Source organism: Hyla sarda, chromosome 1 (assembly GCF_029499605.1).
Source record: "Hyla sarda isolate aHylSar1 chromosome 1, aHylSar1.hap1, whole genome shotgun sequence".
Taxonomy (NCBI): domain Eukaryota; kingdom Metazoa; phylum Chordata; class Amphibia; order Anura; family Hylidae; genus Hyla; species Hyla sarda.
Window position 1 is genome coordinate 407,252,564 of NC_079189.1, and position 72,089 is coordinate 407,324,652.

At 43.9% G+C, this 72,089-nt stretch overlaps 1 protein-coding gene and 1 pseudogene across 1 annotated transcript; both read left to right on the plus strand.

Annotated features, from left to right (window-relative positions):
- Window positions 1–6,048: 6,048 nt before the first annotated feature.
- LOC130308672 (putative uncharacterized protein DDB_G0271982) lies at window positions 6,049–18,654 on the plus strand. Its single transcript, XM_056552263.1, has 3 exons — window positions 6,049–6,229; window positions 12,563–12,787; window positions 18,337–18,654. Exons 2-3 carry the CDS (start codon window positions 12,740–12,742, stop codon window positions 18,643–18,645), a joined length of 357 nt encoding a protein of 118 aa, XP_056408238.1. The 5' UTR covers window positions 6,049–6,229; window positions 12,563–12,739; the 3' UTR covers window positions 18,646–18,654.
- A 10,511-nt stretch (window positions 18,655–29,165) lies between these two features.
- LOC130344718 (U2 spliceosomal RNA) lies at window positions 29,166–29,340 on the plus strand (annotated as a pseudogene).
- The last annotated feature ends 42,749 nt before the right edge of the window (window positions 29,341–72,089 follow it).

The window sequence follows — 72,089 nt, forward strand, 5'->3', positions numbered from 1 at the left end:
AGGTGGGACAGTTGGGGGTCTAGACGCATCAAAATAGAGAGTTTGCGTTCTGTGCATATGGCCGAATTAGTATTGCCCAACAAACAAAATGCCCTTGGTAGCCAACCTTTGACTGTTTCTATATTAAGAGGAATTCCGGCAGTTGAGGATTCCTCTACTAGGTCCATAAGCCTACCTAGGGGGCCAACAGTGTCCAAAAGTTTGTCTTGTATTAACTTAAAGGCACGATCCAAGCCTTTTTTGGGGTTCTTACCCAACTTTAATAGGTATTTTATTAGTATGGGATCTAGTTCGGGAATAATGCATAATTGGTCTGGTAAAGACAGTCTAGGGCATTCGGCCCTTAACTTATTACGGCTAGATCTGTCTAGCGCTTAACGGATACACATGGACATGTATTGAGACACCAAGGAACCTGGGAACAATTCCCCAGAGCGGGGGTGTTTAATGAGAGATGGGTCGAAAAATATTTTCATCATTTGTCTGATTTTGGGTCTCTCCATCATTATTATCAGAGACCGTTTCAAAATCATCCTCCTCTTCATGATCAGAATCATCCGATTCCGCTGAAGAGGAATTATGATTTTCTATATAAGAGTCAGGCTTTGTTCTCTTAGAGGTCTTAACCCGATTTTTATCCCTCTCCTCACGGGTAGAGGGTCTAGTTTAGGAGTTAGCCTTGTTAGTCTGATGGCTGTTCGAGGGTTGAGAGCCCAAATAAGTGTCTTGACCTTTCTCTTTAAGGGATAGTTTATCCCTTTTTTGAGGAAAATGGTCGGCAGAATGAATACGTCTCTTGAGAGCCGATATGCCTGAATTTTGTGGTTTAGTAAGTCCATGTGCCAATTTTGAAATTGAGTCGTCTGCAGACCAAAATTGGTCTGAAGGAGTGGAAGGTAATTTTTGTGGTGACCCACTCATTGTCTTTTGTCCCATAGCCAATGCCATAGAATTGGCAATAGAGTCTTGCAAAATAGCTACCACTGATTGAACAGCCGAGTGGACAGATTTTGGTACAGATTTATCCACTGCAGACTGTAATTATTCATGAGTGACATATTCATTATCTCTAATAAGGGACTCCTCAGTCCTATTGCTATCTCTGTGGGACTCAGACATTCTCTATACAATAGTATGAGAGATATTAAATACAGGATGAATTTAGATACTTTTATGTGAATTCTTGGGTGGTTTGAGTGGCAGGAGCTGACAGAATAACTTCCCTGAGGAGATCTGCGGCGTCTTGTGAGGAGAAAAACCTCAATATGATGGCTTATTTTTGTGCCACCAATTCTACTTTGCAGTGACATTAGTCATTTTACCCAAAAATCGACGGTTAAACGGAAAAAAAATTCATTGTGCGACAAAATTGAAGAAAAAATTTCATTTTGAAACTTTTGGGGGCTTCCGTTTCTACACAGTGCATTTTTTGCTAAAAATTACACCTTATCTTTATTCTGTAGGTCCATACAGTAAAAATGGGCCAGTATGAGGGCTAATTTTTTTGCACCGTGTTCTGAAGTTTTTATCAGTACCATTTTTGTATTGATCTGACTTTTTGATCGCTTTTTATTCATTTTTTCAGGATATAAAAAGTGACCAAAAATACGCTATTTTGGACTTTGGAAATTTTTTTTGCGCGTACGCCATTGACCGTGTGGTTTAATTAACTATATATTTTTATAGTTCTGACATTTACGCACGCGGTGATACCACATGTTTATTTTTATTTAGATTTTTTTAATGGGAAAAGAGGGGTGATTCAAACTTTTATTAGGTAATGGGTTAAATGACCTTTATAAACTTTTTATTTTCACTTTTTTTTTGCAATGTTATAGCTCCCATCGGGGGCTATAATGCTGCACACAATATTATATTACCATGATCCCTGCAAAGCCATAGCTTTGCATGGATCAGCATAATAGGGGGTTGATTGCTTAAGCCTGTAGCTCAGGCTTGGAGCAATCAAATGCCAATCGGACGCAACTGAGCAAGGTAAGGGGGCCTCCGCTCGCGTCCTAGCTGATTGGGCACATCGCGATTTTATCGCGATAGTCCCGATCAGCCCGACTTAGCTGCCGGGAAGCTTTTACTTTCGTTTAAGACACGGCGATCAACTTTGATCGCCGCGTCTGAAGGGTTAATAGCGCGGCACAACGATCTGTGCCACACGCTATTAGCCCAGGGTCCAGGCTATCATAAGCCGCCGGGACCGACCCAGTGTGACGTGACCCCTTTTTAAATACCGGAACCGGGCGCAGGGCGTACAGGGATGCCCTGCGTCCTTAAGAAGTTAAAGGGGTACTCCGGGGAAGTTAAGAAAAATAAAAATGCCCCAAAGCCACCACAATACCTGCTCTGTATCCCTTGTAGTTATCCATGTGGTTTTTGCTGCTCCTTTGGCCCCTGATGTCTCCTAAATATAATTTTTCTTGCTTGCAGCACAGATTACAACTCCCAGAAGTCAGTGCAGCTCTTTGCAATGGCTGCCAGCCAATTGCTTTCACTATCTGTGGGTATGCTTACACTGCACACACACAGTTCTTTCAGACTATCCTTCCTCCAGAAATAAATCATGCTGTGCTATGAATGGCAGCAGTCATTAGTGATTAGATCTACACAGGAAAATTGCAGCGTGTGCTGAGGAGACTGAGAATCTTCACTGCCGACACATAGAGAGGGGATGTGTGGCTGTGAAGCCAGAGCCCTAGACCAGACAGAAATCATTACATGGTGTTGTCCTGAAGGGTGGAGGCTAGTCTCAGTGAGGGGTTTACACCAAGACAGGGTGGAATTGAGAATTATGTTTTTCTCTCACTCCCTGCATGTAAATGACAGCTGAAAGAGGAAAACTACTCTATATAGATAATGAATGATATTTAGACAAATAAATAGGTTGGTGAGAGGGAAAAGATGGGCAGATGCAGTTTTTAGCTGGTCATGCCGCACTGGTGAGACTTTCTGTATAATTATAATTGTTATAATTTTTGGAGCCTGCGAGCCCATTGTTCTACAGTTTGTGTACTTGCTTGAGAGTATATTGTTGTGCTGTTGTATCTTCTTTTTCTGAAAATCTAAATACAGAATTGATTAAAAAAAAAAAAAAGGGCTGTGTCCTTAAGGGGTTAAATGAGGTTTATATATTGTCATGAACACTTATGTAAAAAAAAAAAAAAAAAACTATACATTTTGCGTGACTGTGGCATCAACTTCTCCCACTAAATTCCACCTAATGAAGTTACATAGAGAGTGGGAAAAAGGTGGAATTGAGAATTATGTTTTTCTCTCACTCCCTGCATGTAAATGACAGCTGAAAGAGGAAAACTACTCTATATAGATAATGAATGATATTTAGACAAATAAATAGGTTGGTGAGAGGGAAAAGATGGGCTATGGATTTAGTTCCCCGGAGTACCCCTTTAAGACCAAAATGGTCTGTGTCCATAACTTCTCTTGTCCAACTCCTACGCCTGACGCCTCCCCCCCCCCCCCCCACGACCTCTCAGCTCTCTGATCTGCCTGACCTGTGTGTTTCCTGACTCAACCCTTTTCTGGACCGGACATCTATCTATCTCTCTCTCTTTCCTTCTTGCTGTGATCTCTTACTTCCTCTTTTCCCTTCCTGATTTATGGTAGATGATTATATTTACTCTAAAATTCGGTTTGTACCATTTGATTGTTGCCGGGCCGTAGGAGCCGAATGATGCCAGATGTATCTGTCACGTATTGGTGCATGGCTTACAGATGCAGTTTTTAGCTGGTCATGCCGCACTGGTGAGACCTTCTGTATAATTATAATTGTTATAATTTTTGGAGCCTGCGAGCCCATTGTTCTACAGTTTGTGTATTTGCTTGAGAGTATATTGTTGTGCTGTTGTATCTTCTTTTTCTGAAAATCTAAATACAGAATTGATAAAAAAAAAAAAAAAAAAAAGGGCTGTGTCCTTAAGGGGTTAAATGAGGTTTATATATTGTCATGAACACTTATGTAAAAAAAAAAAAAAAAACTATACATTTTGCGTGACTGTGGCATCAACTTCTCCCACTAAATTCCACCTAATGAAGTTACATAGAGAGTAATTATAACAATTATGTAACTATGGAAGACAAGAAACAACAGGAGTCCTGTCATCTGGAAAAAACTGGTATTGTTGGGTGTTTAGATGACCTGTTAGACAAATTTCACATTTTTACTCATTGTATTGACTAGAGTTTGAATAAAACATAAGTGGGGCCAATATTCTGTACTGATTCACTATCATCCAGCACAATCATGAGCAACGTCTATACCAGCGGTACTAAACTGGCGGACCGCGGTCCAGATCCGCACCACCAGTCATCCGGACCTCTGGAGGAGGCATTCACTGTCCCGGCATTCATATGTATCTGTGTCTTTAAGACACCAATACAAATGAATAGATGTGCGCCGCCAGAGCGAGGGAACACTCTGCTCCCTGCCTGGCCAGCGCTTTCCCTATGATGCAGGCGGCGCGATTAGCGCTGCCTGCATCATCTGCTCTAAACAGGCCTAACTAGAAGAGACCAGAGCAGTGGAGCAGTGCAGACCTTGGGCAGAAAACCAGCACTGGGACAGTGGAGTACTCTACAGGTGTTTCCCAATCTTTATCTCTACAGTTGTTTCAAAACTACAACTACCATCATGCTCTTCTGTCTGTGCATGATGGGAGTTGTAGTTTTTCTACAGATGGAGAGTCACTGGTTCAAATGCACATTTCATATGGGGGGACAGTTTGTGTGGCAGCATTATACTCAGGGGCACGGTGTGTGGCAGCATTATACTCAGGGGAATGGTGTGTGGCAGCTTTATACTGGGGCACAGTGTGTGGCAGAATTATACAAAGGGCATAGTGTGTGGCAGTTATATATTCAGGGGCACAGTGTGTGGCAGTTATATATTCAGGGGCACAGTGTGTGGCAGTATTATACCAGGAGCACAGGGTGTGGCAGTTGTATTATTAGAGTAATAATAATGTTCTACAACAGGCAGCTTCTATTTCTCGCAAGGCACTGCTGCCGCTAGGTGTGAACCAGGTCTTAGCGTTTAGCTCGGACCTTTACCTGATGGCAGACATGGAAAAAATGGACCCCTACTAAAAGTAGTTGAGTACCCCTGGTCTATACAGTATAGCTATAGTCAGATCTAAGCCTGGACTTTTCAAAGCATCTTCAAAAAACTCTTTTTATTTGGATAACAAATAAATTATTGTTAAATGTTGTCAGATTAATAAACGTTTAGGGTGCATTCACAACACAATTTTACCATCCTACTTCTTCTCACAATTTTTGACTTTGAAATCGTACAAATATGCACGCCAAGTCGTATCCATTGACTTCCATTCATTAATGATAGACAACAAATGCATCAGTTTTGATCCGCATCCGATTTTGCACGATTTAAGATCGGAGGTAAAAGCATGGTTGACCACGATTTTTCGTCCAGATTCTAAATCTGATCAAAATCGTGTCTGACTTTCTTTTTATTGATGTCTATGTAAATCGCATGGAATTGCGTGACTGTGCGATTCTATCAGATTAATCGCACACGATTTTTTAGTACGCATGTGCAGTAGACTTCAAAACACATAGACTTAACTTTATTGCCATTGGCATACATATTCATTTTAAAAACAGGATCAGATTTTTATTGAAAATCGGATGGAATTTTTATCTGTACGATTTTTGGATACGATTTAAAATCTGATAGCAAAGAAATTTTTACATACGATTGTATACGATATTTTGCAATCCGATTTCGTCCGATTTTACAGTCCGATAATCGGATGGTTAAATCGTGATGTGAACCTAGCCTTAGTAAATAGAAATGCTTCTGTTAGGACACAGCAAAATAAGCTATGTAGCTGGAGGGGGGAATTCATTGTACTGGGAGTGTCACATCTTTAAAAAAGGGAACTTGGCATGGGTCCAAGAACTGTCTGAATGTATGCAGCACCATGAAAACATCATCGTTTATATACTGTGCACGTATTATATCTACTTTACAAGCTACAGTCCCTCCATCATTTCTAAACCACACACACCCATGCATTAGACACAATGACATTGCTCTTGTTCTGACAGGACTGGAAACTTGGATAGAAACCTGTTATTGTGATTCAAGGAAGTGATATTTGAGGAAATGAAGAGTACAGGATATAGAGCTGGAGCTCTTCACTTACATATTGGATATCATACCTGCAACTCCTAAACCGTGAGTCTTCTGTATGATGACTATTTCCCTTTAAATCTTTTATCAGATTCCCAGTCCATTATATTTCTTCATGTGTCACTTCATTAAGAACTTTGTGATATATACTAGTGCCAGAAGTGACATTACTAGTTTATACTGGACCTTTTTTTCATTTCTTATTTAAAACATGTATTGGGAACATTCTCCTTCTCTTCTTGCTTTAATATCTTTTATAGTTCCATAACTATTTCTCTTTTATCCCTATTATCCCTGTTCTACAAGACAATTCTCGCTCAGTCTTGTTCTTTGCCTTGTTGGCTCGACTCATCCATTGTCAGGATAGACCTTCCTTACATCAAGTGAGCTTTAAATTACATACATTTCAACACAACAGTAAGGTTTATTTCACTGTTTATTCTGATATAACTTATAGAGAGTTATGCATATTGATACACAATTAATATTGTGTGTGGAGAGTAGTACAACTGATAAAACTTTATTGAATGGACATCCAGAATAAATGGATGAACATTACATGACCTGTTATTTTAAACATTGATAATCTTTAGGCTTAATCTTTTCACATGTTGCATATGAATCACTTTGTTTAGTCCACAATATCATTTTATGAACGCAATTTTCCATCACAGTCAAATCGGCACCAGATAGAAATATGGCTCGTGACAATATACAGTGGTCCCTCAAGTTACAATATTAATTGGTTTCAGGATGACCATTGTATGTTGAAACCATTGTATGTTGAAACCATAACTCTATGGAAACCTGGTAATTGGTTCTCAAGCCCCAAAATGTCATCCAAAAATAGAAAAAATTGAGGATTAAAGAAGAAAAGTCTAAAAGTAAGAAAGAGCTGCTGGAAGCAGTAAATCACTGTCTATGTAGAGGGTAGGACTTTCTTTAGGGTTCTGTACTGTACACACAGTGTCCAAAAAAATACCATGGAGCTGCCCATGCCTTGTGTCCAAAGAACAGCTAACTCTGCCACGTGTTTCAGACAGCCCAAGTGCATGCACTTCAGTAATACAGGGGCTAGTGAAATGTCTTTTCTGATTGGTCAATTTTTCCAGTCATTGACACGTTTCACAGATGAGCATGATTTTAGGTTACAATGGTCCAGAAAAGACCATTGTATGTTAAAAATATTGTATGTTGATGTCATTGTAAGTTAAGGGACCACTGTATTCATTACCAGTCAATAGATTTCCTATTAGTATATATCTGGAATAAAAGGTGCTGTGCCAGAAATAACATTTGGATAGGTAATAAATGTATTACCTGTGTCTCTAATTTGAATGGAGCAGAGGTCATGCATGCACCCTGCCACTCTATGTCATTCTATTAGACTCTGGAAGGTAACCAAGCACCATACTAGGCTATCAGCCTGTATAACAGTGTATAATGTTGTGTCCCCTCAGAATACCTCTACACACAGCCATTAATGTCTAAACCTTGGCAATGTCCAAAGTGGGTCCAATTAGTCATTTTCCCTCCCTGGTGTCATGTGGCTTGTTAGTGTTACAAGGTCTCAGCTGTAAATGAGGAGCAAATGTCTTACATTTGATGTTATCATTCTCACACTCTCTAATACTGGTCACTGGAGGTTCAACATGGCACTTCATGGCAAAGAACTCTCAGAGGATCAGAATTTTTTTGTTGTTGTACTACATAAAGATGGCCTAGGCTAAAAATAGATTGCCATGAACTGAAACTAAGCTACAACATCGTGGGCAAGACCATACTGCAGTTTTTACAGGCCAGGTTCCACTTAGAACAGGATTTGTCATGGTCGACCAAAGAAGTTGGGTGCATGTGCTCAGCGTCATATCCAGAGATTGTCATTGAGGAATAGAATGCTGCCAGCATTGCTAGCAGAGGTAAAAGGGGTGTGGGGGGGAGGGGTTAGACTGTCAGTACTCAGACCATATGTCTCATACTGCAACACATAGGTCTGAATGGCTGTCATCCCAGAAAGAAACCCCTTCTAAAGTTGAAGAACAAGAAAGCCTGCAAACAGTTTGCTAAACACTAGCAGACTAAGGGCATAGATTACTTGACTTAATACAAGTACAATTGAGTTCTTATATTTTCAAATAGGAAACTGTGCCTGTACTCACGGAGCTCCACAAAACTCCACTATGCACAATGGGTAATACACATATGTAGGGCAATTAAACAGAGGCTGCTCACCAACTTAGCTTTACTGCAACAGTGAGTTCCCATTCAAGACATAACTCACGTACTCTTCATGCTTTTATTCACTTTTTTTCATTTTTCAAATGGAATCATCTCTCCGGACAAAGTTATAGCAGCAATATAGCAGCAAGAAGTTTAAACATTCGCTGTAGCTTCCCCAGTCATGGCACAACGTTTCAGGGGCAGACCCCCTTATTCATGCACAATGGCGCATGAATAAGGGGGTCAGCCCCTGAAATGTTGTGCCATGACTGGGGAATGTTTAACCCCTTAACGACCACGGACGTAAATGTACATCCTGGTGCGGCGGTACTTTGCGCACCAGGACATACATTTACGTCCTGTGTATGACCGCGGGGATCAGAGCGGTGCTCGCGTAATACACTGCAGGTCCTGGCTGCTATCAGCAGCTGGGGACCCGCCGCTAATCCGCGATCGCGCGGATGTCAGCCATTAACCCCTCAGATGCCGTGATCAATACAGATCACGGCATCTGCGGCAATGTGCATGTTAAAATTGATGATTGTATCGCCCGTAGCGCTACCGCGGTGATCCGATCATCTGAGGTCTCCTCACCTGCCTCCGGCCATCTCCTCGGGTCTTCTGCTCTGGTCTGGCCGAGCAGACTAAAGCAGAAGATAGCCAATAACACTGATCAGTTCTATGTTCTATGCATAGCACTGAACAGTATTAGCAATCAAATGATAGCTATTGATAGTCTCCTATGGGGACATACAAGGTGTAAAAAATAGTTGAAAAATGTAAAAAAAAAAAAGTGAAAAATCCCCTCCCCCAATAAAAACGAAAATTGTCCCTTTTTCCCATTTTACCCCCAGAAAGCGTAATAAAAAAAAAAACATATTTGGTATCATCACGTGTGTAAATGTCCGAACTATCAAAATACAGTGTTAACGATCCCGTACGGTGAACGGCGTAAACGTAAAAGATAAAAAAAAGTCAAAAATTCTGTTTTTTTTGTCACATTTTATTCCAAAAAAATTAATAAAAAGTGATCTAAAAATTTTATAAATGCAAATGTGGTATCAATAAAAATTACAGATGGCGACGCAAAAAAGGAGCTCTCATACCGCCCCATATACGGAGAAATGAAAAAGTTATAGGTGGTCAAAATAGGGCAATTTTATATTACTGATTTTGTACAAAAAGTTTGAGATTTTCTTAAGCGGTACAAAAAGAAAGAAAAGTATCTAGCCATGGGAATCATTTTAATCGTATTGACCCACAGAATAAAGAACACATGTCATTTTTACCATAAAGTGTACAGTGTGAAAACGAAACCCTCCAAAGTATGCAAAATTGTGTTTTTCATTTAAATTTCCTCCCTTAAAAAAATTATTCTTTGGGTTTGCCATAAATTTTTTTGGTAAATATAGGTTTCATTACAAAGTAAAATTGGTCACGCAAAAAAAAAAAAAAGCCCTTATATGGGTCTGTAGATGGAAATATAAAAGAGTTATGGATTTTAGAAGGTGAGGAGGAAAAAACGAAAATGCAAAAAAAAAAATTGTCCTGGACCTTAAGGTTAAAATGGACTTGGTCCTTAAGGGGTAGACTTCTTGCTGCTATATTGCTGTTATACCTTTGTCAGGAGAGACAATTCCATGTGAAAAATGAAAAAAGTTAATAAAAGCATGAAGAGTACTTCTACGAAATCGTGAGTTATGTCTTGAATGTGAACTCACTGTTGCGGTAAAGCAAATTTTCCTGCAGCCTCTGTTTAATTGCCCTACATATGTATATTACCCATCATGGATTACTTGAACCATATTCTGTGGTCTGATGAAACCAAGAAAAACGTATTTGGTTAAGATGGTGTGAAGCGTGTGTGGCAGCAACCAGGTGGAGAGTACAAAGACAAGAGTGTCTGGGCCTGCATGAGTGCTGCTGGCACTGGAGAGCTATAGTTCATTGAGTAATTCATAAATACCAACATGTTCTGCAACATATTGAAGCAAAGGCAAAGCATGATCCCCTCACTTTGAAGACTGGGCCACAGGGCAGTATTCCAACATAACAACCCTAAACACATCTATAAGAGTACCACTGCCTTGCTAAAAATCCTGAGGGTAAAGGCGATGGACTGGACAAGTATGTTGCCAGACCTAAATCCTATTGAGCATCTGTAGGGCATCCTCAAATGGAAGGTGGGGAAGCTCAAGGTCTCTAACATCCATCAGTTGCAGTGGCAACCTGTGAAGCTCTGGTGAACTCTAAGAGGCTTAAAGGGGTACTCTGGCACTGAGACATCTTATCCCCTATCCAAAGGATAGGGGATAAAATGTCTCACCGCGGGGGTCCGGCCACTGGGGACCCCCACAATCTTGTATTCGCCACCCACCTGTTTGAGCTGCACGCCGCGGCGCCAGCTCACAAACAGCCGGGTGGCGACCACGGGGCCGGAGTATCGTGACGTAACCACTTCGCCCCCGTGTGACATCACCCCCCGCTATGCAAGTCTATGGGAGGCGGCGTGGCAGCGGGGGGCGGAGTCGTGACGTCACGATACTCCGGCTCCGTGGTCGCCACCCGGCTATTTGATAGCTGGCACCGCGACGTGCAGCTCAAACAGGTGGGTGATGAATACATGGTTGCGGGGGTCCCCAGCGGCGGGATCCCCGCGCTGAGACATCTTATCCCCTATCCTTTGGATAGGGTATAAGATGTCTCAGGGCCGGAGTACCCCTTTAAGGTAGTGCTGTAAAATCATGGTGGACACACAAAATATTTGGAGCCAATTTTGACATTAATGTCTGTGTGCCATTATGAGGGAACAGGAAAGTAAACACAGTTATTATTTACAGAAATGTTAGAGGTGTACTCACTTATATCAAGGTATAGATGAATAAATCACTATTATACCTGGAACAATTTGGAGTACATGTTAATTCTGTATCCAGGATCAAGGCCCTGGCTGCAGGCAACCTAAAAATGCTGCTTGCTCTCCTGTGCATATATATATATATATATATATATATATATATATACACACACACACACAATTTAATAATCTGTATAAATTACTTAGAAAAGTTGTTTAAAGAGATCCTGTCAACACCTGATTCCCCCCCACCCCTACCACCAGTGAAGCGCTGATTCAGAATCTGCAGTTTGTATCTTTCTACTCACTTGCGTTGCCATGCTATTTGCCCTCTTTATTATATTGATGAGCTAAGTAGTCCTCTCTATGCAGCACATGCCCCATTTGCGGGCTTATAGCAGGGAGATGCAAGTGGGTAGAAAATACAGATTCTGAATCAGTGTCTTTAGCTGGGGGGGGGGGGCTTGGTATGCTAAAACAATTAATTGTCTATCTTCAGGATACACCTGGCACTACCCACTAATCAACTGTCCAGCACTCCCACAACAGAGTGAGCGGCTGGTTCCATTTGTTGTGTAGTGGTGGCACCGTGTTACTGCAGTTCATCTCCCATTGAAGTAGATGGGAGCTGAGCTCCGGTAACCAGACTGGCCACTATGCATGGAACGGAGCCAACTTCTTCTGGCCCCATTCACTGTGGAGTGCGGGTGATCAGTTAAAGTACCATCAGTGATTGATAGACTGTCCTGAGGCTATCAATCTCATTGACCTCAAATACCCCTATAATCCTATATTACTGAACACAATCCACACAGTAAACAGAGGTTTTGCAACATTATATGAAAACTATAGTGTGCCTAATTCTATGTATATGGCCTTGTCACCCATCCACCTTGCTCTGAACACCATTTATAGAACTGAATATTCCTCTTATCAATGGAAAAGCACACACCCCTTTAATGGCAATGTGGGCTGTCATAAAAGGGGTATTCTCATCGTATAAAGTGTAGCACTGTATTCCCTTCACTTTTGGTCACCTGCATGGTTCCTCCCGAAAAAACTGCACCACATCCTCATTAAAGTGAACGGTGTTGGCTGCAGATCCCTGCACAGCCAGGTGGACAGTAGCACTATATTTGTCAACAATTCTTAATAATAATACATAAAAGTATGTTGTGCATATACCCACTAATATAGTTCACCTAGAGATTGCAGGTAAAGATGCATGAGAAAAGCACATTTTAAAACAAATATGGGTGTGATTAAATTGTAAAAGTCTCTTGGCTCATTTGTATCCCTAGGACTGGCCCATGTAAAGTGTTCATCAATTGTTGCCAAGTTGACATCAGCAGGATTAACAAATCTCCCACACCCATTCATTGTGGCGAAGGTGTATAGTCACATTCCCCTGCACAGCAGAGTGTGTGCTGGTGCAAGACTCATCTGGTTGAAAGCTCTCCAAGTCCTAGAAGTTAAGGATGAGTGGTTGTAGTTGTCTGCGCCCAGAGACTGATTCAGAGGATGAGGTGAGTAATTATGTGTCTTTAGGCTTCTGTTTCACAAATTCTAAACAGTTTCGGAAGGTTTAATAGTTGTATTCTTTATACAGATTAAGATGAGACAGGTCTGTATGCTATTGTCTGAAATGCATACTTAAAGGGGTACTCCACTGGAAAAAAAAAAAAGTGGCCCGAAAGTTAAACAGATTTGTAAATTACTTCTATTCAAAAATCTTAATCCTTCCAGTACTTATCAGCTACTGTTATGATCCACAGGAAGTTCTTTTCTTTTTGAATTTTCTTTCTGTCTGACCACAGTGCTCTCTGCTGACACCACTCTCCATGTCAGGAACTGTACAGAGTAGGAGCAAATCCCCATAGGAAAACCTATCCTGCTCTGGACAGTTCCTAAAATGGACAGAGGTGTCAGCAGAGAGCAGGAGAAATAGATATACAGGGTGGGCCATTTATATGGATACACCTTAATAAAATGGGAATGGTTGTGGCACATTAGTATATGTGAGGGGGGAAACTTTTCAAGATGGGTGGTGACCATGGCGGCCATTTTGAAACAAACTTTTGTTTTTTCAATAGGAAGAGGGTCATGTGACACATCAAACTCATTGGGAATTTCACAAGAAAAACAATGATGTGCTTGGTTTTAATATAACTTTATTCTTTCATGAGTTATTTACAAGTTTCTGACCACTTATAAAATGTGTTCAATGTGCTGCCCATTGTGCTGGATTGTCAATGCAACCCTCTTCTCCCACTCTTCACACACTGATAGCAACACCGCAGGAGAAATGCTTGCACAGGCTTCCAGTATCCATAGTTTCAGGTGCTGCACATCTCGTATCTTCACAGCATTGAAAATTGCCTTCAGATGACCCCAAAGATAAAAGTGAAAGGGGGTCAGATCGGGAGACCTTGGGTGCCATTCAACTGGCCCAAGACAACCAATCCACTTTCCAGGAAACTGTTCATTTATGAATGCTCGGACCTGACACCCATAATGTGGTGGGCACCATCTTGCTGGAAAAACTCAGGGAACTTGCCAGCTTCAGTGCATAAAGAGGGAAACACATCATCATGTAGCAATTTTGCATATCCAGTGGCCTTGATGAAGAATGGCCCCACTATCTTTGTACCCCATATACCACACCATATCAATTTTTGTGTTCCAACAGTCTTGGAGGGATCTATCCAATGTGGGTTAGTGTCAGACCAATAGTGGTGGTTTTGTTTGTTAACTTCACCATTCACATAAAAGTTTGCCTCATCACTGAACAAAATCTTCTGCGTAAACTGAGGGTCCTGTTTCAATTTTTGTTTTGCCCATTCTGCAAATTCACTGCGCTGATCTGGGTCATCCTCATTGAGATGCTGCTGTAGCTGGAGTTTGTAAGGGTGCCATTTGTGAGTAGCTAATATCCGCCGAAGGGATGTTCGACTAATGCCACTCTCCAGTGACATGCGGCGAGGACTACGCTGTGAAATTCCCAATAAGTTTGATGTGTCACATGACCCTCTTCCTATTGAAAAAACAAAAGTTGGATTCAAAATGGCCAACTTCAAAATGGCCGCCATGGTCACCACCCATCTTGAAAAGTTTCCCCCCTCACATATACTAATGTGCCACAAACAGGAAGTTAATATCACCAACCATTCCCATTTTATTAAGGTGTATCCATATGAGTGGCCCACCCTGTATAAGACAGATCCAAGACAACTTCAAATAGGGAGTGGGGGGAAGGTAGGAAGAGGCCCATGCGGGGCAAAGGTTTGAGTTTTTTATAGCTGTTATTTTGTTATACTTGATGTAAAGAGCTACACTCACTTAGTGTAGGGTCACACGTAACGGATCCGCAGCATATTTTATGCTGCGGATCCGCTAGTGATGTGCCTCCAGCTGTTGCCACTCCCCCTTCCCCGCCCCCTGGCCTGCTCACAGCAGCAATCTGCTGCTCCGAACAGCCACACAGGGGCCTGCGATTCGCCGAGTGCACTCGCAGTGTACTTAGACATCACAGAGCATGAAGTGGAAATATATCCTGAAAATACGATATGTTCCCTTGTAGAAAAAGGAATTGTTTGTACCATTTAACATGTACTCTGGCTAATGTAAATTCTACTTTTTACTGTCAGTATTTGCATATTGTGAAATGACGTAATTATTCTATAGGAATAGAGATAATTGTGGTATACTGTACATGGTCTCTCAAGATCATAGAAACATGGAGTATACAATGCTCTCTTGCACTTATAAGTGTCCAACTGTGGTTAAAGTTACCATAAAAAGTTAATTAAGTTGTTAGTATCCCACAAAGTTTTGATGTATAATTGTATTTAGGGGTACACACTAAACTGGTGTTTTGGCCACTTGTATTTGAGTCTTTCTGGTCCATTCAATTTGGTTGAATTTGTATCTTTCAGTTTTCATATAAGCTTGCATAATTACCTGGCATGTGCGCATATAGCAACATCATTGTGTGAGCCTGCATACTTACAAGTGACTTCAAAAAATGTAGAGGTGTAATGTAAGGTGATCGAAAACAAAATTCAATCACCCTACACATCTATATTGTATGATTTGAGGTATGATGTCCTTTTCTGGCTATAAAAGACTCGCACGAGTCCTTTATTATTCTGTTAGGTCTATATACAAAATACCTCATAACAAATTATTTGTCATTGCCCCCACAGGCACATTACTTTTCATGTGAATTTCATAGTACAGTCTGCTGAGGGCTTGTTAACTACAGCTATGACTATTGAATAGGTACACACCATAACGATAGACCCATATGTGTAACACATGTTATAGAGGTCAATTTAGAAAATGTTTACATTTCTGAATTACTTTAGATTTGGGTTTTTAAGGGAACCTGTCAGCCTGTTATGTACAGTACTAGGGATAACGTTGTCAATCAGTGACAAGGAAATAATTCTACCACTGTACAAATCACTAGTCAGACCACACATGGAATATTGTGTACAGTACTGTGTAGAGGGTTCAAAGATGGCCAGCCAGAGTAATACATACAGTCATGGCCGTAAATGTTGGCACCCCGGAAATTTTTCAAGAAAATGATATATTTCTCACAGAAAAGGATTGCAGTAACACATGTTTTGCTATACACATGTTTATTCCCTTTGTGTGTATTGGAACTAAACAAAAAAGGGAGGAAAAAAAGCAAATTGGACATAATGTCACACCAGACTCCAAAAATGGTCTGGACAAAATTATTGGCACCCTTAACTTAATATTTGGTTGCACACCCTTTGGAAAAAATAACTGAAATCAGTCGCTTCCTATAACCATCAATAAGCTTCTTACACCTCTCAGCCAGAATGTTGGACTACTCTTTCTTTGCAAACTGCTCCAGGTCTCTCTTATTGGAAGGGCGCCTTTTCCCAACAGCAATTTTAAGATCTCTCCACAGGTGTTCAATTGGATTTAGATCTGGACTCATTGCTGGCCACTTCAGAACTCTCCAGCACTTTGCTGCCATCCATTTCTGGGTGCTTTTAGACGTATGTTTGGGGTCATTGTCCTGCTGGAAGACCCAAGATTTCGGACGCAAACCCAGATTTCTGACACTGGGCTGTACAGTGCGACCCAAAATCCATTGGTAATCCTCAGATTTCATGATGCCTTGCACACATTCAAGGCACCCAGTACCAAAGGCAGCAAAATAACCCCAAAACATCATTGAACTTCCACCATATTTCCCTGTAGGTACTGTGTTCCTTTCTTTGTAGTCCTAATTCCGTTTTCGGTAAACAGTAGAATGATGTGCTTTACCAAAAAGCTCTATCTTGGTCTCATCTGTCCACAAGACATTTTCCCAGAAGGATTTTGGCTTACTCAAGTTCATTTTGGCAAAATGTATTTTTGCTTTTTTATGTCTCTGTGTCAGCAGTGGGGTCCTCCTGGGTCTCCTGCCATTGCATTTCATTTAATTTAAATGTCGACGGATAGTTCGCTTGAATATCTTTGGAACTTGTTTGGGGCTGCTTATCCACCATCCGGACTATCCTACGTTGACACCTTTCATCAATTTTTCTCTTCCGTCCACACCCAGGGAGATTAGCTACAGTACCATGGGTTTGAAACTTCTTGATAATGTTGTGCACTGTGGACAAAGGCAAACCTAGATCTCTGGAGATGGACTTGTAACCTTGAGATTGTTCATATTTTTCCACAATTTTAGTTCTCAAGTCCTCTTCTCCCTTTTCTGTTGTCCATGCTTAGTGTGGCACACACAGACACACAATGCAAAGAGTAAACTTCTCTCCTTTTTATCTGCTTTCAGGTGGGATTTTTATGTCGCCCATACGTGTTCCTTGCCCCAGGTGAGTTTAAAGGAGCATCACATGCTTGAAACAATCTTATTTTTCCACAATTTTGAAAGGGTGTCAATAATTTTGTCCAGCCCATTTTTGGAGTTTGGTGTGACATTATGTCCAATTTGCTTTTTTTGTTACTGCAATCCTTTTCTGTGAGAAATACTTCATTTTCTTGAAAAATTTCAGGGGTGCCATCATTTACAGCCATGACTGTATAATGGGAGGACTACAATACCCAGAAAAAATCATCAGAATTAGGGTTATTTAGTTTAGAAAAAAGATGGCTTAGGGGCGACCTAATAACTATGTATAAATGTATCAGGAGGCAGTGCAGAGATCTCTACCATTACCTATTTATACCCAGAACTGTATCTATAACAGGAAAGAAAAATAATGTTTCTACACCAGCAAGGACAGGGTTTTTTTTTTCTGTAAGAGCAGTGAGACTATGGAACTCTCTGCCGGAGGAGGTGGTCATGGTTAACTCAATACAAGAATTCAAAAGGGGCCTGGATGCATTTCTGGATAGTAATAACTAGATCTATAGGCACAGTACGTTGATCCATTGATATATTCTGACTGCCATATTGGAGTCAGGAAGGAATCCCCCCCCCCAGTATGGGGCAATTGGCATCAACCTCATAAGGGTTTTTTGCCTTCCTCTGGATCAACACAGCAGGGACACCATAGGGATATAGGTTGAACTTGATGGACTTGATGGTGTTTTTCCAACCTTATAAACCATCTAACTATGTAACTGTGTACAAAAGACAATCTCTTCAGAATGGAGGACACCAACTTGGAGCTTGAGAGGGGCAACCTTGTAAACTATGTAATATGTCAAACTCTTTTTTCACTGTACAGTGGGCTTTAAAGGCGGGCCCACGCGTCATAGTCACATCAACATGCTGGCTCTGCCTTCAAACCTTGCTGCACACACAGGGCTGCCACTGGGTAGCCCTGTGTGTCTACTCATAGGAAAATACGCAGAATATTTCCCACTGCACAGCAAATTTTATGCAGTGTGAAATATGCTGCGTACACGCTACATGGAACCATACCCTAAGATGTTGTGGCAGTAACAACTGTCAGGTCATCAGTTTGTTGAAAAGATAAACAGGCCTTGGAACCATTGTGAAATATAAACTGAAAAGGGGATACTTGAATTGTTTTAGTTCTTGCCTATTGTTTCTGACTCCAAATGTTTTATGTTCTTTTACCAGTACAGGGAAAGTTCTGAAAATGAGCCAAAAGAGGAAGTGGTCACCAAGGTGGATGGAGATGTGATCGTGTCTGCAGCTGTTGCAGGTGCAGCATACAAAGTTCAGAACAGTCGAGACCGTGAAATGGAACGGAAAAAGATAAGGGAACGGGAAAAAAAGCGGGAGCATGAAAGACAAAAAGAAAGAGAGAGAAACATGGAAAGGGAAAAAGACAGAAGAAGGCAAAGAGAAAGAAAAAAACAAGTGGAGAAACAGAAACAGACTAGCAAGTCTAGACAGAAACAAGCAGAAAAACAGAAAAAAAAATAAATAGGTTGATTTATTTGATTACATTTGTTCTGCTTGTTTATCCTAGAAAGAATAGGTCTTAAAACAATTAATCTTAGGGTATGTTCACACTTTCAGTATTTTCCAAAAGAAAATGCACCATTTATTTTTCAAAAAATCTGTGTTAGAGATCCAAGAAGGTCTTGGTATTTGTTTGTCCCATCATTCCTTTGCTATGACCTTAAAGGGATACTCTGACATCAGTTAAAATAAAAATGCTGCAGAAGCATGTAGCATTGGTTACCTGTCTGCCCCATTTCTAAAGTACCAAAAATCCATTTGTTTGAGCAACTGCTTAGTACTATAGTTCCCAGAATGCTTTGCTTTCCCTCAGCTCTTCATCACAGACCTTCCACCCTGCCTCCTCCTCCCCCAGAGCTGTTGCAAAACATCTCAATTCACATCAGATCATAGCACAATCAATGAGGTTGCAGAACATGCTGCACTCATTTTCTGTCTGTCCCTCTGCCTGTGGCATAACTTAGCATAGGGCAGCATTCTTCCTAAATGTTCAATAAAATATATATTAATATACATGTACAGTGGTGAAAAAAAGTATTTAGTCAGCCACCAATGCAAGTTCTCCCACTTAAAAAGATGAGAGAGGCCCTTAATTTTCCTCACAGGTATACCTCAACTATGAGAGACATATTGAGAAAAAAAAATCCATAAAATCACATTGTCTGATTTTTAAAGAATTTATTTGCTAATTATGGTGGAAAATAAGTATTCGGTCTATAACAAAAGTTCATCTCAATACTTTGTTATATACCCTTTGTTGGCAATGACAAAGGTCAAATGTTTTCTGTAAGTCTTAACAAGATTTTCACACACTGTTGCTGGTATTTTGGCCCATTCCTCCATTTAGATTTCCTCTTGAGTAGTGATGTTTTGGGGCTGTCGCTGGGCAACACTGACTTTCAACTCTTTCAAAGATTTTCTATGGGGTTGAGATCTGGAGTCTGGCTAGACCACTCCAGGACCTTGAAATGCTTCTTATGAAACCACTTCTTCATTGCCTGGGCGGTGTGTTTGGGATCAATGTCATGCTGAAAGACCCAACCATGTTTCATCTTCAATGTCCATGCTGATGGAAGGAGGTTTTCCCCTCAAAATCTCACGATACATGGCCCCATTCATTCTTTCCTTTATATGGATCAGTCGTCCTAGTCCCTTAGCAGAAAAACAGCCCCAAAGCATGTTTCCACCCCCATGCTTCACAGTAGGTATGGTGTTCTTTGGATGCAACTCAGCATTCTTTCTCCTCAAAACACGATGAGTTGAGTTTTTACCAAAATGTTCTACTTTGGTTTCATCTGACCATATGACATTCTACCAATCCTCTTCTGGATCAACCAAATGCTCTCTAGCAAACTTCAGACGGGCCCGGACATGTACTGGCTTAAGCAGGGGGACACGTCTGGCACTGCATGATTTGAGTCCCTGGCGGCATAGTGTGTTACTGATGGTAGCCTTTGTTACTTTGGTCCCAGCTCTCTGCAGGTCATTCACTAGGTCCCCCCATGTGGTTCTGGGATTTTTGGTCACCGTTCTTGTGATCATCATTTTGACACTACGGGTGAGATGTTGCCTTTTGACCCACTTGAATAATACTGACTTGAGATTGGAAGATTTCCCATGCTGTCTAGGGTTCTGACAAGGCTTGACTCACTGCTGTAAAGACTTATTCACTTTTATTAAAACTTTTTTTTACACTTTTTTATTCCCCACAGGGGACTATTTATTGCAATCTTTAGATTGCATATACTGATCAATGCTATGCATAGGCCACAGGTGACGTGATTATGGCATCTGAGGGGTTCATGGTGGACATCAGCTCCTGCACTCGCTTCATAGCCGGCAATGGAACTCAGGATGTACAGTTACGTCCCAAGGGCCCAGGGCATACCTGTATGCCCAGCATTCTCTAGGAGTATCCTTCATCATGCAGAAGTCTTTCAGCATGAAGAGACCATATAGTGGCTGAATGATACAGCCTGGAGTTTGCGGCATCATGAGGAGAACAAATAGTGGCTGAATGACACAGCCTGTAGGTGGCGGCAGAATGAGAACATATAGTGGCTGAATAACACAGCCTGGAGGTGGCAGAAGCATGAGGAGAACATATAGTGGCTGAATGACACAGCCTGGAATTGGCGGCAGCAAGAGGAGACCACATAGTGGCTTAATGACACAGCCTGGAGGTGGCGGAAGCATATGGTGGCTGAATGACACAGCCTGGAGTTTGCGGCAGCATGAGGAGAACATATAGTGGCTGAAAGACACAGCCTGGAGTTTGCGGCACCATGAAGAGAACAAATGGTGGCTGAATTACACAGCCTGGAGTTGGCGGCAGCATGAGGAGAACACATAGTGGCTGAATGACACAGCCTGGAGTTGGCGGCAGCATATAGTGGTTGAATGACCCAGCCTTGAGTTTGTGGAAGCATGTGGAGACCATATAGTGGCTGAATGACACAGCCTGGAGGTGGCGGAAGCATGAGGAGAACATATAGCGGCTGAATGAAACAGCCTGGAGGGGGCAGCAGCATGAGGAGAACATATGTTGGCAGTATGAGACCGCCTGGAGGTGGAATTAGCATGAGGAGAACATATGGTGGCAGAATGAGAGAGCCTGGAGGTGGCAGTAGCAGCATCAGTAGTCCTGAAAGTGACCCAGTGACAGAGTGGTGCGGTGGGTGGAAATACCAGTACCGTGTGACAAAGGTGCGTGAAAAAAGGAGAAGTTGGCATCAGATGTGTGGCATCAGGAGGGTGGCAGGATCAGAATAGTAGCTGAGGCAGGTAGGCAGAAGAAAACGGTCTCTTAAAAGTGTTAGTGTGCACAAGTAAGTATTGAGGATATGCATTACCTAAAACTTAACATTTAATAATATGCTTAGGATAAAATATATGGACCACAAATTTTTTTTTTTTATTAAACAAAAGGAAAGGTGTTTAAAGGAAATCTGTCATCAGAATCACCCGCACTAAACCTGTTACACAGGCTTGTAGTGTGGGTGATCCTGATTAAAACGCTTCTTACCCGGTTAAAAATGGTTTAGCGGTTCTTAAGATATCTATATCTTTAGTTTTTTGTTATTCCCTGGCTTGGGACTCAGTGGGAGGTCTTATCATCTCGGACTCGGCTACACGTCATTCTAGCTGGGCGGAGCGGCCGCCCGGCTCATGAATATTCATGAACTTATCCTCGTGGTCTAACTCCTTTTTCTAGGTCTGGTGGGGAGGGCCGCGCATGTGCCGCGTTCCATACACCCGGAAGCGGCGTTCTCCCCCCGGCTTCACTCGAGCTGCGGACCTATACAAGTAAGAAGACGGGCTGCATGAGTGAAAAGCCGGGGGTGGAAGGAAGGGAGGGACGGAGGGTGTTTTTATTCACAAACTGAAGGAACAAGCTTTTCACTCATGCAGCCCGTCTTCTTACTTGTATAGGGCTGCAGCTCGAGTGAAGCCGGGGGGAGAACGCCGCTTCCGGGTGTACGGAACGCACATGCGCGACCCTCCCCACCAGAACTAGAAAAAGGAGTTAGACCACGAGGATAAGTTCATGAATATTCCTGAGCCGGCGGCCGCTCCACCCAGCTAGAATGACGTGTAGCCGAGTCCGAGATGATAAGACCTCCCACTGAGTCCCAAGCCAGGGAATAACAGAAAACTAAAGATATACCGTATTTACTCGAGTATAAGCCGAGTTTTTCAGCACGATTTTTCGTGCTGAAAACACCCCCCTCGGCTTATACTCGAGTGAACTCCCCCACCCGGAGTGGTCTTCAACCTGCGGACCTCCAGAGGTTTCAAAACCACAACTCCCAGCAAGCCCGGGCAGCCATCGGCTGTCCGGGCTTGCTGGGAGTTGTAGTTTTGAAACCTCCGGAGGTCCGCAGGTTGAAGACCACTGCGGCCTTCGACATCATCCAGCCCCCTCTCACCCCCCTTTAGTTCTGTACAGTACTTACCTCCGCTCGGCGCTGGTCCGGTCCTGCAGGACTGTCCGGTGAGGAGGTGGTCCGGTGGGATAGTGGTTCCGGGCTGCTATCTTCACCGGGGAGGCCTCTTCTAAGCGCTTCGGGCCCGGCCTCAGAATAGTCACGTTGCCTTGACAACGACGCAGAGGTGCGTTCATTGCCAACGTACTTCTGCGTCATTGTCAAGGCAACGCCTCTATTCCGGGCCGGAAGCGCGGAGAAGAGGCGCCCCCGGTGAAGATAGCAGCCCGGAACCACTATCCCACCGGACCACCTCCTCTCCGGACAGCCCTGCAGGACCGGACCAGCGCCGAGCGGAGGTGAGTACTCAGAACTAAAGGGGGTGAGAGGGGGGCTGGATGATGTCGAAGGCCGCAGTGGTCTTCAACCTGCGGACCTCCGGAGGTTTCAAAACTACAACTCCCAGCAAGCCCGGACAGCCGATGGCTGCCCGGGCTTGCTGGGAGTTGTAGTTTTGAAACCTCTGGAGGTCCGCAGGTTGAAGACCACTGAGGGCGAATGATGAGAAGAGGATGATGAAGGGGGGGGTGTGGGATGATGAAGGGGGGTGGGGATGATGACAAGAGGATGATAAAGGGAGGGGGGGGGGTGGGATGATGAAGGGGGGATGTGTGGGATGATGACAAGGGGATGATGAAGGGGGGATGTGTGGGATGATGACAAGGGGATGATGAAGGGGGGATGTGTGGGATGATGACAAGGGGATGATGAAGGGGGGATGTGCGGGATGATAAGGGGATGATGAAGGGGGGATGTGTGGGATGATAAGGGGATGATGAAGGGGGGATGTGTGGGATGATGACAAGGGGATGATGATGAGGATGTTAATGACGGGTCTGGATGATGACAGGGGGGGATGATGTATTTCCCACCCTAGGCTTATACTCGAGTCAATAACTTTTCCTGGGATTTTGGGTTGAAATTAGGGGTCTCGGCTTATACTCGGGTCGGCTTATACTCGAGTATATACGGTAGATATCTTAAGAACCGCTGAACCATTTTTAAGCGTTTTAATCAGGATCACCCGCACGACAAGCCTGTGTAACAGGTTTAGTGCGGGTGATTCTGATGACAGATTTCCTTTAACCCCTTAAGGACGGAGCCCATTTTCACCTCTAGGACGAAGCCCTTTTTTGCAAATCTGACCACTGTCACTTTAAACATTAATAACTCTGGAATGCTTTTAGTTATCATTCTGATTCTGAGATTGTTTTTTCGTGATATAATCTACTTTAACATAGTGGTAAATTTTTGTGGTAACTTGCATCCTTTCTTGGCGAAAAATCCCCAAATTTGATGAAAAAATTTAAAATTTTGCATTTTTCTAACTTTGAAGCTCTCTGCTTGTAAGAAAAATGGATATTCCAAATAATTTTTTTTGGATTCACATATACAATATGTCTACTTTATGACTGCATCATAAAATTGACGAGTTTTTACTTTTGGAAGACACCAGAGGGATTCAAAGTTCAGCAGCAATTTTCCAATTTTTCACAACATTTTCAAACTCACAATTTTTCAGGGACCAGTTCAGGTTTGAAGTGGATTTGAAGGGTCTTCATATTAGAAATACCCCATAAATGACCCCATTATAAAAACTGCACCCCCCAAAGTATTCAAAATGACATTCAGTAAATGTTTTAACCCTTTAGGTGCTTCACAGGAAAAGCAGCAAAGTGAAGGAGAAAATTCAAAATCTTCATTTTTTACACTCGCATGTTCTTGTAGACCCAATTTTTGAATTTTTACAAGGGGTAAAAGGAGAAAATGTATACTTGTATGTGTAACCCAATTTCTCTCGAGTAAGCACATACCTCATATGTCTATGTAAAGTGTTCGGCGGGCGCAGTAGAGGGCTCAGAAGAGTAGGAGCGACAAGGGGATTTTAGACAGTACGTTTTTCTGAAATGGTTTTTGGGGGCATGCCGCATTTAGGAAGCCCCTATGGTGCCAGAACAGCAAAAAAAAAAAAAAACACATGGCATACCATTTTGGAAACTAGACCCCTTGAGGTACATAACAAGGAATAAAGTGAGCCTTAATACCCCACAGGTGTTTCACGACTTTTGCATATGTAAAAAAAAAATAATAATTTTCACTTAAATGTGTGTTTCCCCCCAAATTTCACATTTTTTAAATGGTTAATAGCAGAAAATACCCCCCAAAATTTGTAACCCCATCTCTTCTGAGTATGGAGGTACCCCATAAGTGGACCTGAAGTGCACTGCGGACGAACTACAATGCTCAGAAGAGAAGGAGTCATATTTGGCTTTTTGAGAGCAAATTTTGCTCGGGCAGCATGTTGCATTTAGGAAGCCCCTATGGTGCCAGGACAGCAAAAAAAAAACACATGGCATACCATTTTGGAAACTAGACCCCTTGAGGAACATAACAAGGGATAAAGTGAGCCTTAATACCCCACAGGTGTTTCACGACTTTTGCATATGTAAAAAAAAAAAAGGGTTAATAGCAGAAAAGACCCCCCAAAATTTGTAACCCCATCTCTTCTGAGTATGGAGGTACCCCATAAGTGGACCTGAAGTGCACTGCGGGCGAACTACAATGCTCAGAAGAGATATGTATATGTAGTGTTTTACTCTTTATTTTATGTTAGTGTAGTGTAGTGTTTTTAGGTTACATTCACACTGGAGGCAGATTACACTGAGTCTCCCGCTAGGAGTTTGACCTGCGGCGGAAAATTTGCCGCTGCTCAAATTTGTAGCGGGGAACTCACTGTAATCTGCCGCCAGTGGGAATGTAGCCTGTACATTCACATGGGAGGGGGGGTCAAAACTACAACTCCCAGCATGCACTGACAGACCATGCATGCTGGGAGTTGTAGTTTTGCAACATCTGGAGGGCTACAGTTTGAGACCACTTAGTGTTCTACAACCTGAACCCCTCTAGATATTGCAAAACTAAAAGTCCCAGCATGCCCACACAGCAAACAGCTGTCTGGGCATGCTGGGAGTTGTAGTTTTGCAACATCTGGAGGGCCACAGTTTAGAGACCACTGTAAACTGTGGCCCTCCGGATGTTGCTAGGCAACAACTCACCTAGCAGGACCTGGAAGTATTACTGCCGCCGCCGCACTTGGGGGAGGATCGCGGTCGGGGATCCGGGATCCAGGTAAGGGACCTTCGGCGCCGACCTTCCCTGGACAGTTCCCCCGTTTTGCCTGTACACCGATAGGTGGGCAAAGCGGGGGAACCGAACTTTAACCCCCCCTCCCTCGGTCTGCTATCGGTCGGTCGCTCGGCCGACCAATAGCAGGGATAGGAGGGGTGGCACCCCTGCCACCAAACTCCTATCTCTTCAGGGGGATCAAGGGTGTCTCGGACACCCCTGATCCCTCTTATTTTCCGGGTCACCGGGTCACCAGGGACCCGTAATAGCGCAGATCGCAGGTCTGAATTGACCTGTGATTTGCGCGCATCGTGGTCATGGGGGATCTCAGGACCCCCCTCGGCGATGTGCCGGGATGCCTGCTGTTAGATAACAGCAGTCATCCCGGCCCGATCACCGCTACCGGTGACGCAGCGCTCCCGGAAACCCACGAAGTACATGTACGTCGCCGCGCGCCAAGTGACACTTCGCGGCGCTGTACATGCGCCATTCATTCCCCCTTATCGAGGTCTTTGCATTACATCAATACTTGGTGGTGTAGGAGGCACATGGTGTTTTTTGCACATCTTTCCCTGTTTGATTTAAAAACAATTTGGGGTACATATATTTTATCCTAAGAAAAGTTAAGTTTTAGGTAATGCATATCCTCAATGCTTACTTGTGGTCTGATGCAGGGGAATGTTTGTAACTGGGGAGCAGTGCCTTAAATCTGTTTGGCACTATACATATTTGTGAAGTGTTGGTGTAGCACCATGGTCAATCTACTCTGCAGCATCAGGCATTGGTGGGTGGAAATCCTGGCTGATCCATGCCTGATTCATCTTCACAAAGGTCAGTCTCTCCACATTTTTCATGGACAGATGAGTTCTCCTTGGGGTTACTATGGCCCCCACTGCACTAAACACCTCTCTGATGGCACACTACTGGCCGGGCAGGACAGCTTTTCCAGGGCAAATTCTGCTATTGCAGCCACAATTCAAGTTTGGCTCCCCAGAAGTCCAGTGGATCTTCAAGGTGTGTTGGCATGGTCATGTCAAGGTATGCCCCCACCTGCTGGTTCAGGTCCTGCTCCAGGTCTACCTGCTGCTGATGAGTTGCTTCACTATGAGGGTGAAGAAAGGTACTCATCAGCGACTGTAGACTCAGGGTGCTGCTGATGGAGCTGGTACTGCTCCTGTCACCCCACCCCACCCCTCCCCAGCAGCCATGGCAGTGGAAGGTGAGCACAGAGGGCCCCCCAAGTCAGACCTGTGAGAGGATAGACAATGGCGCCAATAGGCATCGACCAACAAAACTGTGCTACACTGTGTCCCTCCTCCAGTTCCACCCCCACAGGGCTAATTTGGCCATGAGATGTAGGCGCCATGTCTCCAGTGCCCTGACCAGCCATTCCATCATTCCAACATATGGAGGATGGAATTCCAAAGTGTGGAAACATCGCAAATTAGACTATGTTGGGGCATGCCGTTCTGACGCTGCAGCTCAAGGAGGGTGTGCTTTGCGATGTACGAGTGGCTGAAGTGCATGCAATGTTTCCTTCCCATTGTTAGGATGGGAAGGGTGGAACACTTCAGGAACTGCTTGACAACCAGATTGAACATGTGTGCCATGCAGGGCGCATGTCTCTGGCTTCCTTGTCGCAGCGCAGACAAGATGTTCTTCCCCTAAGTAAGCCATGATTCGATTTCTTGAATTTAGCAGTTCCTCCCCTGTGTGACTCAGTTCGGGAAGGCAAACCATGTGAAGAACAGCGTGACACCGCAGTGCCCTGCACACATGGTATGATGGAGGGGCACTGAGACTTGTCCGTGCAGTGGAGGCTGAGGACACGATGGAGGAGGTGGAGTCGCACACTGTCACAGGACCAATGGCCTGAGAGCATGGAGGCGGAAGTGGTGTATGACCGGTCCAAGTTGCTGTTGTGCTCCTTCACACACAGAAATCATCCCCAGTCCGAGATTTATTCCCCTGCAGTCTATATATCCCCAGCCCGTGCACTTTGTTATCCTCCCCTTCAGATAACACTCTTATCTTCTCTGTCTTCTTTCAGTGCAGACCTGCGTCCTCAGAAGAAAGAGCAGGGGGAGGGGAGATGAGGAGCTGTGTATGTCCTCTCTCCCCCTGCTCTGGCTTCTTTCTCTCATGCACACCTGCGTCCTCCAGGAGGGGGAGATGAGGGGCGTGGCTTCTTTCTCTCATGCAGTTCTGAAAGAACAGAGAAAAAAAAAGCCATGACGTGTTGTCCACAGCCTAATCCTAACATGGGCGACCTTGTGGACAACACAGAACTACAGAACTTCTTGGCCCACAAACAGGTAAGAAAAAAAGACACATGTCACACAAACATATAATACATGTAAATTGCAAAAAACATGAACATTAAAAGAAGATGCAATATAGCTAAAAATCTTAACTACCGAAGTACCCCTTTAAGACTTTAACAGGAACAAAATAGTACACCACTGAGATGTATGTATGTGGTATGCACTTATGAGGGGAGGACAATGCACTCCAGTATGCTTAAAACAGTATTTGTGTACAACACCAGCAGTACACGCCAGTGCTGCAGCACACAGTCGCTGTGTACCACACCCCAAATTGCACTCTCTCTCTCTCTCTCTCTCTCTCTCTCTCTCTCTCTCTCTCTCAATCTCACTCCCTTCCCTATCAGTGCTTCTAGGCAGGATCTGGGCTTGAGGTGAATCGCTGTTGTAAAAAAGCTTTTTTGTGCAACAAATTGCTCTCTGTCCCTCTCTGTAATAGAACACTGATGTGACTGGGAGGTGAATCGCTGCTGTAAAATGCTTTTCTGTGCAACACACACTGCTCTCTGTCCCTCTCTCTTTTCAAAAAAATGCTGATGTGACTGGGAGGTGAATAGCTGCTGAAAAATGCTTTTCTATGCAGCACACAGCGCTGTCTGTCCCTCTCTTTCTCTCTCTGCAATAAAAGGCTGAAGTCACTGGCCGCAAGATGGCTGCCAATTATATAGGGCTGTGACATCACAGGGGTGGCTGGCTGCTGATAGGCTGCATGTGATTCAGGGTCATCCCACCGACCCTTGTTTCCGCCTTCCCAGGATTCCTTGCCCCATGTCTTCACATGTGGATCTGCCATTTTAGATGCCCTGGAGCCTGGACCGCACTAAATGGAGTTTAATGAAGCGATTCAGGCAATGGAATCGCGGCGCTATTCACATACGTTGCAAATCAAATTTTTCCTGAAATTCGTAAAGAATTCGGATTCGTTAGCTCATCCTTAATAATTATGGTCCGTATATCAGGCGTCACCACATTATATCACCTGTGAAAGAATAAGGAAATCTTGAAAACCATGACCTGTTGGGTGAACTTGAGGACTGCGCTTTGTATCGCTTCTTGGCCTTTTGGCTAAGATCAAGTGTAGTATTTGTTATGAGGTAGTCCACTGGTAGGAATGGATAGCTACATGGAGGAGCAGGTGAACCGGGGCGTTCTGGTGCCACGTAACCAGCTCAATGGCTGCCCTGATGTGACCTGTTTCCTCCAAGTCTTGCCATGAGGCTGGGAGGGTCTAGAGCCAAGGTAATTTTGTGCCTCGGGGAGTGGTGACCCTGAGGTGCTGAAACTCACTGAAGCACCATATACTCTTCATCTTTGGCACTCACCCTTGGTATCCTGGCCTTCTGGCTAGGATCAGGGAAATTTTTATAAATCCGGACGGATGACTGGGCAGTATATCTGCACTCATCCACTTATTTATTTCCTTTTTTTGTTTGTCACTGTGCCACATTTACACGTTTGTTTTTGTACACAGAATTTGTCAGGGTGCGGTAGCCCTTCAGGGTGTCCCTCCTGGCGGACTAGAGGAGGTGTGTGTGGCCATCAGGTTCCTCACCTCCCTGCAACCTCTGGGCATCTTGGCTTTGGCCGAGATGCCACCAATATATGGCTCCTTGGCTAATACCTTGGTTAACGCCTAGGTTGAAGCCAGGGGCATTTGTGGCCCCTTAGTAGGTTAGGCGAAAAGGGGCATCGATTCTGGATCCTTGCAGGTGCCCTTTGGGCCGGAGGTGAAGGGTAGGTTTGTTGAAGGGCCTCTCTCCTGTTGGAGAAGGGCTAATGATAGACCGCATCCTCTGTACACGTTTTTTTTAGTGTGACACGCTTGCACTTTTTCTTGCGCCTTGGGTGATAGAGAGCACGTTCCTCGGCTCCTAAAGAAAAAGAAATTGAGGACCGCGCTTTGGAAACACTGAAGTAGAGTAAGGACTCCATCTAGTGGGGAGAGCCTGCACTGGAAATAGTAATAGGTATTCCTATGAACAGATGACATAATACGAACAAAAGAAAAAAAGAGGTAGTGTAGCTCACTGTAGCAAGAAGTATACCCGAGGTTACTGGTGTTGCCTATATCCAAAAAAGGCAAAAATAATAATAAAAAAGTAATAAATTATATATAAATATATTTAACCCCTTAAGGACCAACCCAAATAAACCTGTACGCCCCTGAAAGACCAGGCCTGTTTTTTCAAATCGGGGATGTCTGTCTTTATTAGAGAATAACTCTGGTAACGTTTTGCCAATCACGATCATTCTGACATTGTTTTTTTTTGTCACAAGTCGTCCTTCATGTACATAGTAAAAGTAAGCCGATATCATTTGTAGTTTTTTTTTTACAATGCAAAAAATCATGACATTTTTTTAAAAATTACGATTTTTTGCTATTTTAACACTAATAGGTTGCATATATTTATACATACTGACCAAATAGTTTATGAAACTTATACTTTCAGATGTCTACTTTATTTTGACAGCATTTTTTTTGTTTTTAATTAACATTTTAAATTAATTAGAAGCCTAACAATTGAACTTGAAATTTTAAAAATTTGAAAACTACATCTTTTTTGTGTGTGCTATGCAAGGTTTGCAGAAATTTTAAGGTAGTAGAACATAGGAACACCCCCCAAATTACCCAATTTTAAAAACTAGACCCCTCAAGGTATTCGCTAGGGGGTACAGTGAGTATTTTAACACCATCATTTTTTGGCAGGAATTATTACAATGTCAGTGTTAAAAATTCGAAATTTGCCTTTTTTCACAAATGCATCATTTGTGGGGCATATTTTTTGTACATCACTTCTGATATTGCAAGAAATGCACCCTATATTTTATTGAGCTGCTCGGCCCGTGTTTGGAAATACCCCCGCTTAGGCCATATTTGGTTCCTTGGCTGCGTGGTAGGACCTCAAAGGAGAGGAGCCCCCTTTGGCTTTCAGGGCATCATTATATGAATAGTCCCCATTCATACTGCGTTTCTGCAGTATAGGTGTCCGTTGTCATGTCAAAAAAGGGATGTATACTGTAGCAGTCAGAAATGACTGGAGCTGCTACAGTATACGTCAGCATCACTCTTTGACATGATGCTGACGGATACCTCTAACACTGCGGAAACGCAGTATGAATGGGACACAGTGTAGGGTCACATAGAGCGCATCCGCAGCATATTTCACACCGCAGATGCCCCCGACGCTATTGGTTGACACACAAAGCTACCCAGCCGCAGCAGGGAGCTCATTATTGTGACTGTTGGCGGGCATCCGCAGCATGTAATAAGCTGCGGATGAGTGCCGTAGGGTCCTACACATTATACATTTTTATTTTTACTATATTTATTTAATAAATGTGTTTTTATAATTTTTTTTACACTTTTTACACTTTTTTTTACACTTTTTTTATACTTCTTGTTTTTATACACTTTTATTTATTTTATTTTATTTTTTCACTTTTTTTTATGCTTTGGAATACTTAGTATTCCAAAGCATTGCAGATATATGCTGCCTGCTGGTTTTACACTAGCAGGCAGCATATGAGGACGTGCCTCTGGCACGTCCTCACAGGCAATAACCGGGGCAGACCTGGGGGTCCTTGTAAAGACCCCCGGCTGCCCAGGTAAGCAGCAGCACGCCGCGATCATTGCGGGGTGCTACAGGAGAGAGACAGAGGGAGCCCCCTCCCTCTGTCAAAACTCCTTACAGCTCGTGGTCGCTTCCGACCACGGCTGTAAGGGTTGAACTGCCGCCCGCTGGGGATTACACACAGCACCCCGCGATCGTGCTTCGGGGTGCTGCAGGGGTGACAGAGGGAGCTCCCTCCCTCTGTCATAACACTTACAGCCAGCGGTCACTTCCGACCGCGGCTGTAAGGGTTAAACTGCCGGGACCGAAGATTACTTTGGTCCCGGCAGTGCGGCTGGGTCCCTGCTGTGTATTACAGCCGAGTCCCTGCTGCGATCTCGTGGGTGCACTGGGCAGCACCCACGAGAGCCATGGACGAGTATACACGTCCTGGTGCGGGAACTTTCATCCTGCCTGGACGTGTATACATGTCCATGGTCGTTAAGGGGTTAAAGTCTAAGTTCACACATTGTAAAATGAAAAAAAAATACAGCATTGAAATATATATATATATTTTTTTTTTTATCTGATGGTGTGTTCCATTATAGTCTATGGAAAAGTGGCTGTCAGTGCACATAATGGGGAGACTTATTAAAACCTGTCCAGAGGAAAAGTTGCCCAGAACAACCAATCAGCTCGTTTCTTTCATTTTTAACAAGGCCTCTGTAAAATGAAAGTAGCGATCTGATTGGTTGCTATGGGCAACTGGACAAGTTTTCCTTTGAACATTGTTTTTCAGTGTTAGAATGACTGCTGTGTGCACTGACAGCCGCTTTTCCATAGACTTAAAAGGAACACATTAATATACTATATCTATTTTACTGCAGTATTTTAGTTTTTACTACAACTTGGCCTTATAAGGTGCCAAGTATGTACTTTTTAGAAGTAGTTTTGCATGTACATGTTAACCCCTGTACACCCTGTGCCTGCTCCCCTGCTGTGACGCGGGCAGAAAAGCCACTGTGATTGGCTGAGACGTGCATGCCCACCCCATACTATTGGTTGTTGGGGGGGGGGGGGGTGCAGCCTCGCTCTTCTCACTATTTTGCAGCCTTGCAGGTGCCGCCACGGGAGGTAGCGCACGCAGGGATGAGGACGCGTGCGCATGGTAAGTATCCAGCACCAGTTGGCAGCAAGTCATCTTCAGTGTTCCAACCTCCGGTCCCGGGACCTACTGCATTCTAGCAGTAGATCGTGACCCTGGACTGGAGGAGTGGTGGTCGGAACACTGAATTCAATAAATGGGCATGCAGCCTCCAGCCATACACTGTATATGGCTGAAGGCTGTATGTCTGTGGGGGAACTGTACTACACCTAATGTGGGGAACTATACTGTGCCTAAAGTGGGGAACTATACAGCATCTAATGTGGGGGAACTATACTGCACCTAATGTGGGGGAACTATACAGCACCTAATGTGGGGAACTATACTGCACCTAATGTGGAGAACTGTACTGCACCTAATGCGGGAAACTATACTGCACCTAATGTGGGTGAGCTATACTGCACCTAATGTGGGGAACTATACTGCACCTAATGGGGGGGAATTATACTGCACCTAATGTGGGGAACTATACTGCACCTAATGTGGGGGAACTATACTGCACCTAGTGTGGGAGAACTATACTGCACCTAGTGTGGGGGAACTATACTGCACCTAATGTGGAGAACTATACTGCACCTAATGTGGAGGAACTATACTGCACCTAATGTGGGGAAACTATACTGCACCTAATGTGGGATAGCTATACTGCACCTAATGTGGGGAACTATACTGCACCTAATGTGGGGGTACTATACTGCCAACCTAATGTGGGGGAGCTATACTGCCAACCTAATGTGGGGGGGGGGGGGGAAACGATACTGCCAACCTAATGTGGGGGGAACTATACTGCCAGCTTATTGTGGGGGAACTACAACCTAATGTGGGGGACCTATACTGCCAACCTAATGTGGGGGGACCTATACTGCCAACCTTATGTGGGGGGACCTATGCTGCCAACCTAATGTGGGGGGGGACTATACTGCCAACCTAATGTGGAGGACCTATGCTGCCAAACTAATGTGTTGGGGGGGGGGGACTATACTGCCAACCTAATGTGGGGGAACTATACTGCCAACCTAATGTGGTGGACCTATACTGCCAACCTAATGTGGGGGGAACTATACTGCCAACCTAATGTGGGGGGAACTATACTGCCATCCTAATGTGGGGGAACTACAACCTATTGTGGGGGAGCTACAACCTAATGTGGGGGACCTATACTGCCAACCTAATGTGGGGGGGACCTATACTGCCAACCTAATGTGGGGGACCCATGCTGCTAACCTAATGTGGGGGGGGACTATACTGCCAACCTAATGTGGGGGGACCTATGCTGCCAACCTAATGTGTGGGGGGACAGACTATACTGCCAACCTAATGTGGGGGACCTATACTGCCAACCTAATGTGGTGGACCTATACTGCCAACCTAATGTGGGGGGGACCTATACTGCCAACCTAATGTGGGGGGACCTATACTGCCAACCTAATGTGGGGGGACCTATACTGCCAACCTAATGTGGGGGGAACTATACTGCCAGCCTAATGTGGGGGAACTACAACCTATTGTGGGGGAACTACAACCTAATGTGGGGGAACTATACTGCCAACCTAATGTGGTGGACCTATACTGCCAACCTAATGTGGGGGGAACTATACTGCCAACCTAATGTGGGGGGAACTATACTGCCATCCTAATGTGGGGGAACTACAACCTATTGTGGGGGAGCTACAACCTAATGTGGGGGACCTATACTGCCAACCTAATGTGGGGGGGACCTATACTGCCAACCTAATGTGGGGGACCCATGCTGCTAACCTAATGTGGGGGGGGGGACTATACTGCCAACCTAATGTGGGGGGACCTATGCTGCCAACCTAATGTGTGGGGGGGGGGTCTATACTGCCAACCTAATGTGGGGGACCTATACTGCCAACCTAATGTGGTGGACCTATACTGCCAACCTAATGTGGGGGGGACCTATACTGCCAACCTAATGTGGGGGGGACCTATACTGCCAACCTAATGTGGGGGGAACTATACTGCCAGCCTAATGTGGGGGAACTACAACCTATTGTGGGGGAACTACAACCTAATGTGGGGGACCTATACTGCCAACCTAATGTGGGGGGGGCCTATACTGCCAATCTAATGTGGGGGGACCTATACTGCCAACCTTATGTGGGGGGAACTATCCTGCCAGCCTAATGTGGAGGAACTACAACCTAATGTGGGGGACCTATACGGCCAACCTAATGTGGGGGGACCTATGCTGCCAACCTAATGTGGGGGGGGACTATACTGCCAACCTAATGTGGGGGAACTATACTGCCAACCTAATGTGGGGGGGGGACCTATACTGCCAACCTAATGTGGTGGACCTATACTGCCAACCTAATGTGGGGGGACCTATACTGCCAACCTAATGTGGGGGGACCTATACTGCCAACCTAATGTGGGGGGACCTATACTGCCAACCTAATGTGGGGGAACTACAACCTATTGTGGGGGAACTACAACCTAATGTGGGGGACCTATACTGCCAACCTAATGTGGGGGGGGACCTATATTGCCAACCTAATGTGGGGGGACCTATACTGCCAACCTAATGTGGGGGGACCTATACTGCCAACCTAATGTGGGGGAACTACAACCTATTGTGGGGGAACTACAACCTAATGTGGAGGGACTTATACTGCCAGTCCAATGTGGGGGAACTACAACCTAATGTGGGGGAACTATAAACTATCAATTAAAAAAAAGTTTGGATCATTGAACTCTGTTGTTGTGTTCTTCTTTTAAAACAAAAGATGTTAATTAGTTATGGCAACTGTATGAGTTGTTTTTTTCTAAACTTAAACCTCAGTATTCTGATTTAATTGTTGTGCTGGCACTTTGAGGGAAAAAAAGTTGGCGTGCATTACGGTTTTGGCACTCGGGCTCAAAAAGGTTTGCCATCACTGATTTAGAGCATCATGCTACGTGCAGTCCAAGATTGCTTATATTTGCATTAAAAATATAGTCATTGCGCAAGATTTTTGTGGGTAAATGAAATGTACACAGTTAATACATTTGTGCGTACTAAATATGTCACTTCAAGGTATGTCAAAACATACATATCTGGAGGAAATGCTCCACCAGAATGTAAGCAAAAAAAGATGCAAAAAAACATCATGTTCAAAATTTTGTGCAAAAATTTTAACACATAACAGGGGAAAATCTTTGATACATGTCCCCCATTGAGTTTTATATATATATATATATATATATATATATATATACACAGTAGTCCCTCAACATACGATGGTAATCCGTTCCAAATGAACCATCGTTTTTTTAAACCATCGTATGTTGAGGCATCCGTGTAATGAAAAGAATAGGAAGTTATACTCACCTGTTCCTGCCGCTCCAGACCATCACCGCTGCCCTGGATGTTGCCCTCCATCGCTGTCGCTGCGTCCCCGGGGTGTCCCCGATGCTCCGGACGTCTCTGCTTCCCCGGAATCCTCGCTCTCCGTCGCCGCCATCACGTCACTATGCACGCCGCTCCTATTGGATGACGGGACTGCGTGTGCCGCGACGTGATGACGACGAAGGAGAGCGCCGGCGATGCAGGGGATCCCGAAGAGGACGCTCCAGGAGCCCCCAGGACAGGTAAGAGACCATCAAAAGAGCACACGGGGCACCTTAAACGGCTATCCGGCGGCAGCTGAAGCAGTCTGCGCTGCCGGATAGCCGTTTATGCGATGGCCCCAACATACAAAAGCATGTCGATGCTGCCTTCAACATGCGATGGCCTCTGAGAGGCCATCGCATGTTGAAATTATCGTATGTCGGGGCCATAGTAGGTCGGGGGGTCACTATATATATATATATATATATATGTATGTATAGATAGATTATACTTAAATAAATACCATAGTTATTATTATATTCTACTAGATCTAATTATTTCCATTCCTGTATACCTTTGAGTACTAATTGTTTTATAATTTAAATGCAGTTCTGTGCATTTTACAAATGGGCATTTTCATGCATATTTGTGCCAAGATGTAATTTTACATTAGAAATGTATATAAACTGATCATTGTGACTACAAGTGTGACCCAATTTATTTGCTTCACATCTTCTAAAAATAAAACTTTAACCCCTTAAGGACTCATGACGTTCTCATACGTCTTCATTTCAGAGTCCGTCATGAGTTTTCCCGGCCCCCCGCAGCCAGCTGGAGCGGAGCCGGTGCCCCTGCTGAAATCGTTCAGCAGGCATCGCGGAATATTCAGCCCAGCGATCTGCGGCGGATTCTGGGTCAATCGGGTCTCCAGTGACCCGGTGACCCGGAATTACTGGCTGATCGGGGCCATCTCTGATGGCCCCGAACAGCCATAGCCAGCAGGGGTGAGGTGGCACTGGTGCCACCTCACGATCACCCTGATTCGTCGGCCGGTTTACCGGCCGACCAATCAGGGCACCTGCTGCGGGTGTCACTCCCGCAACCCGCTCCACCCCTCTTCCGGAGGACGTGAGCGGGTGCGGGAAGACGACCCCGGCAGCTGGGGACCCCGATCCCCGGCGTCCCTGTTGGGATCGGGGCCACAGGAGCGGCGGCGGCGAGGGACTGACCTGTGTCCCGGAGCAGCAGTTGGAGCTGAGTGACAGCCTCCTGCTGTTGCTTAGCAACAGCTCCCAGCATGCAAAAAGGGCATGCTGGGAGCTGTAGTTATGCAACAGCAGGAGGCAGACCACCACAACTCCCAGCATTCCCTTCTGGGCATGCTGGGACTTATAGTTTTGCAACAGCTGGAAGCACATTTTTTCTATGGAAAAGTGTACCTTCAGCTGTTTTATAACTAAAACTCCCAGCTTGCACAATCAGCTAAAGTGCATGCTGGGAGTTGTAGTGGTGCATCTGCTGGTTGCATAACTACAACTCCCAGCATGCCCGTTGGCTGTAGGTGACTGCTGAGAGTTGTAGTTTTGCAACAGCTGAAGACACACTGGTTGTGAAACACTGAGTTAAGTAGCAAACCAGTGTGTCTCCAGATGTTGCATAACTACAACTCCCAGCATGTACGGTCCATCAGTGCATGCTGGGAGTTGTAGTTTTGCAACAGCTGAAGGCACACTGGTTGCAAAACACTGAGTTTGTTACCAAACTCAGTGTTTCACAACCAGTGTGCCTCCAGCTGTTGCAAAACTACAACTCCCAGCGTGCACTGATAGACCGTACATGCTGGGAGTTGTAGTTTTGCAACCGCTGGATGTTTCTCCCCCCCCCCCCAATGTGAATGTACAGGGTACACTCACATGGGCGGAGGTTTACAGTAAGTATCCGGCTGCAAGTTTGAGCTGCGGCAAATTTTCTGCCGCAGCTCAAACTGCCAGCGAGAAACTACTGCGAACCCCCGCCCGTGTGACTGTACCCTAAAAACACTACACTACACACCCCCCTATAAAAATGAAAAACGTCTGGTACGCCACTGTTTCCAAAACGGAGCCTCCAGCTGTTGCAAAACAACTACTCCCAGTATTGCCAGACAGCCACTGACTGTCCAAGCATGCTGGGAGTTTTACAACAGCTGGAGGCACCCTGTTTGGGAATCACTGGCGTAGAATACACCTATGTCCACCCCTATGCAAGTCCCTAATTTAGGCCTCAAATGCGCATGGCGCCCTTTCGCTTTGGAGCCCTGTCGTATTTCAAGGCAACAGTTTAGGGTTACATATGCAAAAGTCGTGAATCACCTGTGGGGTATTAAGGTTCACTTTACCCCTTGTTATGTTCCCCGAGGGGCCTAGTTTCCAAAATGGTATGCCATGTGTTTTTTTGCTGTTCTGGCACCATAGGGGCTTCCTAAAGGTGACATGCCCCCCAAAAACCATTTGTCGCTACTTCCCTTCTGAGCCCTCTACTGCGCACGCCGAACAATGAGAAATTGGGTTTCAAATACAAGTAAAAATTTTCTCCTTTTTACCCCTTGCAAAAATGCAAAAATTTGGTCTACAAGAACATGCGAGTGTAAAAAATGAAGATTTTTAATTTTCTCCTTCACTTTGCTGCTATTCCTGTGAAACACCTAAAAGGTTAAAACACTTACTGAATGTCATTTTGAATACTTTGGGGGGTTCAGTTTTTATAATGGGGTAATTTGTGGGGTATTTCTAATATGAAGACCCACTTCAAATCCACTTCAAAACGGAACTGGTCCCTGAAAAATAGGGAGTTCGAAAATTTTGTGAAAAATTGGAAAATTGCTGCTGAACTTTGAAGCCCTCTGGTGTCTTCCAAAAGTAAAAACATGTCAACTTTATGATGCCAACATAAAGTAGACATATTGTATATGTGAACCAAAAAATATATATTTTGAATATCCATTTTCCTTACAAGCAGAGAGCTTCAAAGTTAGAAAAATGCTAAATTTTCATTTTTTTTAATCAAATTTGGGGATTTTTCACCAAGAAAGGATGCAATTTCCCACAAACATTTACCACTATGTTAAAGTAGAATATGTCACAAAAAAACTATCTCGGAATCAGAATGATAAGTAAAAGCATTCCAGAGTTATTAATGTTTAAAGTGACAGTGGTCAGAATTGCAAAAAATGGCCGAGTCCTTAAGGTGAAAAAGGGCTCCGTCCTTAAGGGGTTAACCTCCTGCGCGGTAATCTTGAGCATGACTCGGGGTTAATTTTCCCTGCCAGGATCGGTAACCCCGAGTCACGCTCGGGGTAGAATTACAGAGTTTCCGGCCGGGCTGCATGATATATCGCAAAAGCAATGCAATATAGCGATGCGGCCCCCGGGAAAACTTGCGATTATCTGCTCTGGTCGGCTCCCTTTGCGGGGGCCGGCCAGAGCAGGTAAGGAAAAATACTAAAAGTCAGTGTTTCCCTACCAGGGGGCCTCCAGCTGTTGCAAAACTACAACTCTCAGCATGCCTGAACAGCCAAAGGCTGTCCGGGCATGCTGGGAGTAGTAGTTTCACAACAGCTGGAGGCACCCTGTTAGAAAAACACTGAGCTAAGTGTAAAAGGAAAAAGTAGTAAAATAAAAAAAACTTTTGCTCACCTAATCCCGGTCCCTGCAGATGCCGTTCCCCTCCGTGCGCTCTGGTCCCTGCTCTCTTCACTATTTATCTTGCAGGACCTTTCCCTTTTCAGCCAATCACAGGCCGCAGTGGTGTAAAGCCTGTGATTGGCTGAAGGGGAAAGGACTTGTTCTGCAGCAAATACACTAGGTTTGAAATCTGCCTGCAAACCTAGTGTATGTTACTGCAGGACAAGGTGAGAAGGGGGGGGGGGGGGGGGGGAATGTGACAAGGGGGGGAGAATGTGACAAGAGGGGGGAATGTGACAAGGGGGGAATGTGACAGAGGGGGGAATGTGACGGGGGGGGATGTGACAGGGGGGAAATGTGACAGGGGGGGGAATGTGACAAGGGGGGGGATGTGACAGAGGGGGGAATGTGACAGGGGGGGAATGTGACAGGGGGGGGAATGTGACAGGGGGGGATGTGACAGAGGGGGGAATGTGACAGGGGGGGGAATGTGACGGGGGGGAATGTAACAGGGGGGGAAATGTGACAGAGGGGGGAATGTGACAGGGGGGAATGTGACGGGGGGGGGAATGTGACAGGGGGGGGATGTGACAGAGGGGGGAATGTGACAGAGGGGGGAATGTGACAGGGGGGGAATGTGACAGGGGGGGAATGTGACAGGGGGGGATGTGACAGGGGGGGGATATGACGGGGGAGGGGAATGTGACATGAAGGGTGATGTGACAAGGGGGAGAATGTGACAAGGGGGAAGAATGTGACAAGGAGGGGGAGAATGTGACAAGGGGGGGGAGAATGTGACGGGGGGATGTGACAAGGGAGGGGGAATGTGATGGGGGAGATGTGAAATTCAGTGCAAAAAATTGTACCGCCTTTGGTACAAATTTCCAGACAGAATCATACCGCCAGGGAGTACCTGTCACCAAATAAACTTTTCTAAACTAACTCAGGCTATGTTCCCTAACTACTCCTAACATTCCTCCCACCCATAAAAAAAAAAAAAATTCAGAGCTTTAAAAAGCTGTGTATCTTACCTTTTATTCTTGCTCACATTGTGTAATCTCCCAGCAGGAGAGTGGGCATTTCCCAGCAGGCATGACATCACTGAAGCCTGCTGGGGGACTGCATGATTCAAATATACCACAGCCATCTATATTAACAATAACTTGTGGGCTCAATAAATCTTGACACTTATTGTAAATGCAACATCAAGCAAGACCAAAATTGCAGCTCTAGCTGCTAAACATGTTGGAAAACAGTCAATTTCCAATGTGGATAAAAATATGTATAAACTGTATTGCGGGGGTTGAAGAGAAACTCACAAAAAGCTATACTTACCTTCCCACAGTCCCCCATTGGTCCTGCTGCAGCTTTTACTTATCTCCTTCTTGTCCCCCACCCCTTGTTTGTTCTAAAATTACCAGTAGTAATCGATTCTCCTGCACTGGGTACACAGACTTCCTAAATCCTCTGAACTTGCAATAGAAAAATGGTGTTTCAAGCACCCAAATTCATAAAACATGTCTTTATTTGATATGGTTTAAATTTTAAACACACCCAATGACATAACATGATACTCGATGGACAAATAGGGGAAATGCCTGACTGACGCGTTTCCGGCCATGTGGCCCTTAATTAATTGTAATGTATGATATTAGAAGACAATTTTTACATATTAGATGGACCATAGGCCACAAATTTGTGCTCGTTACCCCTACAACCTCCATAGCTATGATATGTACACATTCTGTTCACATTGCTTTTAAGGAATTTTAGTCCCTTTTCAGTGCTTTATTTCTTTATTTTATAGTATGATTCTGGTCTGGTTTCTAGTCTGAGGGCCGTATGGAAATGCTTACAAATCCTTTTTTTTTTTTGTTAAAGCTCTGGAAACTTACAAACCCTAGTGAAAGCTATTTTCTACAAATATAGAAGATTTGATGGTGAATCTTCCCAGATGTGGATGGCCTGCCAAAATGACTTTAAATACAACACAACTCATAAAAGGCAGTCACAAAACATTCAAAGATGACCATTACGGCTAGGGCAGGGGAAAGGACATGCAGCTCTAATTTCCACCCACAGCTATATCCCTGCTTACTTGGAGGACCTTCCCTATTACTTGGATACCTTTCTTACAAACTTGGTCCTCTGCACATTCTGATCTTCTTTGTACTGGGGTACTGTGAAATACATGAAAGGGTAACCAGAGAGAAGCAACACTGCCAGGAGCATCGTGTTGTCTGAGATATGTCTGGGGTTTTTCTATAAAGTTTATTTAGAAAGTAAATTTTACATATAAGATGCAAATAAACATTTAAAATATCAGTGCGTAATCTTTAGCTTTAAACCACAGTCCCTTTACTAACTACAGGTCCGGTACCAGGTTTATGAGGGCCCTTGGACAACTGAGCCTTAGACTGTGTTCATACTTTGTGGCTAATTAGCAGTACCACCCACAACTAATTACCATATGCGGTTTTTTTTTGTGAATAAGCAAAATTGCAATAAAAATTATGCTTTTTACAGGTATTATGCCAATTGCTTAAATTGCTGTAAATGCGCCTTTTTTGCCGCAATTGAATGCATAGCACTCATAGCTGTGTAAGGGTTCTAAATCTACATATTGTATTGGATGAGTTATTCATTGGTAAGATGGTGTTTCTCCTTGGTCCAATAAGGCTAAGGCCAGAAGAGAGAGAACCCCAAGTTGAGTGTACCTCCTGGAAAAAGGTCAAGACTCTTCAATGTCCTGTATCCTGTTAAAGTCAAAGCCTGTTTCAAGCAAGTCACAAGTCCTGTACCAGTTGCAAGTTCCATAACACCTGAGAAGTCATGGTGCTAAAGTTTCTAGCTCCAAGAAGGTGAAGAGGAGGAGAAAGCCGAACAAAGATCCCTCAGCATACACTAACCTCTTTAGTGACCTACAGGCAGAGTTAGTGCAGCATGGCTCCACGTCACAGAAGCCATGCTGCATTGTGAATATTCACGCCCAACACTACACCTAACCGAACTGAATCCTATCTGGAATTGCATTTCACTAGTAACTTTACTTACATGTGCAAAAAGCACACCAGAGACTTTCCAGTTAGTTTTTGTGCTGTAAAAGCAACTCTTAAAGGAACAAAAGGCACAGTGAACAACTCTCACATATCTGCTGAAACCATGTAAGGCTGCTTTCACACTATAAAATGTATCAGTTTTAAAGATCTGTTAAAATGTTCTGTTATAAAAAACCTGAAAATCGTCCAATAAACGGCCGTTACAAAATCCCGAACGGCTGTTAGAAAATCACATTATAGTCTATGGGATTTTTACATTATCAGTTTTAACCCATTATAGCTCGTTAATAATAACGGACGTTACAAAATAACGTCCGTTATTAATAACGGGCTATAACGGATAATGTAAAAATCCCATAGACTATAATGGGATTTTCTAACGGCCGTATGGGATTTTCTAACGGCCGTTTAATGGCCGATTTTCAGTTTTTTTTATAACGGAACATTTTAACGAATCTTTAAAACGGATACATTTTATAGTGTGAAAGCAGACTAACATACTACTCTGTGCTAAAGAGACTGCGTTTGACTTGGATTATCACAGAACGTTTAGTAAAGTTTCCAGTTGTGTCCATGTTACACAATGTGTCTGAAGTCATCTTTCCTGCACTCCACAGTTAGGGAACAGCTCCTTTGACAAAACAATGCTTGGGCTTACATGAGAGCATCAGGTTGGCTACACTACCCTGCTATGTGACATTACCAATTTACATAGCTAAGGGACTACATCACCCAGCTAGCTGTACTACAACCTTATGTGTGCATTGCAATATAGGTATATTATCAAGATAAACCACCAAAAATTGTCCAATAAACATTTTGAAAAGGACACTAAAGGACATATCTGGGATTGAACATTTTCTATTTCAAACATACCAATTTAAAAAAACAAACTGGACTTAACTCCCACCATTCCTCTAGTGTCTCTGGTATCTCGCTCCGTTCCTCTTCTGGGATCTTTTCCTGCTTCTTGCGGTCAACTCGTCACACAGCGGCTCATCTAATCGCTGGCTGGATTTCTTCCCCCTTTATTCCGACAGCAGCTCCAAGAGGTCCTGTGGACACATCTCACCCTTCTCCCATGTTCCTGGCACCATTTGATAAAAATGGGGATTCAGCCATTGAGTTCTGAATACCTGAGACACGAACCACCACCACCCCAGCATTTAGCAACAAACATGACAGCAATCATTTTTGTAACCAACATACCACTGGAGATAAGGATGCAGACATTTGATTCATTGTCATGACAACCACAATTTTGTTACAATAAAAGCCGACCTTCCAGCTCCTGAACCTGTGCGCCCAGATGGACATGGCCATTACCATGATGAAGTGTTTTGAGAAGCACAACATTCTTTACCAGTCCACTCTCTTCTCAGCTATCTAGCTTGACAGTCAGCTCTAAAGCCAATTTCCTCTGCTGCATCAGTTAAAAAAAAGACTGACTGACTGAGTGATCCAAAAAGTTCTCCTAAGTTATTCCTCATCTCCCACTTCAAGCACACAAAATGGCAGGAGGCCTTAACCTTTGCTGTCGCCAGGACCAAATGCAAATAAAACTGTCTACTGATCAGTAACAAGCAAAGTGAATCATACCCAGCAACAACTGAAGCTCCTGCGGCGTACACTTTTTAGGCCCCTCTGGCGCCGAAAATTCCATCTCCACAGTATCAATCACTGCATTCCCAGATAATGAAGGGAAGTAGTCAGCTCTTCTGGCTTCTGCCTTTTCCACTGCCAATGGGACCTCATATTTGTTTACTATTCTTTCCATGGTGTGTAGTAAAAGCTAATAGCCAATCATCCTGTAACGCTTATGCATTAAAAATCATCAAATGAGTAGAAAAACAATGGAATGAACAAGCAGTAACTGGAAGATAGCATGCACTGTAAATGAGTGCCAATCTCTGATCGTTTTACTGACAATAACGTTTTAAAGGAAATATGCAGCCATATCAACTTATCCCCTATCCACAGGATAGGGGATAAGTGTCTGATCGCGGGGAATCCGACCGCTGGGACCCCCGCGATCTCCTGCAAGGGGCCGCGGCTCTCCCGTGCAGGAGGCATGCCGGCCGCAGCATGACGCCGCGGCCGACATGCCTCCTCCATGTAGTTCTATGGGAGAGTTTGTGCCCCCCCCCCGCCTCTCCCATAGAGCTGTATGGGGAGGGAGCGTACCGTTGACCTCACTGAGCTCTCACAGAGTGGCAATGCCAGGGCCCGTTTGGGAGATCCTGTGAATAGGGGATAAGTTGTTATGGCTGCAGTTGTCCTTTTAAGGAGATGTAAAGCCTTTGTTCTTCGGTTATATGAACAAATTACAAAAATTATGTGAAAATATAAACATTCTCTCTCCGACATAGTAGGGTTCCTCAGATGTCAAGTTATACAGCCATGCTTCAAGGGCTACTCCACCCTTGACATGTCTGATCGCAGGCTGATTTAAGGGCTGACTGTGGGCAACCGCCATTAATCTCCATTAATGTCTGTGGAGGGGGGTTACAGCTGTGGTCGGATTAAGATGTCTAGGGGCGGAGTACCCTGTTTATCAGTATGGCTACTGATGTACATAAAACAGACTTCTTAAATTTTGCCAAATTATGGCTACAAAAATATTAAACAGTGGTGAGAATTCTACTAAAGAAACCCTATGGAAGTGCGGCAAAATCCACAAGGATAGACTTTTTAACACAATTTTTTTACTTCACCCACAATAAAGTCCACAACAACTCCACACCAAAATTTTACTTGACTTGGAGTAGACTTATTGCTGCAGAAAATCTGCAGCATTTTTATAAAAGAGGTTATTCAGGATAACAAAAACAAAGTCACCATGACTTTCTTCTAAAAACAGCCCCACCCTGTCCACAGGTTGAGTGTGATATTACAACTTGGCTCCATACCATTTCATGGAACTGAGCTGCAATACCACACACAAACTAAGGACAAGAGTGGCGCAGTTTCTGGAGGAAAGCAGTTATGTTTTTCTCATGCTGGGTAATCCCTTTAAATATAAACCTACCCTTTTGTGCTGCAAATTTTAGTGCAGGAATGCTGTGGGTTTGTTTGTTTTCCTTTTTTTTTTTTTTTTTTTTTTGCTGCTGAAAGTCCACAGCATGTCTGCATTAAAATCTATAGAGGAGAAACCAAATTGTGGTGTGGATTTGTTGCAGTGTCAGCGGTCTTTAGTTACGTACATAACTTTACATTTTTTGTCCCTGTGCATTAGTATTGTATTGTATGTGTTCCTGCATACCCAATACTGAACGTCTCCCTGCACATTCATACTGTATATTTTCCTGCATACCATAACGTTTCCCTGCACATGTCAATATTGAACATTTGGCCCATAAATTTCAGATTCGATATGGTCTTTGATGTTTTTAGAGCATATGGGCAAAACAACCGGGAATCACTTAAAATATGAATGATCCCACCAGAACAACTAATGCAATGATTTTTAAATGGTGTGCCTCCAGCTGTGGAAAACTAAAAATCCCAGCATGCCCAGACAGCCTTCGGCTGTCTGGGCATGCTGGGAGTTGTAGTTTTACAGTAGCTGGAGAAACACTGTTTGGGAAAAAAAAAACACTGAACTAATGCGTTTCATCTAGATTGACCTCTAAAGTAATGGGTTAGCACATACAACATGCACATATAGAAAGAGAAATGTGTGCCCAGAGGTGGAGTGGGGGGCATGGGGTAAAGACTCCTCCTTTCCACCCACACCCTTAGTGCTAGCACAATTACCCCATTCTCATACACAAAGAAGTTCATTTAGCAGTTTAAAGTGACACAAGAAGCTGCTTTTCTCTACACGCTCACTCAGTACATTGCCTTTGAAGAAATCTCATACATAGCCAGCCACTGCTTTACATAACATGAGTATAAAAGTACCCAATGCAAAAGAACAAACTGAATGAATGTGAGTGAATATAAATGATCCCTACAATATACAGTGGGGCAAAAAAGTATTTAGTCAGCCACCAATTGTGCAAGTTCTCCCACTTCAAAAGATCAGAGAGGCCTGTAATTCATCATAGGTATACCTCAACTATGAGAGACAGAATGAGAAAAAAATCCATAAAATCACATTGTCTGATTTTTTAAGAATTTATTTGCAAATTATGGCAGAAAATAAGTATTTGGTCACCTACAAACAAGCAAGATTTCTGGCTCTCACAGACCTGTAACTTCTTCTTTAATAATCTCCTCTGTCCTCCACTCGTTACCTGTATTAATGGCACCTGTTTGAACTTGTTATCATTATAAAAGACACCTGTCCACAACCTCAAACAGTTACACTCCAAACTCCACTATGGCCAAGACCAAAAAACTGTCGAAGGACACCAGAAACAAAATTGTAGACCTGCAGCAGGCTGGGAAGACTGAATCTGCAATAGTCAAGCAGCTTGGTGTGAAGAAATCAACTGTGGGAGCAATTATTATAAAATGGAGGACATACAAAACCACTGATATTCTCCCTCGATCTGAGGCTCCACGCAAGATCTCACCCCGTGGTGTCAAAATGATAACAAGAATGACCTGCAGAGAGCTGGGACCAAAGTAACAAAGGCTACCATCAGTAACACACTACGCTGCCAGGGACTCAAATCATGCAGTGCCAGACGTGTCCCCCTGCTTAAAGGGGTACTCCGCCCCTGGCATCTTATCCCCTATCCAAAGGATAGGGGATAAGATGTTAGATCGCCGCAGTCCCGCTGCTGGGGACCCCGGGGATCGTCGCTGCGGCACCCCGCCATCATTACTGCACAGAGAGAGTTCGCTCTGTGCGTAATGACGGGCGATACAGGGGCCGGAGCAGCGTGATGTCATTGCTCCGCCCCTCATGACATCTTGGCCCGTCCCCTTAATACAAGTCTATGGCAGGGGGCGTGATGACCGCCACGCCCCCTCCCATAGACTTGTATTGATAGGGGCGGGCCGTGACGTCATGAGGGGCGTAGCCGTGATGTAACAATCTTCCGGCCCCTGTATTGCCCGTCATTACGAGCAGAGCGATCTCGCTCTGCACAGTAATGATAGCGGGGTGCTGCAGCAGCGATCCCCGGGGATCTGACATCTTATCCCCTATCCTTTGGATAGGGGATAAGATGTCTAGGGGCGGAGTACCCCTTTAAGCCAGTACATGTCCGGGCCCGTCTGAAGTTTGCTAGAGAGCATTTGGATGATCCAGAAGAGGATTGGGAGAATGTAATATGGTCAGATGAAACCAAAGTAGAACATTTTGGTGAAACCTCAACTCATTATGTTTTGAGGAGAAAGAATGCTGAGTTGCATTCAAAGAACACCATACTGTGATGCGTTGGGGGTGGAAACATCATGCTTTGTGGCTTTTTTTCTGCTAAGGCACCAGGATGACTGATCCGTATAAAGGAAAGAATGAATGGGGCTATGTATTGTGAGATTTTGAGCGAAAACTTCTTTCCATCAGCAAGGGCATTGAAGATGAAATGTGGCTGGGTCTTTAAGCATGACAATGATCCCAAACACACCGCCCGGGCAACAAAGGAGTAGCTTTGTAAGAAGCATTTCAAGGTCCTGCAGTGGCCTAACCAGTCTCCAGATCTGAAGCCCATAGAAAACCTTTGGAGGGAGTTGAAAGTCCATGTTGCCCAGCGACAGCCCCAAAACATCACTGCTCTAGAGGAGATCTGCATGAAGGAATGGGCCAAAATACCAGCAACAGTGAGTGAAAACCTTGTGAAGACTTACAGAAAACCTTTGACCTCATTGCCAACAAAGGGTATATAACAAAGTATTGAGATTAACTTTTTTTTATTGACCAAATACTTATTTTCCACCATAATTTGCAAATACATTTTTTAGAAAATTAGACAATGTGATTTTATAGATTTTTTTTTCTCATTATGTCTCTCATAGTTGAGGTATGCCTATGATGAAAATTACAGGTCTCTCTCATCTTTTTAAGTGGAAGAACTTGCACAATTGGTGGCTGACTAAATACTTTTTTGACCCACTGCAATCATAGAAAAAAAAATCATGCATTTAGAAAACCGTAGTAGTCTGCCCTGAAATCCAAGTCAAATCCAACCTGTGAACCTGGCTTTAAATAGAATTTGTCCCCACCTTAAGGCCCCGTTCACACTACGGAATTGCCGCGGAATTTCCGGGCGGAATTCCACGGGCGGAATTCCGCGGTGTGAACTTTAACATTAGTGTGGACGGGTCTCCGCGAGACCCGTTTACACTGCGGAATTTCCGCGGCTAAAAGTGTTCTGCGCAAAGAAAGAACATGTTCATTCTTTGCGCGGATTCCGCGAGCAGACCATAGCCGTCAATGGTGACGGCTCAGTGCCCCGCGGCCCTAGTGCCGAAGCATCCTCGGCGGCGGCCGCCAGGCGGAATCTCCGCCCGCGGAATTCAGCCGCGAGAATTCCGTAGTGTGAACGGGGCCTAATGCTGGCAGACACACTGATTTCTGCATATTTATGAACTGTGGGTTCCCTGCTCTCCCTGCGCTGATAGTTTTCTCACTAATAGGCCATGTTCACATGGCAGAATTTCCGAGCGGAATTCCGCTGAAGCTGAAGCCTAAGGGCAGGGCCGGCTCTACCTATAGGCAAAATAGGCAGCCGCCTAGAGCACTCTTTTGATAGGGGTGCCATTCTGCCCTCTGCAAGAAATGTATTTATCCAGATCCTGTCAGCCATAAAACTGTCACCCCAGTAGTAAGGTGATTACATGAGGAGGGGGTTTGTTACAGTGTACAACAATTCTCCAAAGTGCTATTTACGACACTACTAAATCCTCAATAAACCTGATAACCTTAGCTTTTATTCAGATCAGTAAAAGTGACGTTTTAATGCTAAATTAAAATTACCAATATTGACACACTAAACTTTGATGATGATTCATATAGAGCAATATATTATCCTCTATTGTGGTGGCCCAGTACAGGAGTTGTCCTCCTGTACACCTGTCCATCCTGTGTGGCGAATTCCCTTTCAGTGTTCCCCTGGGTCCACATCCCTCCCACAGGCTCTAAAGTGTTAATAATGCCATATGTTATATGCTGGTTACTCTTTTGAGGTACTTGTGCCTTTAAATATTGTTGTTAAGACCTCTGTTACCAAGGAAGGTGCAAGTGAACTGGTGACTTGTTGGTGACCAATGGGACATCTCCAAATTGCTCCCATATATACCAGGGAGGAACTAGCCTAGTCAGTTCAGTTCAGTTCTGAGTGCAGCTGCAGTCAAGTGAAGACCTGAGAGTTGTCTGGTGTTCCTGATGGAGACCAAGGCCTAATCACGCAGCCACGGAGCTACTACCAGTAACCTCTGCAGGTGAAAGTCAAAACCTGGTAAGCAAAAATACAGGGGACAAGTCTAGTCAAGATAGTCAAGTGTAATTTACAAAAGTCAGCGTGGGTTGCATAAGTCAGTCCAAGTCTACTTTAAAGGGGTACTCCGGTAGAAAACTTTTTTCTTTTTAAATCAACTGGTGCCAGAAAGTTAAACAGATTTGTTAATTATTTCTATTAAAAAATCTTAATCCTTCCAGTACTTATTAGCTGCTGAATACTACAGAGGAAATTATTTTCTTTTTGCAACACAGTGCTCTCTGATGACATCATGACCACAGCCCCCCTACCGTCAGAACATGTCTTTGTTACAGTGTGTCACCCCAGTAGTAAGGCGATTACATGAGGAGTAGGTTTGTTACAGTGTGTCACCCCAATAGTAAAAAGATTTCATGAGGAGGGGTTTGTTACCGTGTGTCACCCCAGTAGTAAGACGATTACATGAGGAGGAGGTTTGTTACAGTGTGTCACCCCAGTAGTAAGGAAATAACATGAGGAGGAGGTTTGTCACAGTGTATCACCCCAGTAGTAAGGAAATTACATGAGGAGGGGGTTTGTCATAGTGTATCACCCCAGAAGTAAGGAGATTACATGAGGAGGAGGCTTGTAACAGTGTGTCACCCCAGTAGTAAGGTGGGGCATGTCAATGGGAAGAGTCAAGTGGACGGTAAAATTAGCTTTTGCCTAGGGTGGCATGCTCACATGACAGAATTTCCGTGCAGATTTCCACAGAAGAATTTAATTCAATGGGATTCTGCTACACTGTGCACACGGCAGAATTTCAGCGCCAGATGTTATTGATTCCAGCGTCCACAAAAACACTGAACATGTCTATGAATACATTGCCGTCTATGAGACAGCACATTCCTGAGCGGTCTTAGAGCCTACTGGTTAGTCAAATGTGCAGAATGCCAGCACTTGTTTTTTGTGCGGACATTCCGCATATTTTCCGCCTGTGTGAACATAGCCTAACTAGATACAGCGCATACCTACCTCTCGCATGTAAATGGTAAATCTCTGTGCACAGAGCCTATGCAGCATTGGAGTTCATCAGAGTTTGTACTGGTCCACTGCTCCTACTGAGCCACCATGCACTGCTGTTTAGGCCTTATTAAACTCCTCTTTAGGACGCCGGGCGTATGCATACACCCTGCATCCCGAGTCCTTAACCCCTTAAGGACAAAGCGTTTTTCGTTTTTTGCACTTTCGTTTTTTCCTCCTTACCTTTAAAAAATCATAACTCTTTCAAATTTGCACCTAAAAATCTGTGTTATGGCGTATTTTTTGCGCCACCAATTCTACTTTGTCATGACATCAGTCATTGTACCCAAAAATCTACGGCAAAACGGAAAACAAAATCATTGTGCGACAAAATTGAAACAAAAATGCCATTTTGTAACTTTTGGGGTCTTCCGTCTCTACGTGGTACATTTTTTGTTAAAAATTACACCTTTTCTTTATTCTGTAGGTCCATACGGTTGAAATGATGCCCTACTTATATAGGTTTGATTTTGTATTATTACTTAAAAAAATCATAAATACATGCAGGAAAATGTATACGTTTAAAATTGTCATTTTCTGAGCCCTATAACTTTTTTATTTTTCCATGTTCAGGGGGCTATGAGGGCTCATTTTTTGTGCCGTGATCTGAAGTTTTTGTCGATACCATTTTTGCATTGATCGAACTTTTTGATCGCTTTTTTTTCATCTTTTCATGATATAAAAAGTGACCAAAAATACGCTATTTTGGACTTTGGAATTTTTTTGTGCATACGCCATTGAACGTGCGGTTTAAAAAGCGATATATTTTTATACCACATATGTTTTTTGTTTTTTTTATTTACACTGGTTTTTTTTTATTCTTGGAAATGCCAGGTGATTCAAGCTTTTATTAGGGGAAGGGATCATTGAAAGGCTTAATGATTTTTTTTACACTTTTCTTATGCCATATTATAGCCCCCAGGGCTGGTGTCTGGTGTCTTCCAAAAGTAAAAACTCATCAATTTTATGATGCAAATATAAAGTAGACATATTGTATATGTGAACCCCCCAAAAAATTATTTTGAATATCCATTTTCCTTACAAGCAGAGAGCTTCAAAGTTAGAAAAATGCTAAATTTTCATTTTTTTCATCACATTTGGGGATTTTTCACCAAGAAAGGATGCAAGTTACCACAAAATGTTACCACTAAGTGAAAGTAGAATATGTCACGAAAAAACAATCTCGGAATCAAAATGATAACTAAAAGCATTCCAGAGTTATTAATGTTTAAAGTGACAGTGGTAAGAATTGCAAAAAATGCTCTGGTCCTTAAGGTGAAAAAGGGCTCGGTCCTTAAGGGGTTAAGGGGTTAATAATGTTGGTTCGCATTTTTCATATTGTTTCATATTTCATATCATATTTTCATATCCAACTTAGTGAAATCTAATTTATTATTGTGTCTTACATTACTGAGATTTTTGGGCACTAATTTTGGTGCATTGTGCCAAAATTTCTCACATATATCACAGGAATCATCTTTACCTCACAACTTGGTATAGAGAAAACATGGAGGCTTGAGTGACTCAGTGTAAAGACTAGAAACACACCAGAGACCATATCAACATTTTTTGAAAGATTTCTGGAGACATAAGAATTTTGCTCGGACATTCCACAGCAGCAGAGTCCCATTGATTTCAAAGGAATTCTGCTGCACTGTGCACACGGCAGAGTTTTGGAAATCCTGATTCCGGAGTCCGCAGAAAGAATAGACATGCATTGCCATCTATAAGACCACACATTTTTGAGCAGTCCTAGCACAAGTATGTTCTGTCCACGCTCCGTTGTAGGTGGAATGTCCAAATGGAAATTTTCCACAAAGACATTCCACCATGTGAACATAGTCTTTGGGTAAGCTTCCACTGCGGCCAGATGTTAGCTACAAATTTTGGAAGGTTTTGTTTTCACGCCATAAAATTTACGGTAAAAATGACATGTGTTCTTTATTCTTTGGGTCCATACGATTAAAATGATACCCATGATAACATACTTTTCTATTACTGTTGCGCTTAAGAAAAATCACAAACTTTTTAACCAGTATGTTTAAAATCCCCCTAATTTGAAGACCTATAACTTTTTCATTTTTCCATATAAGCGGCGGTATGAGGGCTCATTTTTTTGCAACATGATCTGTACTTTTTATTGATACCATATTTGCTTATATAGAACTTTTAATCCATTTTTTATAACATTTTTTGGGAATAAAGTGTTATAAAAAAGCATCTATTTTGGACTTTTTTTATTTTTACGTTCACACCGTTCACCGTACGGTATCATTAACATTTTATTTTAATAGTTCAGATATTTACGCACTCGGCGATACCAAATATGTATATAAAATATTTTTTTAACACTTTTTGGGGGTGAAATAGGGAAAATGGGACAATTTATGTTTTTATTGGGGGAGGGGGTTTTTCAAATATTTTTTACTTTATTTTTTACTTTTTTTACTTTTATTTTTACACTTTAATAGTCCCCATAGGGACTCGATTGCTAATACTGTTCAGTGCTATGTATAGGACACAGCACTGATCAGCATTATAGGTCATCTTCTGCTCTGGTCTGCGGGAAGGCAGCGGAGATAGGTGAGGGGACCTCCGTCTGCCGTGCTGGATGATCAGATCGCCGCTGCAGTGCTGCGGGCAATCCAATCATCCATTTTAGTGACCGCCATGCTGCAGATACCGTGATCTGTATTGATCACGGCATCTGAGGGGTTAATGGTGGACATCTGCGGGATCGCAGGTGTCCGCCATTACGGGCAGGTCCTTGGCTGCGATCAGCAGCTGAAACCTGCCACGCATGATCCGGGCATCGCTCCGATGCTCATGGTTATGCTTAGGACATAAATGTACGTCCTGGTGCGTTAAGTACCACCTCACCAGGACGTACATTTACGGTGCTCGTCATTAAGGGGTTAAGTGGTAATTACTTTGACATGCTTTTACTTAGCGACGCAATTCTGAGATTATTTTTAGCTGACATATTTTACTTTATATTAGTGGTATATCTTTGTTGATTCATGCAGCATTTTTTGTAAAAAAAAAAAAAACTCCAAAATATTGTAATTTTTTTTTTTATTTCTGCCATTTTTTTTTTTTTATTATATTTTTATGGCATTCACTGTATGATAAAAATTATATTATTTTCATTCTGTGGTTTGGTATGATTATGGCGATACCCAATTTATATAGCTTTTTTATGTTTATATTTTTCCCGTTTTTTTGTGTTGTCATAGTCTGACAACCATAACTTTTTTTTATTTTTCATCCAACTGCAGTGTGTGAGGGCTTATTTTTTGTGGGACCATCTGTACTTTATATTAGTACCATTTTTGTGGTTCAAGCTACTTTTTATTCAAACAAAAATTAGCGTGTTTTGTTGTTTTTATTTTTTTATTTATTTTATTTTTTTACTGCGTTCACAGTGCAGGATAAATACCATTATTGTTTTATTGTTCAAGTCATTATGGACGTGGCAATACCATGCAATTTTTTTTTTTGTGGGTGATAATATATGGTTTTATTGGGAAAGGGGAATTTTTTTTGTTTATTTACACTTTATTAATGTATTTAAAAATCTTTTATTTTTTTTACAGGTTATACTATGCTGTAGTATAGTATACTGCATCTGTACTGCAGCACAGTATAACTGTCAGTACTACACTGACTAACAGCCTTTGCAATCCAGCCTATGGCAGCACCTCTCAGGCTACCGTACTAGGCAGACAGGAGGCCATCAGCTGGCCTCCTACTTCCATGGCAACCAACAGGATCCCACGATCGCATTGCAGGATCGCTGTTGGTGAAAAGGGGTAGCCCCATCCCCCTGTCAACCCAATAGGTCATCTATGGGGTTAATGCTGTCGAGACCGGCACGATCCTGGTCTTGGCAGCTGTGGCGGGACCCCGGCTGTGATTGACAGCCGGGTCCTGCCGCGATCTCCTGAAGTGCATCGCGCTGAGCAGGATAACGCCAAAGTGTACGCATATGTCCAGTTAGCTGCAACTGGAACATATGCATATGTCCTAGGGCGGAAAGAGTTAAGTGCATTACTGTAGAGCTACTTGATGCATCATTGGTGGTTAATAAAAATTAAAAATTCTAATTGCTCCTCTTTTACATATGAAATAAATGTTTACAAAAAGTTAAGCTAGGATTCCCAACAGAAGCAGAATAGTATGGAACATAATGGACAAGGCAGGCAATGTGTGGCTGTTTGGCATAATAGTAATGGCAGCAGCAGACTGTAGAACATGATAGACAGAGCAGGCGATACACCGCAGTGTTGGGCTAGTAGCAGTGGAACCAGGGCTAGTAATAGTCACACTGATTTCAGCAGCAGCAATATAGAAGATGTTGAACAACACAGTTGATATGCAGGGGGAGACATCTACAATGCAGAATAGCAACTGACCCACTGTGTGGCTTCTCTTGATAAATGATAAACATATGGAACATAGCATGGCAGTGCTTCAGCACACGTAAAAGGAACGATGGGAAGCATCCATTCAGGAGGACATGGAGGAGGTAGGCAAGACCTGAACTTGCACAACTGGGGAATTGTCATTGCTCTCCGCCGCTGCTTCACTGCCAAGGTGTACAATATGTACAGAATAAGACAGAATCTTAATCAGATAGTAATCGGATGTATTGGAATTGTTTGAAATTGAACACCCAGAGCCTACATTTTTGGCATGTCAAAAGTTTGTTTTATTTTTATTAAGCAACAGGTAAACTAGTAACTAGGAAGTTAAAGGGGTACTTCACTCCAAGACATCTCTACAAGATGTTTGATCGTGGGGTGCCCGGTGCTGGGACTCCTGCGATCTCCAGGCTGGCACTGCAGCGTTCTGAACGTCAAACCACACCCCCTCCATTCATGTCAGTGGGAGGGGGTATGACATATCTTTGTTTATATTATTTAAATAAAATGGGAAAGGGGGGGGGATTCATATTTTCATTAGTGAAGGGGTTAATTCACATTTATTAACTTTTTTTCTTTCTGTAAAACAGCATTGATCAGTGTTATCAATGCTCCAGGCTTCCTGGAGAATTGGAGCGCCAATCAGAAGGCAAGGAGGAGGATAAGAGACCTCCCAACACCCTCTCAGAGGATTAGGAAGCCGCTATTTTGCAGCGGGTGTCCCAATAGTCTCCACTGAGCCCCAAGCAATTGGTTTTTCCAGTTTTAGATTCCACGATCAACTCTGATCATGGCATCTATGGGGTTAATGCTGGACATCAGCCTGATAGGTATGAAGCTTAATTTTAATTGTAGTGACCCACAGAATAAAGAGAACATATCAGTTTTACTGTAAGGTGTACTGAATAAAAAGGAAACGACCTTCAATGCATTTATTTACGTTGTGGGAGGAACATTTGACTAACTTGAGAGTCTCACAACTGGATTTTGGGATTCATTATTTACATATATTCACTTGCTCTTTGTGATGCCAAACCAAATCAGTTGCAAAAGGTGTTATGACCTAAATGTCCCTGGGATGGTATTTTGTCTTAAAGGAGTAGTCCAGTGGTGACTCAGTGGTGAAAAACTTATCCCCTATTCTAAGGATAGGGGATAAGTTTGAGATCGCGGGGGGTCCAACCGCTGACGCCCCCTGCGATCTCTCTGTACAGGGCCCTGGCTCTCCGGCCAGATAGCGGGTGTCGACCCCCGCACGAAGCGGCGGCCGACACGCCCCCTCAATACATCTCTATGGCAGAGCCGGAGATTGCCGAAGGCAGCGCTTCGGCTCTGCCATAGAGTTGTATTGAGGGGGTGTGTCGGCCGCCGCTTTGTGCGGAGGTCGACACGCCCCCTTCCTGCGGGCTGTCGGGGCTCCGTACAGGAGATTGCGGGGGGCCCCAGCGGTCGGACCCCCCGCGATCTGCAACTTATCCCCTATCCTTAGGATAGGGGATAAGTTGTTCACCACTGAGTCACCACTGGGCTACTCCTTTAATATATCCACCGTACTAAACTAGTTGGATTGAACACAATATGAATTCAGATCCACACAAATTCATAGCCAGATGCTGTAGTGTATTAACACAAGCCAGGCTGTATAGGTTGCTTCTTTATTCCATGAACTCCACACAGCCACTACCCCAGCCACTCCCAGAACCCAGGCATATACATAATATTGTAACATTTTGCAGCCAGCAACTTAACCCATTGTTTACCATACTACAGATGCCATCAGCCATACTAAACCACATGAATATTTTGTCTTTCTTGTTTTTATTGTAAATAGATGAATTGAACTTCCTTCAAGCATAACAAGGAGTGAAGTTGTTTTTCTACTTGTTTTGGATTTGGATCTAACCACTTCACAACCACACTTGAATTCTTGGTGTGCACAATTATTTTCCCCCCAAAAAAATGTGCAGTCAAAATTACATATATGTTTTCTTCAGGTCAGTAAAATTATAACAATACCCAAATTGTTGAGTTGAATTATTGAGGCACTTTATTGATCAAAACATGTCCGCCATCCACTACATGGATCTTCCCTCACTTCAGGACCCTAGCATGCTCACTCTACTCATCTATGACTGGGTGACATGCAGGATCCACTATCAGTTTAAAAAAAAAAAACTGTGATAAGGGAGGAGTGCATAGCTAAGAGAGGTTGCCGTTTCCCTTTACTTGCATTGCAAGAAAAATAGAAATATTTTTTATAGTTTGCACAATTCTGCATGTGGCGATACTAAACATGTTTATTTTTATTTGAAAAGAGGGAAATGAGGGGGAATACAAATTCTTCCAAGGGTTTTTTTTTCAACTGTAAATTTTTATTTAAGTTTTTACATACAAAAACAAGGTTGCAGATAATATATGCCTACATAAGGCAAAAATCAAAGAGAAAAGAAAGACGATACAAGGGATGACCAAGTTTAAAGTAATACGACCAAGCAATAACTATGGGAATACCTTGCGTGCAATACATAGAGGGCAATCAGCCCATAAATAATAGTAAAGGCACCCAAGTTGGTTCATTAACTGTGAGACGGGTCAATCAGAACAAGGGAAAACAAGACATAGACGAGACTAACAGGGACAGGGACAAGAACAGGACATCACAAGGAGAGCGGGGGGAATAGAGGGGGGAGGAAGATAGTAAAGTAGGGGACTACGAAGGAAAAGAGGACGGGTAGGGGGGAGGGTACTGGGAGGGGAAAAGAAGATAGTATCAGAGGAAAAGGACTAAGAGGGATGTCTAAGACGAGTGTCAAAGAATTATTAAGGGAGGCAGTAATAGATTCAAGAGAACGTATCTCCCGAATCCTGGCAACAAGATCTATCTCAGAGGGAGGGAAAATCTGCTTCCAGCATTTGGCAATAAGAGTTTTAGCTGCTAAAACAATGTGCATGAACAATTTAAAAGGTCGTTTGGATAAGGCCCTACTGGAAAGGTGTAACAAGTAAACTAGTGGGTCCAGGGGGACTACTACCCCCAGCACTTCGGTAACCAATCTCTTCACTACTTCACAATAGGGTACAATCACTGGGCAGGACCAAAATATATGGAAAGCCGCGCCCAACTCCACACCACAACGCTGACACTGAAGGGGAATATTTGGGTTCAATTTATTAAGCAACTCAGAGGTATGATACCAGCCCATCAGTAGTTTCAATTGAGTTTCTTTGTAGGTAGTGCAAATGGAGGCCTTAGAGGCCCGTTGCCAAATAATTTGTCATTGTGGAAGTGGGATAGTGGCCTTCAAAACCTCCTCCCAATGACTCATGTAACGATGGGATGGGACATTCCCTTCAAGTGGAGCGTTAGTTATAGAGTAAACGTCCTAGAGAAGGCCCTTCATCTGCGGACCAGAGCGGCATAACCATTCGAAGGCCGTAGGTAAGGAGACCAACCTTAAATGCCTAAGCTGGAGATAATGAAGTCGTTCAAAGGAGGGAAGACCATTTCAGGAGGCTAGGTTCTCAAAGGACAGTAGTGTGAGGGAGAGACGGTCCACTACATCAGCCCAACAGAAGAGTCCCCTACCACCCCACTCTCTAACCATACAGGAAGTCAGGCCCGGGGGGGGAAGCGGGATGGTAAAGAAAAGATTGCATGGGGGAGACGGAGGAGAAGAGTTGGAATTTCTTGGAGCAATACCCCCACACATAGAAAGACATAGGTCCTAGCAATGGACCCTGAGGTACGGCAGGGGGGATGTGAGTCCAGAGTAATGTGTTCGGGTGGGTCGGTGCTAACCATAGCTTCCCCAGCTCCATCCAGCGACTAAAGGCTTGATATGTGGACCAGGCGGCTAGGTGGCGTAGATGAGCAGCCCAGTAGTACTTAGTGACATCCAGGACAGATAAGCCCCCATGGACCTACCAGCCATCATGACCGACATCAGGAGATGATGCCTCTTAACGTCCCAAATAAACCGGAAAATAGCAGATTGAAACACTCGTAGGACAGACAGCAGTACCCTGACTGGTAGTGTTTCAAAGAAATAGAGCAACTTAGGGTGGATCGTCATTTTGACCGCCGCTATACGCCCGAAAAAGGAGAGATATTGGAACCGCCACTTGTCTAAAAGGGATGTGGAGAGGAAAGGAGGGAGATTCAGAGGTAGGGCCTCAGTTTTGGAGAGATTAATTTTGTAGCCAGAAACAACACCATAGGAACGGAGGACCCTATAAAGGTTAGGGAGAGAAATTACAGGCTCTGAGAGGGTGAGAAGAACATCATCTGCAAAAAGGCAAATTTTAAACTCTCTATCATGGAGAGACTAGCATTGCTCGCGAATATTCGCAATGCGAATTTTATTCGCGAATATCGCATATTCGCGAATTCGCGAATATAGCACTATATATTCGTAATTACGAATATTAATTTTTCGATTTTTTCACAGTACACATCACAGTGATCATCCCTCTCTGCTTCCAGCTTGTGTGGTGTAAAGAAGGCTCTAATACTACTGTGTGAGACTGGCATACGAATTTTCGCATATGTGAAAATTTGCATATACAAATTTCCACATATGCAAATTTTTGCTTATGCTAATTTTCGCATATGCTAATTTCCACACATGCAAATTTTCCTTTGTGCTAATTTTTGCATATGCAAATTTTCGCATACGCGAAATTTTGCATATGCGAAAATTTTACGCGAATATTACGAATATGTGAATTTAGCGAATATATGACGAATATTCATCCATATATTCTCGAAATATCGTGAATTCGAATATAGCCTATGCCGCTCAACACTAGGAGAGACACTCCAGAAATGTCCACGTCCCTCCGGATCATGGCAGCAAGAGGTTCAATACATAAAACAAAAATCAGGGAGGACAACGGACAGCAAAGAGGAGGCATGAGGAAGCTTGAGAGAAGCCATGGGGGAAGAGTAAAGACCCCACAGTGCAGTAAGAAAATTTCCTGTAATTCCAAACCTCTGCAAGGTGGCAAAAAAAGGAAGGGCAAACCCAGCCTATCAAAGTCCTTTTCAGCATCCAAACTAAGGACAATAGCCTGCTCAGACCACCGATTAACCATATCTATCAGGTCAATCACCCGCCTCGTATTATCACCTCCTTCACGGCAAGGTATAAAGCCCTCCTGATCCTTATGGATGAGGAAGGGGAGGAAACAGCTGAGGCGGGATGCCAAAATCTTAGAAAATAACTTCAAGTCGGTATTGAGCAGGGCTATGGGCCTATAGCTGGAACAGTCATGCGGGTCCTTGTCCGGTTTAGGAAGAATGGTAAGCAGAGAGTGAAAAAAGGTCTGCAGAATCCCCTCTCCTCCCAAAAAAGAGTTAAAAAGAGAGACAAGATGAGGGAGAAGAAGAGCAGAAAAGGTCTTGTAGTATAAGTAGGAGAACCCGTCTGGGCCAGGGGAGCGCCCTGAAGGCAAAGGATTAAGAATCTCAGTCACCTCCTCAAGCGTGATTAGAGCATTCAAAGAGGCCCGATCAGACGCCGAGAGAGATGGCAAGTGGCACTCCAAGAGAAAAGAGTCCAACAGAACAGCACGCTCCCCTGGGTGAGAAGGCAGTTGGGAAGGAAGAGAATATAGCTTAGAGTAGTAGTCCCGAAAAAGACGAGAAATGGCATCAGGATGATAGTGAAGAGTGCCAGAGGGATCTTTCAGAGCCGAGGGCATCTGGGCTGCTGAATGGTCTCGTAGGCGTCTAGTTATCATCGAGTGGACCTTGATACCCTTCTTGTAGAACAGCTGTTTAGCATAGAGAAGCTGTCATTCCACTGTACGGAGCTCAAGCTCTCTTAATTGGGCACGAGCATAAGCTCCACCCACAAGGCCATGCCAAAGGTAGCAAAAACAGATGACTGCTAATTAGGATAAAGGATACATTAGCATCAACAGCACAATAAGTGAAACAATAAGTAAAAAAGTAAATCAGTAACAAATAATGTATCCTAGGGAAGAATCAAAAATTAGCTATGTCCCATAGTTAGGAGAAATTCACCAGGAGACATCCAAGCCCCATCTCAAGTGGGCGCAGGGTTGAGGGGTGGCGTCAACCCGGGGAGGTCATTTTCTTGTTCTCACCAGACCGCCGATTGCGGAGCGGTTGTCACAAAGGAGCGAGAGGAGGGGGCGGAGGGAAGAGGCCCAAGTCCATCACCTGAGGTGCAGGAATATTCAAAGTGGAGCAGAAAGACGGGATGTCAGAGTGTGAGCGCAAAACAGCAGAGCGTCCATCTTTACGGGCTTACAAGGCAAAAGGGAAACTCCAGCTATAGGTTATATGATGGGGATGGAGTAGGCGCCGCTTTCGGAGGGTGATCCATGAGAGGTCTTGATACAGCTGAATAGGAGCACCATCAAAGTCAAAATTCTGCCGGGAGCGGGCCTTAGCCATGATGGCTTTCTTGAGTTGAAAGTCGTTCACACAACAAATTACATTTCTAGGCGGGCCATTGGAGGGTTTAGACCTAAGGGCTCGATGCGCTCTATCCAATTTTGTTTTAGGAGATGGGGGTTCACCCAAGATGAGGTTAAAGATAGCTTCCAGGGTAGCATAGAGATCTTCATCCCCAGTGGCTTCGGGGAGACCCCATACTCTGATATTATTACGGCATCCCCTATTGTGCAAGTTCTCCACATGGTTATGCAAATCACAGAGGAACTCCGACTGAGAGGCAATAGTCGATTGAAGCTGGGTGATATACGCCCTGGTGGAGTCGTGTGCCTCCTCCAGGTTCTCAACTCTATCTGAAACATGTTGTAAATCTTGGCAGAGAGGAGAGATTTCAGCCCGGAAAGCATTCTTAACCTCAGAGATCAAAGAGCGGAAGTCCTTCTTAGTAGAGAAGCTGACATAAATCCAAGGGCGTAGATGTAGGAGCAGGGATCCCAGAGCAATCCAAGTCCACATCTGACAGATTGTCCCAAGAGGACCCACCACCCACCGGAGAAGGAGGTGTGGAGGCTGCAGTTGTCATCAGCGGGTCCTTCAAGGGATCCCCTCACTATGGCCGCCCTGGAGTGGAGCTGGTCAAAAGGGGAGGCAAAGGGGTAGGGTAGAGGCAGGAGTCACCCACCCCAGGCTGGCAGCTACTGAATCCGGGTTCAGAGCAGGCAGGAGGTCCCCTCACCATACCTGCAATGGAGGAGATGGTGGTGCCGGCTCCGGTGTCCTCTGTGCACCAGCCAGGCTTCCCGACTGTGCCGGCACACTGCAGGGCAGGTCTCACAGAAGTCCTCCGGTGGACAGGAGGCACAACCGCAAGCGGCTCCCCGCAGTGCCGGCAAGTGGGGCGACAGCGCCGCAGCTGTGAGCACTGGGCTCGCCGACTGAGTCCCCAAGCGGGATAGCAGGCCGGAGGCGGGACCAGCAATGGCGGGCCTTCCGGCAGCGCCAGGAGCAGGAGAGGGACGGAGGTAGCGCTGAATGCCGCAGGGCTCAGGAGGGGGATGCTTGGCAGCAGGGGGTCTCCTGAAGGGCTTGCGGGAGGTCTTCCCCATAGGTTAGCATGCAGTCAGGGCTTCCTGATGCAGGCATAGAGCCTCGTGGTGCAGGAGCTCCAGCACTAAGCCGCCATCTTCCATCTTTTTTAGAAACGTCTTTTTGTTTTTTTTTACACTTTTTTAGTACTGGGGGACTTGTATGAGCAATAATTCGATTACTCATACAGGGGTGCATAGTGCACAGCTGTATACTATACAGGATCTAGGAATCCCATCACTATACTTATGGGACTTCCTGCTTCTATAGCCTCTTAGGGGCAGTACAGTATATTGAATGGAAATAGGGGGAACCATATGTGCCTTTTCTTATAAATAAATAAAAAAAAACATGCATGCGGTTGTTTACATTCTCAGCCAGATACCAACCAAGCAGCAACAGCCTGACATTAACAGGGTGGACGAGGACCATTGTTACTGACCCTCTCCAGCCTAAATAACATCAGCCTGTTAGTGCCTAGGCCAAGGAGCGCCATTCTTGATGCTCCGAGCCTGTTGGTACTGGCTTTTTCCGGTACCCTGTGGAGGAGGGAACCGAGGTAATAAATGGAGGCTAGCGCTACCTGTTTCTGGAGCTAATGCTAAGCCCCAGCTTAGTAATGAATTCCGTCTATAAGAAGGCTTCCACTACTTACCATGAAAATGTAAGAAACACAACATATTTTAAAAATATATATTTTTTTAAATCCACTCCCCTACAAGCCCTCATTAACCATTTTATAAAAAAAATTTATAAATAAAACTCTGGTCATCCACGTAGTCCGACAAATCCAACTTAGTCCACAGGAAACACGGATCTGAAATGAGAAGGGGGAAAAAAATGGGTTCGTACATTTTGGGTGCTCTCTGCTGAAGAAAGTGCCCATAATACACTTGCCAAACAGGGAGCCTCCATTTGTTGCAAAACTACAACTCCCAGCATGCCCAGACAGCCTTTGGCTGTCTGTGAATGCTGGGAGTTGAGTTTTGCAACAGCTGGAGTCTCCCTGTTTGTTAAGACACTTGCATATTGCCACTGAAGAAGGGGACTCCCCAAAACGCATTTGGCACTTGCAAGACCCCATACCACCTCGCAAATAGAATTTATTCTTCATTTGTGCACTTGCAACAGCTGCAACCCCTCCAATTTTGGACCACTGTGCAAGCGCGCTCATACCTCTGTTCTACTGCACGAGGACGCTGCTTCCCGACACTCACCCCACCACCTTCCAAAGCTCTGGCCAGATGCCACTCTGTGGCACTCTGTATTATCACTTCTGAAGGCTCCGTACACGCAGATATCCATCTACCTAGGCCGGCCACTGGCCCCTGCCAGTCTTCCCCCCACATCAGGAGGACATCACTCAAACATTTTACTATCTCCCATTGCCAGCTTTACAGTGGATCTGTAACTTGTGACTACAGTGGATCTTTAATTTGTGAATATATCGATCTAACTATTATTCCACTACCTGTTGCTATTGAGAGGGATCTATCTGTTGCTACTGAGAGGGAGATACTAAGATACTATTTGCGCTATATATCCAGCTATAGGTGGCTATTAACATGCGGTCACAGAAACTATAATTATTTAATTTTTTCCATATTCTTATATTTTTTATATTTTTATAATTCTTATGTGTGTTTTCGGCAAGGGCCTTGGTGGAACACCAATGTTATGTCATTTTATTGATAGTAATAAATAATCTACTTTACTGGTCATATTTTGTGCATTTTTAGAATTTATATACCTAGAGGACTGTTTTACTTTTTTATATTTATCTATTTTTGGCACGATGGGTATGTGCAACACAGGCTACCTCGGTATATCATTTTTAGTGCTGTGAGCCTCTCATGATTTATTTTCTTAGCAATTTCTACCTTGTCGTGATTAGGCTGGACTCCCTCGGCGCTGTCAACGTGACCTTGGCAGTGTACTTGAGGTTTAAGTAGATGGCACTTGGACGGCTTCATCTTCAATCCATGTTTGATCAACACTTGGAAGACTTCCGACAAATGATCAAGGTGCTCCTGGTAGGACTTAGGGTATACAATTCGATCATCGAGGTATAGCAAGACACTCTGGAAGTTTAAATGGCCCAAGCATCACTCCATCAGCCGTTGGAAAGTAGCAGGGGCATTGCACAGCCCGAACAGCATACTCTTGAACTCAAACAATCCCATGGCTGTTTCCTCTCGGTCTTCCACAGCCCTAGGCCCTTGCCAATACCCACTGGTTAAGTCCAAGGTGGAGAAGTATGCTGCCGATTCCAAGGGCGGTGAGTGATTCCTCGATTTTTGGAAGAGGATAAGCGTCCTTATGGGTGATATCATTCAGTTTCCTATAGTCGACACAGAAACGGATGGTCCCATCCTTCTTTTGACCAGGACAAGGGTCGCCGCCCAGGGACTCTGACTTTCCTGGATGACGTCTGCATCCTTCGTTTTGACTAACATCTTCTTGTCAGTTTGGTACATCCCTGTCCCGGTCCGCGATCTCAGGGGAAATCCGTTTAAATCCCAACATTGTACCTTCCATTTCCCGGATTTGTTGCAAGAAAAGGGTACAAAAGGGCCTTTGAGTCCCTGGGAGCCTATTGGGCAGATTATGGCGGGGGTTAACTTGACGATAGGCAGGAGCAGATACAGGTCTCTTAGGTAAGGGCAGCTCATGGTTGGCCTGAGCGGCCTGACTGGCAAGTTCCCTTACAGCCTGAGTCAATTGTTCAAGGTCCTGTTGGACACTCGGAAATTCTGAGGCTGTGGAGGCTGGTAGGTTATTGGACACTGGGGCGGGAGCAGGTGGTGGTGATGGTGGTATGGGGCCAACAGTCGCACCCAGGGGTTCTGGCATAGGGGCACAACTCTCTTCAGACTCAGTCCTGGGCTCTATAACCTGAATATCCAGTCTCTTAAAAGCAGCGAAAGACAAATTGGGATTTTGTACCTCTAACATCCTTAACTGAGCTTTGTCCCATTTATTATGAGCACCATCAATAAACCTGTCCAGCAATTCTATGTTACCCTGATCGGGAGTGATACCATCTAGCTTTTGAACAGTCTCTAGGGCATTTTGTAAAGCTACTGCATAAGCTCTCAGAGTCTCACCTGGCTTCTGCCGTCTTTCATACAACAGGAGGCTTACCTCTAACAGAGAATGGGACTCATATACTTGGTATAACCCCTCGAAGATCTGCTCTTCCGTCGCGTTCTCAGAGGCAAGCCAGGTGCGGACTTCCTCAAGTGCTGGTCCTTGTAGTTGTCCTGTGAGCAGCGGTACCTGTTGATTAGGAAGGAGAGAGTAAAAGACAGACAAGCTCTGAATATTCTCCTTGAAATCCCTCAGGGTAAAGGGATCTCCATTGTAGATGGGAAGGACAGGATTCCCCAGAAATACTGGTGCTGTTGCGGAGGCACCCACGTGGTTGACAGGGACTGCAAGCAGGACTGGCAGGACCTCTACAGCTGGTGTAGCAGACGTTCCCGCTGCTGGTGATGGAGGGACACTTTCGCTGATTTGATCTGGAGAGCTGGGTGCTGACATTTTGTCGATCTCCTTGAGTGCACTGTCGCTTTAAGAAGAGTGTGTCGTCACTTTAAGAGGATTTGAGTGCGCCGTCACTTGAGTGCGCTGTCTCTTTAAGATTCCTGGCAATAGACTGTAGCGAGTACCCGCAGAGTTTGTTAGGCACTTCCTGTTTGGTCCGGTTGGTAAATTCTTCCCCTGTGCAAAACAGGGTGGATTCTTAGTTCCGTCTCGCACACTGAAGAGGCATCACTACTGGGGACTGACTGGACGGAGCTGCGACCGCTCCCGCGCACAGGAAACACTGGAAACCCAAGAATGCAAAGTGGCTTTAGCGTTTTGTGTTGCGCCATCTAGATGCACATATATCACACAGGCCTTGACAGTCTTCCACTTTGCTCCCATTTATCTGTTCTAACATTAATTATTCTTGTGTACAGTGTTGTTGGTTCAAGCACACTATTAAGTACATATGAACTACATCACATCTAAGTGCGGGAGCAAGTTCTTTCTACTAGTGTACATCACATCAAAGTTTGGTTATTGTGTAAGAGGTAGGAATATACAGTGATTAAAAACATCACTAATTTGTTCACTACGGTTAGTCCTCTACATGGAATTCTCATGACAATGCAGTTCATGTGCTATACTGTTTCTTAGACTATTCCCTACAGACTACATATAAGGATGGGATTTATGGCATTTACAGAACAGGAAATTACTGGTTTACATCAGCTGATTTTATAACCAGGTTTTGTTTATAACATTGCTGTCTGGAATTCCATTACATGCTGAATAAATGAGACAGGTAATTCGGACTATAAATCAAAATAACTCTTAAAGAAGTTAGCCCCAAAAAGGTCATTTATTCATTTTTTTTAAAAATATAAAATCCTATCCTAGATCCTATTTTTGTTATAGAGGACCTGTGGCCACTTCTTGAAATACGCCTCTTCCACATTTTTCCTTATTGCACTGTGTTTTGCCGTTCATCTGGCATTCTTACTTATAATGTATGACAGAATATCCAACTGGGTGTTACCAGCTGAGTGTAAGTCCTTACACTGTCTGTAAATATTATCTTTGACAGGGTAGACTTTGACATCATAGTAACATGCCCCCAACTGGTGGCCCCCAATAGGCTATTCAGTCATACATTTCTAGTAAGAATAACAGAGGAATGGCAGAACACCAAACTATTAGAAGATGTCCCTTAACCTGTTAAGGACCATGGACGTACGTGTACGTCCTAGCTCCCTGGTACTTAAGGACCAAGGACGTATGCGTACATCATGGAGAATTTTGGTCCCTGCCGCACGTCGGCAGGCACCCCGCGCAAATGCCCAGGGGGGTCCTCAGACCCCCCCCCCCCATGTCGGCGATCCGCGAAAATCGCAAGTGAGTTCACACTTGCGATTTGCGCCTATTCTGGGTCATACGGGTCTATGGTGACCCGGAATATAAGGGGGCTCGTGGTTGTCTAAGACACCCACGATCCGCCTGAAGGGATAGGAGTGAGGTGGAAGGGGTGCCACGCCTCCTATCCCTGCTATTGGTCATCAAAAGCGACGACCAATAGCAGATGGGGGGGCAGGGGTTTATTTTCATTTTCCCCGTTCTGCCCACCCACAATAGGACCGGGGCCGAAGTCCACTTACCCGTCGGCGATGGCAGCGGGACGCGATCGGCGGTGGCAGCAGGTGGCAGAAAAGGACGGCTATGCAGTTCCCTGGATCGTACGGAAGCCAGTGAGTTGCCTAGCAACATCTGGAGGGCTACAGTCTGAGACCACTATACGGTGGTCTCTAACCTGTAGCCCTCCAGATGTTGCAAAACTACAACTCCCAGCATGCCCAGACAGCTGTTTGGGCATGCTGGGAGTTGTAGTTTTGCAACAGCTGGAGTGCCACAGTTTGGAGATCACTTTGCAGTGAACTCTATACTGTAACACTCTAGATCTTGCAAAACTACAAACTCCGAGCATGCCCACATAGCAGTTTGCTGTCTGGGCATGCTGGGATTGGTAGTTTTGCAACATCTGGGGGACCACAGTTTGGAGATCACTGTGCAGTGGTCTCTAAACTGTAGCTCTCCAGATGTTGCATAACTACATCTCCCAGCATGCCCTTCGGTGATCAGTACATGCTGGAAGTTGTAGTTTTGCAACAGTTGGAGGCACACTGGTTGGAAAATACTGAGTTAGGTAACAGAACCTAACTGAAGGTTTTTCAACCAGTGTTCCTCCAGCTGTTGCAAAAGTACAACTCCCAGCATGCACGGTCTGTCAGTACATGCTGGGAGTTGTAGTTTTGAAACAGCTGGAGGTTTGCCCCCCCATGTGAATGTACAGGGTACATTCACACGGGCAGGTTTACTGTAAGTTTCCCGCTTCAAGTTTGGGCTGCGGCACATTTTTCGCTGCAGCGCAAACTCCTAGCGGGATACTCACCGTAACCCGCCAGTGCGAATGTACCCTAAAAACACTACACTACACTAACACATAATAAAGGGTAAAACACTACATATACACTCCCTTACACTGTCCCCCTCCAATAAAAATGAAAAACATATTGTACGGCAGTGTTTCCAAAACGGAGCCTCCAGCTGTTGCAAAACAACAACTCTCAGCATTTCCGGACAGCCACTGACTGTCCAGGCATGCTGGGAGTTCAGCAACAGCTGGAGGCACCCTGTTTGGTAATCACTAGTGTAGAATACCCCTATGTCCACCCCTCTGCAATCCCTAACTTAGACCTCAAATGCGCATTGGGCTCTCTCACTTCAGAGCCCTGTCGTATTTCAAGGAAACAGTTTAGGGCCACATATGGGGTATCTCCGTACTCAGGAGAAATTGCACTTCAAATTTTGGGGGGCTTTTTCTCCTTTTACCCCTTATAAAAAGGAGAAGTTGAGGTCTACACCAGCCTGTTAGTGTAAAAAAATTAAAATTTTTACACTAACATGCTGATGTTGCCCCATACTTTATATTTTCACAAAAGCAAAAAAAAGACCCCCAAAATTTGTAACGCAATTTCTCCCAAATACGGAAATACCCAATATGTGGGCGTAAAATGCTCTGCGGACGCACAACAAGGCTCAGGAGTGAGAGCGCACTATGTACATTTGAGGCCTAAATTGGTGATTTGCACAGGGTGGCTGATTGTACAGCGGTTCTGACATAAACGCAAAAAATATAAATACCCACATGTGACCCCATTTTAGAAACTACACCCCTCACGGAGCATAACAAGGTGTATAGTGAGCCTGAACACCCCACAGGTGTTTGAAGAATTTTCATTAAATTTGGATGGGAAAAGGAAGAAAAAAAAAATTCTCACTAAAATGTTGGTGTTACCCTAAATTTTTCATTTTCACAAGGGAAAATAGGAAAAAAGCCCCCCAAAATTTGTAACCTCTTTCTTCTGAGTAAGAACATACCCCATATGTGGATGTAAAGTGCTCTGCTGGTGCACTACAATGCTCAGAAGAGAAGGAGCGCCATTGGGATTTTGGAGAGAGAACGTGAAATTGAAAGCCATGTGTTTTTTAAATTTTAGGAAGATTTCTCTCCTTTTATCCCTTGTAAAAATTCAAAAACTTGGTTTACAAGAACATGCAAGTGTAAAAAATGAAGATTTTGAATTTTCTCCTTCACTTTGCTGCTATTCCTGTGAAACACCTAAAGGGTTAACACACTTACTGAATGTAATTTTGAATACTTTGAGGGATGCAGTTTTTATAATGGGGTCATTTATGGAGTATTTCTAATATGAAGGCCCTTCAAATCCACTTCAAAACTGAACTGGTCCCTGAAATTTTCTGATTTAGAAAATTTTGTGAAAAATTTGAAAATTGCTGATGTACTTTGAAGCCCTCTGATGTCTTCCAAAAGTAAAAACATGTCAACTTTATGATGTAATCATAAAGTAGACATATTGTATATGTGAATCAATATATCATTTATTTGGAATGTCTATTTTCCTTACAAGCAGAGAGCTTCAAAGTTATAAAAATGCTAAATTTTCATTTTTTTCATCAAATTTTGGAAATTTTCACCAAGAAATTATGCAAGTATCGATGAAATTTTACCACTAACATAAAGTAGAATATGTCACGAAAAAAACATCTCAGAATCAGAATAAAAGGTAAAAGCATCCCAGAGTTATTAATGCTTAAAGTGACAATGGTCAGATGTGCAAAAAATGGCCGGGTCCTTAAAGGGGTACTCCGGTGAAAACCTTTTTTTCTTTTAAATCAACTGGTGGCAGAAAGTTAAACATATTTGTAAATGACTTCTATTAAAAAAGCTTAATCCTTCCTGTACTTATTAGCTGCTGAATACTACAGAGGAAATTCTTTTCTTTTTGGAATGCTCTCTGATGACATCACGAGCACAGTTCTCTCTGCTGACGTTATTATAATAATGCTTTATTTATTTATTTTGTCCTTAGTGGGATTTGAACCCAAGTCCCCAGCACTGCAAGGCAGCAGTGCTAACCACTGAGCCACCATGCTGCCCTTAGCATACATTTGCTATGCATCTGCTATGCATCTGCTATGCATGGTTGCTAAAATGGACAGAGATGTCAGCAGAGATAACTGTGTTCGTGATGTCATCAGTGTTTAAAAAAAAAGGAATTTCCTCTGTAGCATTCAGCAGCTAATAAGTACTGGAAGGATTAAGATTTTTTAATAAAAGTAATTTACAAATATGTTTAACTTTCTGCCACCAGTTGATTTAAAAGAAAAAAGGTTTTCACCGGAGTACCCCTTTAAGGCCAAAATGGGCCTGGTCCTGTATTTACTAAAACATACAGGTCAGGTCTGCTGATTATGGCTCCTTCAGGTGGGGTTTGGTAACTTTTCATTACCTGAAAGTCCTTGTTAAACTATATGACTGACTATACTGGGAGTAGTTTTCAGGAATATTGAAAGCTCATATGGTCTTGTTTTAACTTAAAGGGAATCTGTTATCAGCATCAGCAGCACTTACCGACTGGCACATGATAATAGTGGGGTGACGTTGATTCCAATGCTGTTCACCTTTTTTTTCTGCTGCAGTGATTGGGACCTCATCCAATGCTCGATCCGCTGCTTGCCAGATCTTACCTTCAACTGTTCGCCTGCGTCTGTTTTTTTTTCCGGACCTGCAAAAAAGAAGAAAGCCACCTTGCAGGCTATCAAGTGGCGCCTTAGTGAGATGGCTGTGCCTTGTTCTATGGTTTACCCAGCCTGCCTTCGGGTGGTGGACGGGGATCAGGCAATATTCTTTGTGAAGCTGCAGGAGGCGGAGGAGTGGGCCTCGCATCAGAGAAACACACCAAGACTGTGATTTGGGCCTCTTGC

Excerpts from the sequence above, each read along its gene's own strand:
- LOC130308672 (XM_056552263.1), top strand. The coding sequence starts at position 12,740 with ATGAGTGGTTGTAGTTGTCTGCGCCCAGAGACTGATTCAGAGGATGAG. Across the intron at positions 12,788-18,336 it reads AGACTGATTCAGAGGATGAG|TACAGGGAAAGTTCTGAAAA; the intron begins GTGAGTAATTAT and ends TTCTTTTACCAG.